The sequence below is a fragment of the Rutilus rutilus genome, assembly GCF_951802725.1.
Source record: "Rutilus rutilus genome assembly, chromosome: 1".
Lineage (NCBI taxonomy): Eukaryota > Metazoa > Chordata > Actinopteri > Cypriniformes > Leuciscidae > Rutilus > Rutilus rutilus.
The window spans coordinates 61,760,395-61,832,483 of record NC_140209.1 but is presented as its reverse complement, the minus strand read 5'-3'; the positions used below and the strand labels follow the sequence as shown (position 1 = coordinate 61,832,483).

The 72,089-nt window shown below is 38.8% G+C and overlaps 1 protein-coding gene across 1 annotated transcript; it reads left to right on the top strand.

The window, feature by feature from the left end:
• Positions 1 to 50,296: 50,296 nt before the first annotated feature.
• Positions 50,297 to 61,312, top strand: LOC311298786 (acetylcholine receptor subunit alpha-type des-2-like; the record flags this gene model as incomplete). The annotated part of the gene is made up of 3 exons (XM_084422024.1): positions 50,297 to 50,528; positions 59,952 to 60,083; positions 60,474 to 61,312. The coding sequence occupies 3 exons, from the start codon at positions 50,297 to 50,299 to the stop codon at positions 60,698 to 60,700; spliced, it is 591 nt and encodes a 196-aa protein (XP_084278150.1). The 3' UTR covers positions 60,701 to 61,312.
• Positions 61,313 to 72,089: the final 10,777 nt, after the last annotated feature.

Sequence of the window (72,089 nt, the reverse complement as noted above, 5' to 3'; positions counted from 1 at the left end):
ATATGTAATATAGTGCACATATTTAGCAAAATACTTCTCTCTATAGCTAATTTTTTTCTAGTCAACTATGGTCATTAAATGGCTCGAGGTAAATGTAACGGTCTGTGCCATAATTGTCCTCCTGCTGATTTATTTACCTCTCTCCGGGGTTGAAAAACACTGATTGATCATATTATTTATGAGGCATACCTTTCGGTAAGTTGTACTGTATTTTTAAATATAAAGTAACAGATGATTGGTTTACTTGAACTGAGGCACTACAGCGATCTGTCACATCACATTTACAAGCGCCAAAACGGTATTGTCTGAATTTCGTGATAAAATTGACAGAACCTGAGAGCTGAGAATTAGTTTCATATCAGTAACCTGCTCTGTCTAGTCTGTCGGTGTCAGTGTCCTCTTTGCTCCACGATTTTTCTCTCACGCCGTGAAAATGGATGTGTGGCGTATAAGACAATGAAAAGTGTTAATTGCGTGAGTCTCGCGCTGAATGAGTGAAAGTTGGGAGTCCTGTTGTGTCCAAAAACAGTGTTCAAACAGATATGCATGAGACTTCCATGGCAGCTTTAGTGAAACTCTGGCACTGTGCCTGGCAGGTAAACAGAAAAAAATAATCAAACACGGGTCAGGTGAAGACATTAAGAGGGAAAAAGAAACCAGAGAGACAGAGAGAGTTTAATCATTTAAAACTTTGTTTTGAACTTTTTGACTCAAAAGTGTAACTTGCCACATAGCAAATTGTTTCGGCCCAAATCCGGCCCACATGCAGCGTGGAATGACGGCCCTTGGGTGGCTCTGATTCTTTACTCATCCAGGGCCTTATCTTTGAACATATAATGAGGTGTTGTTAATTTTTTATTACTTTTTATAGAAGCCTTATGATTCTACAACATGGAGCAGTGCATTACAATAACTAGTTTTTATGAATGAACTTAACCATAAACCATATTGAGCTGATGCATTATTAGGACACACAGACATCAATAATTAGCGCATGAATCCCAGCAATGGTGGCAATCAACAAAAATCTTGTGCCACAATGCATGCTGGGTGCCAGCAGAGAACAGAACCCATCATAGACTCCCAGCATGCATTGCAGCATGAATAAATTATGCAGCTGAATGGTCTTTTTCTGTTGTTTTTGGTGTGGTTTTTGTAGCTTGTTTTGGGATGTTCAGAGTTGATTTGTTTTTCTGAATATTTAATAAATCAAAGCGGACGTGCATGGAAAATTTCACTGGCGTGGAAATAAAGCAAGATTAGATTTATTCTATTTATTTAAGATTTAAGATCCTGCTATACATAAAGAAGTATTGATTTGATATCGTTTCAATGTTGATTCGATGTAAATAAGTGATTTAATTTAAGTTGAACAAATATAAGTTTTATGTCCATCTTGATTTTTCATAATTGAAATAACATTATTTCATCTGACGCAATTATCACAAAGCATTTAAAATGTTGCTAATATGTGCATATAACAATATTAATGCATATTCTGATGGTCTATTTATCTTAACATTGTAATAAACAATGTTGGATTATTTTAATTACAGGTTTACACGAGCGCAAAAAGATCTTATGCTCTTCAGTTGACATACACATAAGAACATTTAGAATTTATAAATCCAGACTTGTTCCTCATTATTGATGTAGGATACATGGAATTTAGGATCAAATCCTGACCGTATGCATTTTTTAAATGCACGCAGTAAATATGGGAACCACCAGCATGGTGTTAAAAGTAACACCGAAGTGTTAGAGTTAATTAGATACTTAACTTAATTGAGTTATGATTGTTTGATTATTGAAGACACCTGATGATAACAAGCAGAATCATTGAAGAAAAGAGAAACACAAGACATTTTATTACACTCTTATTACAAACCAGACTGACTTTATTTCTGTCATATGTCTACAGGTCTTTTTGAGAATTAACAGAGGTTTAGATGTTGACGATTTATTGAAAATGTTTGATCACCATTATGGTGTTCAGTGCTTCCTTTAGTTGGGCAGTTTGACTCTTTGTTTTTTGTCTCAGTTTGTGGTTTTTGTAATAGTGTTAAACATTAAGACCAGGATTAAGGAAGTAGGCCACATATTTAAAACCATGACATGAATGCACAATTATTTGAAGTACAATATTTGCTCTTATGGGCACGGTCAGTAAACAGTGAGTGTGATGTTTAAAGAGAAACTGAAACTCTGAAATATACTCTGAATTATTTGAATAATGATAGATGGCGGAAGAACTTCTGTGGTGTAGCAAAATGCCCATTTGTTTGCTTCTCATTTTTATTTACATTAATATTATTACTTTCTTCTGTTTTATATGTATGTTATTCGTGGTGGTTCAAAATCTTTTTAAAGGATTAGTTCAACTAAAAATGAAAATTACCCCATAATTTACTCCATTTTAGGTGTACTGGATTTTCATCTTTCAACAATTAAATTATATATATATATTTTTTTTTTTTATGTTTTATTGGCCAAAACAGAATTTAAATATGAGTTCAGAGGGTCCAAGCACCCAATCTAATGGAACACTAATCACCATCATGGTGACTTAAAAACAATTACAGCGGTAAAGAATTTAATTTATTACAGTGGCATGATTAAACACAACCAGGGTTTGAAATTAACTTTTTTACTCAGGGGCCAATTTTGGCTACAAATTTTTTAAGTTACCAGCCACTTCTAATAGCCTTCTACCAGAACTTCTACTATATATATATATATATATATATAGCCTTCTACCAGAACTTCTACTATATATTTTTGCATCGTATTATTTATATATATATATTATATAAGAATAGGACAGATAGCCACACTGAAGAAGGCACACGCCGAAACGCGTTTGTGCAACGAATAAAAAACGTCTATGCATAGTGCGGCCTCTGTCCTATTCTTATGTATTATATTTTAAGGCCAGCACTCTAAAAAGTGTATTATCTAAATTGAGTGAAGCCTGCTCCTATCCTCATTAATTAATTATATATATATTATAAAATCGTATTTTAGGTGGACAGATCAATACAGTACAAATAACTTCAAAAAAATGTAGGATGCTGTAAAATAACAATGTCTTTTCTGTTCGCCAAATGCTTTTTAATCTTCGCTATTGCTTCAATGCAAATGAGCAAGTGCGCCGTTATTTGTCGCGTAGTGACGTGTGTGTTCAAGTAAGCCATATATGAGCAGATTCTGCGCAATAAGCTGTATTTAATATATCATGATGACTCATGAGATGAGTATTTGCGCTAAATCTGTAGAGATTTGGCTTAAACATAATTTAGCAAAGTGAGTAACATAATAAGTAACACGCCAAATTGGCTGGTGATTTGACAGCGCTACCCGCCACAGCTGAATTTTACCTGCACTTGGTGAGTGTTAATTTGAAACGCTGAAAACAACATTATAATGTGAAATCACAGTAAAACAGTAAGTTACTGTGATGTCAGCATCATTCTGCTGACCCAGAAAATGACCCATGCATTATTCACAGTAAATTTCTGACTACAGTAATTTATTGTAAAATAATACTCTTTAATCCTGTAAATTCCTGCCATTTTTTTTTACAGTGCCCCACTTATACTGCCGTCTTCCATTCTTATTCACATTCTTTCATATATAGGCTATATATATTTGTCCTGAGTTTAATTGAGGTATGATAGAACTGTATCATTTAATTTATTTCGACAACTAAGAGAATGTTGAGCATTCAGTGTTTACTTGTTCAGTTGCAAGTTTTTGAAACAGACCCATGATTTAGAATTGTTGAAGAGTTAATTGATTATATAAAATTCAGTGAATGCTGACTCTTTGAATCATGTTCTTATCTGTCTCTTCCACAACAATACAATAATGGAGAACAAGCTTTTGGAAGTTTTGAGAAACAGAACCAAGCTGACTGGGCAAAATAACTTTAGCTGGCATGTGAGCTTCTTTTCCATTAATTGTGAGGAATAATACAAAAATTGTCAAATTCACTCACACTGTAAAAACTTTACAGTAAATTTTACCGTAAATTACTGGCAATTGTAAGCCTGTAAAATAACAATAGTACCACAAATCATCAACTACAATTATACTGTAAAAACACAGCATAATTGAAAAACAGCAAAAAAGAGCAGCTGTCTTTACTGTAATATTTACAGTACGTTACTGTAATAATACCATGCACTGAATTAAAACCTTGGTCGATTGCCATTTAATATTTATACTGTGTTAGTATTGTAAGTATATTAAGTGAACTTATTTCTTGAGTGGGCCCCATTGACTTCCAAAGATGGAAAAAAATAGAAGTCAATGGGGCCCATCAAATATTTGGTTACAAACATTCTTCATAATATCTACACAGCAAAATCCCCAGTGTTAAATTAACACTCCTCAGTGTATATATGTGTCCACACTACAGGGTGTTAAAATTAACACTGAAGCAGTGTTGAAGTTAATGAGATAATTAAGTTAACACTGAAGCGGTGTTGAAGTTAATGAGATAACTAAGTGATTAATTAAGTGATGATTGGCCATTAGTGGTGACACCTGATGTTAATAAGCAAATAAGTTAATAAGACGGAAAGAGAAAAAACAATAACAGAAAAAAAGAGAAACACAAGAACTACAACTGACTTCGAGTCATTACACATTGTTGCACTTATTATTACCAGTTTGACTTTATTTTTGTCATACATCGACAAAAGTTCTTGAGATTCAACAGAAGTTTAGACGGTAATGTTTTATGGAATTTTTCTTTTCAAGTTACCATTATGGTGGTCAGTGTTTGCTTTAGTTGCTCTTGACCCTTTTCATTTTGTTAATATGAGTTTTTCTCTGACTGTTCCAACATTGTCTTTGTAAAGCACATTTGTTACTGAAATAGAAAACATGACCTGCTCACAATATGTTTTGATGATAATGACATTATCATTATGTAGTGGCCTGATTCACTGATGTCATTCAGAATCAAAATCTTTGACTATATGCCTGATGTTTCGGTTTAGTATTGGTGATTGTAACTCTGAGATTCTACAGTTTGAGATCCAACAGCAATACGAAAGATTTTGAAAAAAGAAGTTATTGTGTTTAAACACACAGACATCAATAATCTATATATGAATCTCAACAATGGTGACAATAAACAAACTAGTGACAAACAGATAAACTCTGAACATCACAAAACAAGCTACTAAAGTCAGAACAAAACAATAGCAAAATAAAAGCAAACAGAAAAAACAATGACAATTACAGGACAATTCAGCTGCATAATTTATTCATGCTGCAATGCATGATGTCAGCCATTGATGCGTTCTGATTGGTGGCTCCCATCATGCATTGCAACATTAAGCATTTGTTTGATTGTCACCATTGTTGAGATTCATATATAGATTGTTGATGTCTGTGTGTGATTTTAAAACCTTCAGATTTCTAAAACATTCCTGGAAATAGCTACTGTAGTGAAAAATTAATAAAACGTTTGGATAATCTGCATATAATGCTGGGTGAGATCAGTGAATAATTTCATCATTGAAACATAACCAGGGCTGCATTTCCATAAGCATCTTAAGCCTATCTTGTTCGCAGACCAACTGCAACAAATGGTCTACTCTATACGATCAAAATAGGCTTGCGATTCTTTCAGGAAACACAGCCAAAGTCATAGTTTTTTATAATAGTGCTTTATAAACACAGTGATGGAGCAGCCAGAGAAAAATTAATGTTAAAAAGTAAAGGGTCAAGAGCCCAACTAAAGCACACACTTACCACCATAATGGTGACATGAAATGAAACATTCCATAAAACATTACCATCTAAACGTCTGTTAAATCTAAATAAGACCGTGTGTAGATGTATGACAGAAATGAAGTCAAACTGGTAAAATAATAAGTGCAATAATGGCTCGAAGTTAGGGCTGGCCGATATATCACACGATATTGTTATGCGCATCTCATCAGTAAAGCCGGTTCCTTGATTAGTAGTAAATCGCCATCACCTGCTTTCAGATGGAGCCGCATTTACTACACAGCAAAAACTCCAGTGTTAAATTAACACTCGAGTGTTAAAGTTAATGAGATAATTAAGTGATTAATTTAGTGATGATTGAGCATTATTGAAGACACCTGATGTTAACAAGCAGAATCACTGAAGGAGAAAATCACAAATTGTAAGCCACCGTTATGGCGATCAGTGTTTGCTTTAATTGGGCTCTTGATCCTTATACACTCACTTTAAATTTTGTTTGTCTGCTGTTATTGATTTATAACAGTCAAATGAACAAAGAAAAGTGTGATCTGATAGTGTTGGTTATGCTTTGACATAATCATGCTGTGATCTGACAAATAAAACTTATTGAGATAGTTTGGTTTAACTTGTTAGCAGCAGCTTTGTGATTCTACAGCATATAATTTTCAGTATATATTTTATAACCCATATTATTTAATAAACATTGTTCTGATCAAAATACTTTCAAGTTATTTTTTTTAGAAACACAGACATCAATAATCAGCCTGTGAATCTCATTAACTCATTAATGGCTCCCATCATGCATTGCGGTATGAATAAATTATGATCTGAATTGCCTATGTAATTTACTTTTCGTAATTGAATATTCTGCTCGTCACCATTGTTGAGATGCATAGACTGAATCTTGACGTCTGTGTGTGCCTAAAAGAAAGATTTTTTTTTTAAACAACTTTTAAGAAATCCTTTATATTACATCTAAAATTCTAGATATTTATGCAGAATCACAGTTATTCTGTGGTCAACAACATAAATTTAAGTCACAAATAAGGAAATAAGGAGTTCAGTGATCAAGCTCAAATGATTATTGTCATAATATAACCAACACCATCAGATCATTTTATTCTTTGCTCATCTGGCAGTTATAACTCAGATACAGCAGCCAAACAAAATCTAAAGTACACATAAAAGGGTCAAGAGCCCAACTAAAGCAAATACCCATCACAATAATGGTAACTTACAATTTGTGATTTTCTCCTTCAGTGATTCTGCTTGTTAACATCAGGTGTCTTCAATAATGTTCAATCATCACTAAATTAATCACTTAATTATCTCATTAACTTCAACACTCTTGAGTGTGGACTCATATACACTCCCAGGAGTGTTAATTTAACACATGAGTTTTTGCTGTGTACAAAGAGCCGTAGTTAACTGACAAGCTGAGCCATATCGCATTAATTATCGCTGGCGATATGTCCGCGATATTAATGCGATATGGCTCAGCTTGTCAGTTAACTACGGCTCTTTGTAGTAAATGCCGCTCCATCTGAAAGCAGGTGATGGTGATTTACTACTAATCAAGGAACCGGCTTTACTGACGAGAGGCGCATAACAATATAGTGCGATATATCGCCCAGCCCTACTCGAAGTCAGTAGTTCTTGTGTTTCTCTTTTCTGTTCTTGTTTCTCTTTCCTTCAGTGAGTCTGCTTGTTATCATCAGGTGTCACCACTAATGGCCAATCATCACTTAATTAATCACTTAATTATCTCATTAACTTTAACACTGCTTCAGTGTTAACTTAATTATCTCATTAACTTCAACACTGCTTCAGTGTTAATTTTAACACTCTGTAGTGTGGACACATATGTACACTGAGGAGTGTTAATTTAACACTGGGGATTTTGCTGTATTCTTTTGTGTTCAGCAGAAGAAATAAACTCATAAAAGTTTAGAACAACTTGAGCGTGAGTAAATTATGACAGAATTTTCATGTTTGGGTGAACTGTCCATTCAAGTACAAGTTGTATTTAGTTGTGTTGTAAGCACTAAAACAGTCCATCACTTTGTAGTCAAACTCCTTTCTATGTTGAAATAATGAAGATATCTGTGACACCCGAGGCTGGTTTACTGGCTCTTGCCTAGCCTCTCCTATGAAAATATCCGGCTCTGCCACTGGTTGAGAGTGAGAATGTGTTGCTCACTCGCAGTGTATAAATATGACCATATGATTGACTGTTCAAGAGTGACTCCTCATCCTACAGCAGAAGTATCTCAGACACTTGAGGGTTGTTTTTTTTTCCAATATTGAACATGCACCTCTACTGGCTAATATTTTTTCTCGCCTCAATGGGTAAGTAAATATTGTTTAATGATAAAACTTAACAATAATTTTTAAATTGTCAACATTATTAATGCATTAGGCATTAATATTATTAATGCATTAGGCCGTCTTCCATCCTTATTCACATTCTTGCATATATAGGCTATATATATTTGTACTGAGTTTAATTTAGGTATGATAGAACTGTTGCACTGTTAAACATTTTAGTGTGAAATGAATTACAGTGTGTTCCAGGTTTATAATTCCTTTACTTTATAATTGCATTTATTAATCACTGACCAGAAGCTATTAATTGTTGTTCATATGATGTTGTTCTGTGTCAAGAAAGTATTTTTTGGTGAAAATCTATTGACAAATAATAACCAGGTCAGGGATGGATGAGTTTAAAAACTAGTGATGGTAAGTCTGACTCTTTTCAAAGAACCGGCTCTTGTGGCTCCCAAATGGCTCTTCATAGTATCACTCGGAGCCTTCTATTTTAGCCCAATTTACTAGCAATTGTTAACTTTTAGACACTTTAGTAGTTAGTGCAGGTTGGCATTCAGACATATTTCTTTCCTTCCTACCAACGCGATAGCATTTAAATCCGGCTCCCCTGCCTCTCTTTATCTCTCTGTGCATCTGGCCTGTACCACTACACTCGCTATCTTCCTTCTTTCACATAATGGTATGATCCTAGTCTGTCCTCCCATGTGATTGGCCGCATGGTGTGCCCATCCAAATAAAGTCCCGCCCCTGCCGTAGGCTGAAGATTCGGCTCTCCCAGTTGGGAGTGGGCTATTCTCGTTCGCTCTTTGAGCCGACTCATTTGCGAACGAAACATCACTATTAGAAACAAAGAAAAATAGTTGAAACATTGTAGAATATGTGTGTCATTTTCTGGAATATGACACAATATGACACAATATTACATGGAATATGACACATATGACACATATGACACAATTTTACATGGAATATGACACAATGGAATGACTTTGCCAAGTTATGTAGATCCAAGCCTCAATATGAGGTGGGCGGATGGCGCCATCTAGTGGAACTGGTGAAAAAAAAAAAAAAAAAAAAAAACTCCACAGAGTAAATTAAGTGGAAAGTGAAGTCCACCAAGATTATTTTCATTGTGAAAGAGTGGACCTGCTTGCAAACAATAGAGAAATATTCACCACTCTCAAAACAACCTGTATCAAGCAGGTCAAGCTTAAAATAGACACTGGCGCTAAATGCAATGTTATGTCTTTATCCACATACAACTTAGTACACAAAGGTAGGAATTCCAGGGGCCAATGAGTAGAAGTCCTGCCATATGTTTATTCCACCCATGAACTCAGTCAGCTGATTTCACTAATTAGTTCTGTCTCCTGTCTCAATTAGCAAATCCAGGTGATTGGAACAAAATACTGAGGAGGACTTTTACTTTCTGAACCTGGACTTTACACCTCTGCATAGCAATGCCACATGTCAGCCAAGAGCAAAGAAATAAACCAGAACTGGACCTTATCGTAGCCAAAAAATAGTAATTTCAGCCACAGCCTCAGATGAAATCAATTGAAGAGAAAAGAAGATATTAAATCTGTGAAGATCTCAGCAGAGGAGGATTAAACAACTCCACAAACAGCATTACCAGCTTCACTTATTACTAACCAGACTGACTTTATTTCTGTCAGACGTCTACAAAAGGTTTATTGAGAATTAACAGAGGTTTAACTCTAATGTGTTTCATTTGAAGTCACCATAACAGTGATTAGTGTTTCCATTAGTTGTGTTTTTTTGGCTGCTGACAGTGTGTTTGTGAAACACATTTGCAGCAGCAAAGAAAGCTAAAGTGAAATGAGATCAGGTGATGATGGTTTCATAATCATCATGAAACAGACTGATTCACTGAGGTCTTTTAATCTAACAATTATGTTGTTCCACTAATATATTCACATCACAAACCCTGTGTTACTGCAGCATGAGATCCAGCAATATAACAATCGGTTTTAAATCTTTTAACAAACATGAAATAAAAAGTTGGTCTATGCTGACACACACAGATATCAACAATCAGTGTATGAATCTCAACAATGGTGACAATCACAAATATTTAGATAAACAGAATAATTCAGAACATCACTGAAAAGCACTAATTCACAACAAAAACAACAGCAAAAAATAAAAGCTAATATTTAGAAGCAAACAAAATAATAGAACAATTCAGCTTTTTTATTCATGTTGCAATGCATGCTGGGAGTGTTGTACTATGCTGGTACCCAGCATGCATTGCAGCAAAGTACTTTTGATTGTCACCATTGTTGATATCTGTGTGTGTCATATTAAACTGACTTTTTCGTGTTAATGTTTGTTAAAAGATTTAAACCGATTGTTATATTGCTGGATCTCATACTGCAGTAACACAGGGTTTGTGATGTGAATATATTAGTGGAACAACATAATTGTTAAATTAAAATACCTCAGTGAATTCATGATGATTGTAAAACCATCAACAGGAAACCATCATCACCTGATCTCATTTAATTTTAGCTTTCTTTGCTGCTGCAAATGTGTTTAACAAACACCCTGTCACAGCAGCCAAAAAAACACAATAGATATATTAAGAGTTAAGAGCCCAACTAATGGAAACACTAATCACTGATATGGTGACTTCAAATGAAACACATTAGAGTTAAACCTCTGTTAATTCTCAATAAAACTTATGTAGCCGTCTGACAGAAATAAAGTCAGTCTGGTTAGTAATAAGTGAAGCTGGTAATGCTGTTTGTGGAGTTGTTTAATCCTCCTCTGCTGAGATCTTCACAGATTTAATGTCTTCTTTTATCTTCAGTTGATTTCCTCTAAGGCTGTGTCTGAAGTCAGAAACAAATAGCCTAGTAGCCTAATGAAACATATGGATTGATGCAATATCTTTGCAACATTATTGAATTAATCTGTCACTATATGCCTCTGCCTACGTTTGCAAAGAGAAGAACATTTTAATTTGATTCACAATGAAACGTTACAATTAGTTTACATGCAATGAGTAGCCTAGTTTTGGTTGTTGTTGGTGGCGTTATTGCATCCCTAGTTATGCCTACAATGCAAAATTGTTCCCTCGCGATTGGAAGCTCCTGTAGCCGCCGCATACGCATTTCAAAACATCGCAATGTGAAATGCCACAAAAAGCGGTTTGTGAATAGGTCTTAGTGAGTTAGGAGTCCTCTCGACTTCTTTTAAGCTGTCCCAGGCTTAGGTGCTACTTTTAGGGCTAAAATGCTTCGTGAATTACTCTTAGTCAAAAAAATTAGGAGTCTTAAAGTTACGAGTGACACGCCCATTATTTTTAGGAGTTGCTCCTAAATTCGCCAGTTAGGAGCTACTTTTAGCCTTAAAATTCTTTGTGAATACGGCCCCAGGTTCAGAAAGTAAAAGTCCTCCTTAGTATTTTGTTCCAATCACCTGGGGTCTCATTTATAAAACTGTGCGTAGGAACCTTACTAAAAGTGTACGTGCGCCCGAAAGCCAAAAATGGCGTACGCAAAAAAAAATTCGGATTTATAAAACCGTGCGTACGCAAGAACCTGCGCAGAATTCACTTTATAAATCCCATTCAGCGGAAGATTGTGCGCACATGTGTCTCCACCCCGAAATAACCATATATGGAGATTACAACGCCTAGTTTTACTATGCAGATCCTCATCTGCATATCATTTGCATATGATTATTCATCCACGTGATAATGTTTAACGGTGCAAGACACATTACATTACATAAAAATCAAGTAGTTGCCTATCCTTGCCTTGTTTTTGAATACATAAATCAAATAGTGTAAAATACATTTCAGAGAAAGTTTTTCTCAATCTTTTCCACTGGCCGAATTGTATTTTTAATTGATATTTTTAATGGGAACAGATAGGCCTTGGGCATTATTTGCACGAAACTATTTTCTCAGACAGTCTGGTATTATCATGATAAGCAGTTGTGGTTAAAACATTAAAACATTAAAACACAGCATGCCAGAGGAAAAGTGTTCAGAAGCATCGCATCCACAACAAATATTTCTATTGACTAAATTTGAATATAAAAATGTTGTAACTTCATTTCATGTTTAAGTGCTTAACTCCATTAATTTGAATGGCATATTTAATCTAAATGTTTATATCAGAAGTAAAACATAGTTTAAATCATTATTTTATTTATTTAAACTCTTATTTGCGTCAGTTTCACTAAACGGCCCAACGCGCTCGCTGCCGCGGACATTTAAGAAGGGATGGATAAGTGACAGGCTTGGTGAGTGAAATTATATTTGTATTATCTTTCTGTATATGTAAAATTTTCTTTAGATTTTCTGTCTAAAAGTGACCAAAAAGACACTTAACTTCAGCTCACCATCGGTGTCACCAATTCCCTTTGTCTCAAGAATGTGCGTACGCACGGCTCAAAGTTTGCTTAAAGGTGCGCACATTCTCCCGTCAAGTTTGTTTTTTATAGATCACAACCTTTGCGTGGGAACTGGCGTACGTAAGTTTCCAGCCCCGTTTTGTGCGTACGCACGCTTTATAAATGAGACCCCTGGATTTGCTAATTGAAACAGGAGAGAGAACTAATTAGTGAAATCAGCTGACTGAGTTTATGGGTGGAATAAACATATGGCAGGACTCCTACTCATTGGCCCCTGGATTTCCCACCTCTGATAATAGGTGCCCTTTAACTCAGGGGATTTTGCTGTGTAGAACTACAATAACCATCATGTTTACACACAACACCTCTGCACTTCAATTTGTTTCAACATTGTGACAAAAGAGCTGTCAGTCAATAAATGGGAAAACGAAGTAACTCAGATATGTTGTTGTGAATGTTAAAAGTAATGCGTTACTTGACTAGTTACTTGAAAAGTAATCTGATTACGTAACTCAAGCTACTTGTAATGAGTTACCCCCAACACTGCCACATCTTTTTTTTTTCTTTTTTTTCTGTTTGCAGCATTTACAGCATCAGATATAAAAACCCCATTTCTCCCGCTTGAGAAATCTTCCTCAACTTCCTTTACAGGTAAGAACACAACACTTGTCCCAGCCAGCACAGCCACGTGGGGCCCAAATGGGTTTGACCTGGGCTATCTAACTGGGACCCAGCCAGTTTTGTCCTCGGTTTCCATGTAGGCCCCACATGGGTTTGCCCAGATGAAATGAACACTGCTTAGTGTGCACAGTACAGGCTGTTTAATGTAACACTGAATCAGTGTTGGAGGTAATGAGATAATTAAGTGATTGAATAATGATTGTGCATTATTGATTAACACCTGCTGTTAACAAGCATAATCACTGAAGGAAAGAGAAACACAAGAACTACTTCCAGCCACTGCCTTGGATGAAATCAACTGAAGATAAAATACATTACATCTCTCAAGATCTGATTAAACAACTCCACAAACAGCATTACCAGCTTCACTTATTACTAACCAGACTGACTTTATTTATGTCAGACATCTACAGAAAATAATTAAGAAGAGGTTTAGATGTTGATTACTTATTTGAAAGTAATAGTTTGATTTGATGTTACCACTGTGGCGATCAGTGTGTGCTTTAGTCAGGCTCTTGACTTTTTAACATTAGTTTTTCTCAGGCAGCTGTGTCTGTTTGTTATGGCGAGAACAGCAAGAGAAAATATAATCAGATGCTGTAAGCTGATTGATGATAAGAATATAATCATCATATATTGGCTTAACTCACTGATATTATGTGTGAGGATTATACGGGTAGTATGTTATTCATTTTATTTATTGTTGTGATTCTACAGCAAATAAATAATAGAATTTAATCAGAACATCAAATGATTTTTAAAACCCCATTTACACATGTTGGACTACTGAAAGTTCTACTTGCACACAGACATCAAGAATCAGCATATGAATCTCAACAATGGTGACATGCTGCATGCTGCAATGCATTCTGAGTGCATCATACGAAACTTATCCATGGCTCCCAGAATGCATTGCACCATGAAGCATGTCACCATTGTTGAGATTCATATGCTGATCAGCAGACCAGCAGATCTCAGCAGAGGAGGATTAAACAACTCCACAAACAGCATTACCAGCTTCACTTATTACTAACCAGACTGACTTTATTTCTGTCAGACTTCTACACAAGTTTTTATTGAGAATTAACAGAGTTTAACTCTAATGTGTTTCATTTGAAGTCACCATAACAGTGATTAGTGTTTCCATTAGTTGGGCTCTTAACCCTTAAAGACCGATACAGCTGCCCGCGGCATAAAATAACTATCGTTCTAAAATGTTTAATAGCTTTTGAGTCGCTAATTCAATCTGTATGCTTTAAAATGCACCGTAAAGTTGAGATTCTCAGCTTTCCCATGTTATCACGGGTGTCTCTATTGGTCATTCAGTGGCTCCGTAGTGCCGGTGATTGCGTCATCAAAATCTGCAGCAGTGATTCGTCAAGGAAACACATGTGGTTTCTTTCTCTAAGCCAAACAGGAACGATTGTTGATGCTTAGTCCCACCCCCATGCCCAGATTCGTCCAAACGGTCATCAACTCAACCAATAAACATAGTGATTGGTGATTTTAACAACCAATCACGTTGCTTTATACATTTCTAAAAAACGCAATGCATTGAAAACTACGCATGAAAACTAACGGATGCAAAGTTTTTGACCATAGCACAAAACACGAAAGAGCGCAAAACATGAAAGAGCATAAAACACGAAAGAGCATGAGTATGTAAAAAAAAACAGCAGTACAAATCGGAGGATGTGTTAGAATTGATTTTTTTAAACGAGTCGTTAGACGATGACCTGGTGGAACCTTCCGATTCAGAAAATTGTTTGAATCATTTGCACTGTTTATTTATCTATTTGTATTTAGTTTGTGAAGATTATTTGCACTATTTGTTCATTAGCACTCAGTATATTACCCTCAATGAACCATTTCTTCATTTGCACTGTTTATTTCTTTTTGTATTTAGTTTGTGAAGATTATTTGAACCATTTGCTAATTTACACTCTGTATATTGTATTGTTAGTATTTATATTGCACAGTTGTCACTACTTGTTATATTGTTTGCATTTGTTGTTCATGTTCAAATTATAATATAATTTTCTGAAGAAAAATGTTTGCTTCAGTGTTCTGTTGTAATATAACAACTTTTCTATTTACTTTACTTCCTGAACTTATTTGGACACATCTACATTGTCAGTAAATGTAATACACCTGTTTTTACTCAAAAACGCCTAGAATAATATTATAATAAATGGCTATAACTTGCTGAGGGATTGTTACATGTAGACAAAATTTCATCTGGAAGTCTAAAACAACCAAGTCTAACTTTCTAAAAGAAAAAAACAAAACTTCAGGAAGTTCTGTTTGAGTTCACACTGAAAACACCACATTTTTTGCTGCCGTTTTTCTTAAAATCCTGTTAATTTCATAAATTCTCTGACAAAAGAAATGTAAAACTGGGACTTTAAATGAGCTAGCTGGAAACTTTAGGTTCTCCTGTTTAAAATGATATATGGCACTTGATGCTTGCTGCTAGAATGGGTTAGAAAAACAAAGAAAAGTACAGGTGAGTCAGGCGCCCCAAAAATGTTCTAGGTCTTTAAGGGTTAACTCTTGTTATACATTTTGTCTTTTTTGGCCGCTGTGACAGTGTGTTTGTCAAACACATTTGCAGCAGCAAAGAAAGCTAAAGTGAAATGATATCAGGTGATGATGGTTACCTGTTGATGGCTTAATAATCATCATTAAAAAACCTTTTCACTGATCTCTTTGTAATCTAGCAATTATGTTGTCCCATTATTATCTTCACATCACAAACCCTGTATTACTGCAGCGTGAGATCCAACAATATTATAACAATCAGTTAGAAGACATTAACAAACATGGGCTTAAATCTTCGCAGTTTGATGACAAACACAGATATCAATAATCAACGTATGAATCTCAACAATGGTGACAATCAAAAGATCCTTGCTGCAATGCATGCTGAGTACCATCATTGTACAAAACTCCCAGCATGCATTGTAACATGAATAAATTATGCAGCTGAATTGTCCTATTATTTTGTTTAATTCTAAATATGTGCATTTATTTTTTTGCTGTTGTTTTTGTTGTGACATTTAGCAGCTTTTCAGTGATGAATTAATCTGTTTATCTAAAAAAAATAAAAAAATAATTGTCACCCTTTTTGAGATTCATGTGCTGATTTTTGATATCTCTGTGTGTCACTGTGGATTCATTTTTTTGTGCTCATGTTTGTTAAAATCTTCTAACTGATTGTTATAATATTGCTGGACTTCACGCTGCAGTAACACGGGATTTGTGATGTGAATATATTAATGGTACAACGCAATTGTTAGCTTCAAATTACCTCAGTGATTCAGTCTATTTCATGATGATTATTAAACCACCAACAGGTAACCATCATCACCTGATCTCGTTTCACTTTAGCTTTCTTTGCTGCAGCAAATGTGTTTAACAAACACACTGTCATAGCAGCCAATAAAGATAAAAGACATAATACGAGTTAAGAGCCCAACTAATGGAAACACTATTCACTGGTATGGTGACTTCAAATGAAACACATTAGAGTTAAACTCTGTTAATTCTCAATAAAAACTTGTGTAGAAGTCTGACAGTAATAAAGTCAGTCTGGTTAGTAATAAGTGAAGCTGGTAATGCTGTTTGTGGAGTTGTTTAATCCTCCTCTGCTGAGATCTTCACAGATTTAATGTCTTCTTTTCTCTTCAGTTGATTTCCTCTAAGGCTGTGTCTGAAGTCAGTTGTAGTTCTTGTGTTTCTGCTCGTCTCTTTTTCTGTTCTCTTCTTTCCTTCAGTGATTCTTTTTGTTAACAGGCTTATTAAGGCTGAGATGACTTCATATTTAATATACACAGACTTTGTGGCTCAGATAAGGTCCAGTTCTGGTTTATTTCTTTGCTCTTGGCTGACATGTGGCATTGCTATGGCCTGCTTGTGGCCCAGATTTGGCAAACAGGAGCGGCCCACCCAAGTGCCGTAATTCCACGCTGCATGTGGGCCAGATCATCTTTCCACGTGTGCCAGATGTGGGCCGGATCTGGGCCGACACAATGTTGCTATGTGGGTGATTTAGCCTATACGTGTATTTTGGGACTCGACTGAAGTATGAAGCCTTCTTTATATTAATAGTTAGCATACACATGTTACATTGCAAATATGAAAACTTTTGACTGAATGAGAGATGCGCGACCGTTTCGATTTAAATAAATTTGTTTAGGCTTGGCGTTTAAAATAGGCTAAATGTTGTTTGTAATAAAGGGCACAATATAGGCTATTGTTATAGGCTATGTAGCCTATATTATTTTATTATAGGCCTACATGGCTACTTATTTTTCATTCTTGTTGTTTTCTGCATTAATTTGTCATACAGTAAGGGAAAGTAATATAGGCAACACATAGCCTACATGTTAATAGTGTTTATCAAGTAAATGTTGTATTTTATTTACAGGTCTTTTACACTATTGCTGAATAGGCTAATATTAAAATGTTTTTTTATGATGCGTTTCTCTCTCTCATGATCCGGTGTGACTTGCACTCATGTCATGTGCGTGCGACTTATTTTCTGGCAAATACGGTCAGTTAAAAAATGTTGCTGTATTATTACAAAATGCATAGAGTGGAGACCATTTGGGCAAAAAAAAAAAAACAAAAAAACATATTGTGTTCATTACCCCCACCCACATTTGGGCTTAATCACTGTTATTATTAGGAAATGTATTTAGGTGTAGACAAAATCAGTTATGTTTATTTATAAATATGAACGTACCTCGCATTTCCCGGACACTAGCCACTAGTATACTTCCTTGGCCTATTTTTTTTAGCGGGCCAATCCTCAAAATCTGTGTGGAAAAGCTGCGGAGCGCGGAGAGAACGCACAATGGCTTTGCTTTGGACGTTTTTTTTTTGTTTGTTTTTTTTTTTGTGGAAGTTTAGTTGCCAGAGAAAATAACACACCGTTTTGTTTAACATCAATTGATACTCAATATTAAATAAATAAATAAATAAATAAATATAATGTCAGAGAATGCACAAAGCGCATCTTTTTGAGATGTAAATTATAATACATTTGAATAAAACACACAAAGCCTACATCATAAAACTCAGAAGATTATGTATTTTAATATATTATATTATAATACAAATAAAAAGGTGTCATACTTCAGTCGAGTCCCAATATACACGTATAGGCTAAATCAGCGTCTTCACAGCAAGGGAAATGTTTGGAATAACACATAGGACTGTGTGCGGCACAGCTAGCCTTTATATTGTACAACAGACCAATTAAATTAGGCAGAATAACTTTTTATATGTTTGGTTGACTGTGTTTAATTCTGATAATGAGCAGTCTGCGATATGAAGCAACGCCAGAACTGATACTATGTTGTGTGAGAGCGCGATGCGCCTGCGCCATCACTTGGATTTGTTCCACTGCTGGGAAATAACTCAATACTCTGTTATTTATAGTCATACAGATAATATGACATCATTCAAAACAGTTAAATGTATATTTTTATTTGTGTACATTCAAAATGACTACAAAATATCATGTCATTGAAAAATAAATAAAACAACATGATGCGCTGCTTTAGCGCGTCTCGGTCTCTAGATCTTTCTGGCGCTCACCAAAAATGAACCAAAATACAGCGAATAGCCTTCTTGGCGCGCCTACTTTTGAAAGTCAACATTTAGATTATTTAACGTTAAATGCATTATATATGCCTGAGTCACTTTGGAATAAATCACAGCGTGTTTCATGATAAAACGTGACTTAGCCTATACAGTCCAGAAAATAGGCTATAGGTTATAGCAAATTCAGACCAACTGCTGGTCTACACAGAGAAAAAGCCGTTAGTCTAGTTGTTTGATGAGAAAATTAAATGTAGCCTATAGTTGCAATACACGCGTTTTGTAAGCTCCGTGCAACTGCTGCAGCGGACTATTATTAGGCTACTAGAATATTAGAAATCTAATACTCAAGCTGAATCCGTGTATCATTCGTTCAGTCGTTTTTTAATTTAATATTGAAAGTAGAAAAATGAGAAAACAGTTCCTTTTTCGATGTTCATTTTTTCCAAAACAACGAAAAACAAGAATTCAGCTTGATTTTTCGTTTTTCGTTCTGAGGTAGAAAAATTTATAAACAGCTGGAATATTTGATTTCTACATGTAGGCAGGAATGAAACGCCCCTTTCCTTTGATTTGTCAGCCGAAGATCAAACTGTCCCGTCATCAGTTCTTCCGGTTCTTCCTCAGTTCTGCACTGCAGAATAAGAGTCCTCGCGTTGTGATTCTTAACGCGTTTATTGCAACTACATTTCATCTTTTTTTTCCATCAAATAACCAGACTAACATGGCTCGACACAACCCGTACTGGGGAAACACTAGACAGGGCTTTCTTCTGTGTAGACCAGGAGTTCTCAAGTGCCGGGGGTTTGCTATTTTCCTATTTCCAAACTGTAAAGTCACGTTTATTTATTTGTTTATTTATTTTTATCATGAACCATGCTGTGTTTTATTCTTAAGTGACTATATAATGCATTTTACTTCAAATAATCTAAATGTTGACTTTGAAAAGTAGGCGCGTCAGAAGGCTACACAGCAAAATCCCCAGTGTTAAATTAACACTCCTCAGTGTTTATATGTGTCCACACTACAGGGTGTTAAAAATTAACACTGAAGCAGTGTTGAAGTTAATGAGTTAATTAAGTTAACACTGAAGCAGTGTTGAAGTTAATGAGATAATTAAGTTAACACTGAAGCAGTGTTGAAGTTAATGCGATAATTAAGTGATTAATTAAGTGATGATTGAGCATTAGTGGTGACACCTGATGATAACAAGCAGACTCACTGAAGGAAAGAGAAACAAGAACAGAAAAGAGAAACACAAGAACTACTGACTTCGAGCCATTATTGCACTTATTATTTTACCAGTTTGACTTTATTTCTGTCATACATCTACACACGTTCTTATTTAGATTTAACAGAAGTTTAGATGGTAATGTTTTATGGAATGTTTCGTTTCATGTCACCATTATGGTGACCAGTGGTTGCTTTAGTTGGGCTCTTGACCCTTTACTTTTTAACATTAGTATTTCTCTGGCTGTTCCAACTCTGTGCTTATAGAGCATATGTGTTGTGGTAAGAGAAACTATGATTTGGGATGTGTTTCCTGACAACATCGCAAGTCTAATTTGATCGTATAGACCATTTGTTACAGTTGGTCTGCAATCAAGTTAAGTTTAAGATGCTTTTGGAAATTCAGCCCTGGTTATGTTTCAATGATGTCACCCAGCATTATAAACTGATTATCTAATTATTTTATTAATTTTTAACTACAATAATTACTTCCAGCAATGTTTTAAAGATCTGAAAGTTTTAAAATCACACACAGACATCAAGATTCTACATATGAATCTCAACAATGGTGACAATCAAACAAATGCTTAATGTTGCAATGCATGATGGGAGCCACCAATCAGAACGCATCAATGGCTGACATCATGCATTGCAGCATGAATAAATTATGCAGCTGAATTGTCCTGTAATTTTCATTGTTTTTTCTGTTGGCTTTTATTTTGCTATTGTTTTGTTCTGTGGTGTTCAGAGTTGATCTGTTCGTCACTAGTTTGTTTATTGTCACCATTGTTGAGATTCATATGCTGATTATTGATGTCTGTGTGTTTAAACACAATAACTTCTTTGCTCAAAGTATTTTCAAAATTTTTCATATTGCTGTTGGATCTCAAACTGTAGAATCTCAGAGCTACAATCACCAATACTAAAACAAGACATCAAGCATATAGTCAAAAATTTAGACTCTGAATTACATCAGTGAATCAGGATACTACATGATAATGTTTTTATCATCAAAACATATTGTGAGCAGGTCATGTTTTCTCTTGCAGGAACAAATGTGCTTTATAAACACAGAGTTGTAGCAACCAGAGAAAAACTAATATTAAAAAATGAAAAGTGTCAAGAGCCCAACTAAAGCAAACACTGACCACCATAATGGTAACTTGAAAAGAAAATTTCCATAAAATATTACCGTCTAAACTTCTGTTGAATCTCAAGAACTTTTGTCGATGTATGACAGAAATAAAGTGGTAAAACTGGTAATAATAAGTGCAACAATGTGTAATGACTCGAAGTCAGTTGTAGTTTTTGTGTTTCTCTTTTTTGTGTTATTGTTTTTTCTCTTTCCTTCAGTGATTCTGCTTATTAACATCAGGTGTCACCACTAATGGCCAATCATCACTTAATTAATCACTTAATTATCTCATTAACTTCAACACTGCTTCAGTGTTAACTTAATTATCTCATTAACTTCAACACTGCTTCAGTGTTAATTTTAACACCCTGTAGTGTGGACACATATAAACACTGAGGAGTGTTAATTTAACACTGGGGATTTTGCTGTGTATTCACTCTATTTTGGTTCATTTTTGGTGTGCGCCAGAAAGATGTTAAAGGAGACTGAGACGCGCTAAAGCAGCGCATCATATTGTTTTCTTTATTTTCCAAAGGCATGACATTTTGTAGTCATTTTGAATGTACACAAATAAAAATATAAATGTTACTGTTTCGAATGACAGAGTATTAAACGACAGAATATTATTATTTCCCCTGCTGAGCAACAAATCCAAGTGATGTCGCCGGCGCATCGCTCGCTCACACAGCATCTCTAGGCTATTATCAGTTCACTTCTGGCATGGCTACATCGCAGCCTGTTCATTATTAAAATAAAACACAGTCAACCAAACATATAAAAAGTTATTCTGCTTAATTTAATTGGTCTGTTATACAATATAAAGGCTGTGCCGCACAGTAGGCTACTTGCTGTTATTCCAAACTCATTTCCCTTGCTGTGAAGATGCTGATTTAGCCTATACGTGTATTGGGACTCGACTTAAGTATAAAGCCTTCTTTACATTACTAGTTAGCATCCAAATGTTACATTGCAAATATGGAAACTTTGGACCGAATGAGAGATGCGCGAAACCAACGTCGGTACAGTTTCAGTTTCGATTCAAATAAATTCGTTTAGGCTTGGCTTTTAAAATTGGCTAAATGTTGTTTATAATAAAGGACAAAATAGGCTATTTTTATAAGCTATTAGGCTATATTTTTATTATACGTGGCTACTTATTTTTCATTCTTGTTGTTTTCTGAATAGGATACCATTCATTTAAGGATTTGACATAGGCTACAGGAAGGGGAAGTAAAATACGCATACATAGCCTATATGTTATTAATAGTGTTTATAATGTTAATGTTGCATTTTATTTACCGATCTTTTACACTATTTCTGAATAGGCTAATAATAAAATGCGTTTGTTTCCCTCTCAACATGACCCGGTGGGCTGCGTACAAGCGCACATCTTTGAGATATAAATTAATACATTTTAATAAAACACAAGGCCTACATCATAAAACTCAGAAGAGTGTGTATTTTAATATCTCTGTTGTTCTCTGTTCTCCGGTTGTTAGATAGTCAGTCTGAATGTCATGCGTTTACGTTAATATAGAAATATTATATTGTCAATGCATTATTCTTTTCTTTTTGTATTAGTGTTAAAAATATTAAATTTACAACTAATTATATTGATTTATATCTTCATTTATTATTTAAAAAAAAAAAAAATTACTGGGCGAGGGCGACCATGTAGGCTAACAGCCGTCATTTAGGCATACCCAGCTGATGCAAAGCGTAGGTGAATTTATATCTACACAGAAGAAAGCCCTGTCTAGTGTTTTTCCCAGTACGGGTTGTGTCGAGCCATGTTAGTCTGGTTATTTGATGGGAAAAAAAGATGAAATGTAGTTGCAAAAAACGTGTTAGGAATCACAACGCGAGGACTTTTATTCTGCAGTGCAGAACTGAGGAAGAACTGATGACGGGACAGTTTGATCTTCGGCTGACAAATCAAAGGAAAGGGGCGTTTCATTCCCACCCACGTGTAAAATTCGAATATTCCAGCTGTTTATACATTTTTCTACCTCAGAACGAAAAACGAAAAATCAAACTGAATTCTTGTTTTTCGTTTTTTTGGAAAAAATGAAAATCGAAAAAGGAACTGTTTTCTCATTTTTCTACTTTCAATATTAAAAAAACGACTGAACGAATGATACACGGATTGGACAGTTTGATCTTCGGCTGACAAATCAAAGGAAAGGGGCGTTTCATTCCCGCCCATGTGTAAAATACGAATATTCCAGCAGTTTATACATTTTTCTACCTCAGAACGAAAAACGAAAAATCAAGCTGAATTCTTGGTTTCGTTGTTTTGGAAAAAATGAAAATCGAAAAAGGAACTGTTTTCTCATTTTTCTACTTTCAATATTAAATTAAAAAACGACTGAACGAATGATACACGGATTAAGCTGTTTTCTCATTTTTCTACTCTTAATATTAAATTAAAAAACAACTGAACGAAAGATACATTGATTCTCTTGAAGCACCACCGCGTTTGCGTCAGAAAACTACTGCAGTGCAGCCAAAATGCTCTGTTCGACTTATCTGAGATCCGTTACTCTTCCCTGTGGATGACCTGTGACCTACTTTCTGTAAGATATGAATTTTTGAACTTGAATTTTAAAAAACTGAATTTGAAGTTCAGAATTTCTTCATCTTGAAAACTTGAATCTGTATTTTTTTTAACTGAATATTTGCAGAATACGAATTCAGAACAAAAAAACTAGCTGTTTGAAAAAACATGTCTATAAAATTCAGCCATAAAAACATTTCAATTTGTTAAATTTCAAATGTTCAATATTCGTTTAACTAATTCAGAACTATTTAAACTACCACCTAAAATTCAATTTTGTTAGATTTCACTTGTAAATAATTCAAATTTACACAATTCAAATTCAAATCATATTGTCATATTTTAAGCTCCATAACAAGCAGAATCTCAGAAGGAAAGAGAAACACAAGAACTACATCTGACTTCCAGCCACAGCCTTAGGGGCTGTTTACACGACACTGTTTTCAACTAAAAACATTTTATGCATTTTGGCTGTTCATTTACACGACAACGGTGTTTTGGGTGCCTGAACGCAAACTTTTGAAACCGGTCTCCGTGTAAACACCAAAATGTAAATCTCTGAAGACGATGACGTCACGCACATGCATATTACGTGTTCAGTCTATAGTGTTTCATCGCCATCTAACGGCCTGGCAGCAGAATACAGGGTTTTTAGTCGTTTTTGCGGATCTGTGTGAATGGGGATCATTTTGACAATGGTGTTGTCTGTACGCAGAAAACTCAAAGGAAAAACAACTCAAATACTATTGGAATTTTATTATTATTTAAGGTTAAAGTAATAAACTTAGAAGATGTGATAAAAATCATTTGTAACACTGAAGAAATTTGTGTAATATTGTCCATAATTATTTAACAGGTAAAAACGACACACTTAGACATCAACACTCGTCATACAAACCTCAAAAATGGTCACAATCAAAAAATAATTTATATGCATAATTTATTCATGCTGCAATGCATGCTGGGAGCAATGAATGTGTTTTGTATGCTGGCATGAAGAATGTCACCATTGTTGTGTTTCATATGCTGATTTTTTATGTCTGTGAGTGTATAAGTGACACAAAACATGTATTATGCAGAAAATTAACAATGACATTGTCTATATACACATTCACTCATAGAAATCACAGCATCTGAAACAATATGTTAATACAAATGATTTTTTACACATTTGTTGAGTTTTACATTTATCAATAATGCTATAATTCCTCAAGTCAGAAATGATGAAAAAGAACAGATATTTGTCTGTTGTTAAACAGACATGTTAATCTGCTTTTTCAATGCAGAAATGTTTTCCATAAACACCTGCAATTGCTGATAAAGCACCAACTGAAAGAAGGTCAAGAGCCCAACTAAAGCAAACACTGATCTCCATGATGGTGACCTCCAACGAAACATTTTCAACCAAACATAATCTAAACATCTGTTAATTCTCAATAAGAACTTCTGTAGACGTGTGACAGAAATAAAGTCAGTCTGGTTGGTAATAAGTGAAGCTGGTAATGCTGTTTGTGGAGTTGTTTAATCAGATCTTGAGAGAGTTAATGTCTTTTATCTTCAGTTCATCTAAGGCGGTGTCTGAAGAAAGTTGTAGTTTGTGTTCTTATTTCTCTTTCTTTCAGTGCTTGTTCACAGCAGGTGTTTGAATGATTGAAAGAATGTTTCAGGAACATCACAGTAACCTTTAAATAACATTCTAGTAACATTTAGGAAACGGGACATTTTTATGTTCTTGGAATGTTAGAAATCAACGTTCCTAGAATGTTGAATTTTAAATCAAAATTAAGTTGAAAGAACATTTGAGGAACATTATACCTTTTAAAAATCATTTCTCTAACGTCAAGAAAACTGGACAATGTTTACGTTCCCAGAACCAACACTGCATATTGGAGAACGTTCTTATAACAAAATTCTGTTAGCTCGGATGCCAGAATAAAACCTGACTTCAGAACAATGCATAACGCCACTCGGCGTAGTGTGCCAAAACACTTAATTATAAACTTTTATATTTAATTCAAAACAATCTCAAAACGCTTTGTGACATTTTGAAAAGCCGTGCATGCATTAAGGCCACTGGAACCATGAATGTAACTGAAACGCTTGTTCTGATTTTATTGTTTGTCGTTTAAATGTGCAGGTTGCATATCTTTATATTATATATTTTATATGGTATATTGGTGAAGTATAGCATTGATTAGCTACTGTGGAGGGGGGATTAAAATAATTCAGCAGAAGCTGGGATGTTTAGACCAGAAGGAAATCCCAGTCCCACCTGGCAAATTGCACCTTGCTAAAAAACATGTTTATAAAAAACTCTTTCTGTATAGGGATCCCCAATATATATATATATATATATATATATATATATATATATATATATATATATATATATATATAACAGAACTGCTTTTGAAATTACGATTGAAATTATTATACAGATGTAAATTCAGTCATTCTGTTGGATAATATTTGTTCCTTAGTGTAAAATGGAAATGCATGGTAATTTTATTTTATAAATATAAGCAAAAAAAAAAAAAAACGATACGGTGTAACAGAGTTTTAGAACTAGACAAATCTCTCTGCATTTATAATATAAAATGCATTAATAATATAAAAATGACAGTAGTTCATGTTTGTTCAGGATTTGAACCTGTGTCATCTAAAATGATCGAAAGCTAAGTTCTTTCCCCAGACACTTCCTCCAGCTCTTCTGGGGGGACACCGAGGCGTTCGGCGTCATAATAGAGACATAATCCCTCCAGCATGTCCTAGGTCTTCCCCGTGGTCTCCTACTGGTGGGATGCGCCCGGAACACCTTCCCGGGAAGGCGTCCAGGAGACATCCGGAACAGATGCCCGAGCCACCTCAGCTGGCCCCTGTCGATATGGAGGAGCAGCGGCTCTACTCTGAGCTCCTATCGAGTGACCGAGCTCCTCATCCTATCTCTAAGGGATCGCCCAGACACCCTGTGGAGAAAGCTCATTTCGGCCAGGATCTTGTCCTTTCGGTCATGACCCACAGCTCATGACCATAGGTGAGAGTAGGAACGTAGATTGACAGGTAAATCGAGAGCTTCGCCTTGCAGCTCAGCTCTTTCTTCACCACGTCAGACCGGTACATCGACCGCATTACTGCAGAAGCTGCACCGATCCGTCTGTCAATCTCCCGTTCCATCCTTCCCTCACTCGTGAACAAGACCCCAAGATACTTGAACTCCTCCACTTGAATCAGGAACTCTCCACCAACCTGAAGTGGGCAAGCCACCCTTTTCCGACTGAGAACCATGGCCTCGGATTCGGAGGTGCTGATTCTCATCCCAGCCGCTTCGCACTCGGCTGCAAACCATCCCAGGGCATGCTGAAGGTCCTGGTCTGATGGGGCCAACACGACAACATCATCCGCAAAAAGCAGAGACGAAATCGTGTGGTCCCCAAACCTGACACCCTCCGGCCTCTGGCTGCACCTAGAAATTCAGTCCATAAAAATTATGAACAGAACCGGTGACAAAGGGCAGCCCTGCCGGAGTCAAACATGCACTGGGAACAAGTCTGACTTACTGCCGGCAATGCGAACCAAGTTCCTGCTCCGGTCGTTCAGGGACTGGACAGCCCTTAGCAAAGGGCCCTGGGCCCCATACTCCCAGAGCACCCTCCACAGGACGCCGCGAGGGACACAGTCGAATGCCTTCTCCAAATCCACAAAGCACATGTGGACTGGTTGGGCAAACTCCCATGAACCCTCCAGCACCCTGGAGAGGGTATAGAGCTGTTCCAGTGTTCCACGACCGGGACGAAAACCGCACTGTTCCTCCTGAATCCAAGGTTCTACTATCGGCCGTATTCTCCTCTCCAGTACCCTGGCATAGACTTTCCCGGGGAGGCTGAGATGTGTGATCCCCCTATAATTGGAACACACCCTCAGAACACACCCTCTTCTTAAAAAGAGGGACCACCACCCCGGTCTGCCAGCCCAAAGGTACTGTCCCCAACCGCCACGCTATGTTGCAGAGGTGTGTCAGCCAAGACAGTCCCACAACATCCAGAGACTTGAGGTACTCAGGGCGGATCTCATCCACCCCCGGTGCCTTGCCACCGAGGAGCTTCTTGACTACCTCTGTGACTTCAGCTTGGGTGATCGACGAGTCCACCTCCGAGCCCTCAGCCTCTGCTTCCTCAATGGAAGACGTGTCGGTGGGATTTCCGACGACATCCCCAGTTGAGGTCAACAGCTGCCCACCTCCACTGTAAACGGTGTTGGTAGGGCACTGCTTCCCTCTCCTGAGGCGCCAGACGGTTTGCCAGAATCTCTTCAAGGCCAACCGGTAGTCCTTCTCCATGGCCTCATCGAACTCCACCCAGGCCTGATTTTTTTGCCTCCACACCCACTGCTTGGCCTGCCGGTACCCGTCAGCTGCCACAGGAGTGCCACAAGCCAACCAGGCCCAATAGGACTCCTTCTTCAGCTTGACGGCATCCCTTACTTCCGGTGTCCACCACCGGGTTTGGGGATTGCTGCCCCGACAGGCACCGGAGACCTTACGGCCACAGCTCCAAGCGGCCACGTCGATAATGGAGGTGGAGAAGATGGTCCACTCGGACTCAATATCTCCAGACTCCCTCGGGATCCGGTTGAAGCTCCGCCGGAGGTGGAAGTTGAAGATTTCTCTGACAGGGGACTCGGCCAAACATTCCCAACAGACCGTTTGGGTCTGCCAGGTCTGTCCAGCTTCCTCCCCCACCATCAGATCCAACTCACCACCAGGTGGTGATCCGTTGACAGCTCCGCCCCTCTCTTCACCCGAGTGTCCAAGACATATGGCCGGAGGGTGGATGAAATGACCACAAAGTCGATCATCGACCTCTGGCCTAGGGTGTCCTGGTGCCATGTGCACTGATGGACACCCTTATGCTTGAATATGGTGTTCGTTATGGACGAGCTGTAACTAGCACAGAAGTCCAATAACAGTACACCGCTCGGGTTCAGATAAGGGGGGCCGTTCCTCCCAATCACGCCCCTCCAGGTGTCACTGTCATTGCCCACGTGGGCGTTGAAGTCCCCCAGTAGAACGACGGAGTCCCAAGTTGGAGCACTTTCCAGCACCCCTCCCAGAGACTCCAAGAGGGCCGGGTACTCTGCACTGCCATTCTGCAGGGGCTTGTTCGACCCGTAGGCGCACACGACAGTGAGAGACCAATCCCTGACCCGAAGGCACAGGGAACCGACCCTCTCGTTCACCGGGTTGAACTCCAACACATGGCGGCTGAGCTGGGGGGCTATAAGCAAACCCACACCAGCCCGCCGCCTCTCATCATGGGCAACTCCAGAGTGGTAAAGAGTCCATCCTCTCTCAAGGAGTGTGGTTCCAGAGCCCAAGCCGTGCGTGGAGGTGATCCCTACTATCTCTAGTCGGTACCTCTCAACCTTCACAATCTCAGTCTCCTTCCCCGCCAGCGAGGTGACGTTCCACGTCCCTAGAGCTAGTTTCCGTGTCCAGGGATGGGGTTGACGAGGCCCCCGCCTTCGACTGCCGCCCGATTCACTTTGCACCGGCCCCTTACGGTCCATCCTGCAGGTGGTGAGCCCAAGGGAGGGCGGCCGCTCTTTCAGGCAGAGCCCAACCGGACTCCATGGGGGGAGGCCCGGCCACCAGGCGCTCGCATAGGAGCCCCAACCCCGGGCCTCGCTCCAGGGTCGGGCCCTGGCTGCGCCATGTCGGGCGACGTCACGGTCCTTGTTTTAAATTCCATCATAAAGGGTTTATGAACCGCTCTTAGTCTGACCCGTCACCTAGGACCTGTTTTTCTTGGGAGACCCTACAAGGGGCATATAGCCCTGGACCACATAGCTCCTAGGATCGTTCTGGTACTCTAACCCCTCCACCACGGTAAGGTGGCAGTTCAAGGAGGGGTATTATCGAATAATAATAATTGATAATATTATTATTATCGTAAAAAAATAATCTGCTGACATTCGGACTGTCCAATCAGCAAACAGCCGCGGACTGTCTGACGGTAACAAGGATTTTTTTTTTTTAATGCTCATAGAAGAAAACTATATTAAAATTAAAAAAACAGAAACATTAACAACAATTATTGTCATTGTCATGACGGTAACAAGGCTTGTTCAGGCTCGCGCCTCATGATGAGAAATGGAAACAAATGAGCCCAGCTCACTCAAATAAACTCAATGAACATACAGCGGTAAAAATTAATACCGACCAGGAGTGCTGAATACAATCACGATTGAAAATGTGACACTGATTTCATATGTCAGTTCAATAAACAAGTAATTAATATTAAGTCACTTACATTTTAGACTATTTCTATTTCTATATTCTATTTGAGGAGCAAAAAATTGTTCGCATATACGCATCTCACAGTAACACATAATCGTGTTTTCCTTACTGAATGATTCAGCGTTTTGAACGAATCGGTTAAGTTAAAGATTCAATGACCCATTAAACAACTGCCTCATTCCTGAACGAATCATTAGTTCGAACGAATCATTTGAATAAATGGCTCAATGACTCACTCATTAAAATGGTTTACCTCCTATTTGTGGTTTAGTTTCGTGTTTAAAAGTATCATTCTTTCCAATATTTCATATTTGTATTTTCAAAAAATATTGAAAACAATCTCATAACATTATTTAATGCAGTTGTAATTTTTAACTGTAAATTATTTAATTTGATTGGTACACAGTAAATTCCCCGGTGTTAAATTAACACTGCTCTGTGTTTATATGGGAACCACCAGCAGGGTGTTAAAAGTAACACTGAAGCAACACTGAGTTACATTAGATAATTAAGTAATTAATTGAGTGTTGATTGTTCGATTATTGAAGACACCTGATGATAACAAGCAGAATCACTGAAGAGAAACAAAAGAACTACAACTGACTTCCAGACACAGCCTTAGATGAAATCAACTGAAAAGACATGAAATCTCTCTTATTACAAACCAGTTTGACCTTATTTCTGTCATTCATCTACAGAAGTTCTTTTTGAGAATAGACAAATTTTTAGATGTTGAAGTTTTATTTAAAATGTGTGGTTACCATTATGGTGATCCGTGTTTCCTCTAGTTTGGTGGTTTGACAATTTATATATATATTTTTAAAAGGGTCATATAATGGTACATGCACTTTTACAAGTTGATTGCACTGAAATGTCTGTTGGCAGTGCCTGTACACAACCATCCTATCATGATTAAAATCCATCCAGTGGTTTTGTTTTAATCTCCTTATATGTTTGACCATCTATGAAATCAAGCCGTTCGATATTGTGACGTCATAAGATCGTATGCCCCTCCCGCGATTGTGATTGACAGCCGTGCTTCAACACAAGACCCGCCCTGAGCAAGCTGTGACAGCCGTCGTCATAGTAGTCCGCCATTGTTGATATGCTGGAGTAGAATGGCGTCTACGCGATTGTGGTGTTCTGTTCTTAGATGTAATAAGGAACACAGCAGTCATTTGGATGTTCCTAAATCTGAGCCGTTATAGATGCAGTGGCTGAGTTTGGTTTTTAAAGCGATATGCCCAAAGGATTGACGCAGGGATTCCCTCACGGGGATTCCCCACGATCGTCCATGCTTTCATGTTTACGCGAATCATTTCACACCAGACAGCTTTACAAACGAGAAAAAACGGATCGGTACCAACGTGTTACTGCTGAACCTCCAGAAGATGTGAGTGTAATGTTTTATTAACCTTTATATTAGTATTTATATTAATCTTTGCGAAATTTGCAAACCTTGCTGCAGGCTTCACGATGAATGCATCTAAGGTTTACACTCAGGGTACATTACAGCATGTTTTCTATGTACGACGTTCTCAATATAATTCATAATCCCACGTTTATAATGAACAACGCGTGGTTATTGTGTTACAAACGGTGTACGCACAGAACAGAGGGGCGGGGTGAGCAAAGCTCATTATCATTTAAAGACACATGCACTGAAACGGCGTGCTGAAAACAGAGCTGTTTTTGACCAGGTAAAATTAGTGTTTTCTTACAATACTAATGATAATTTTTAATTAAAGTATATTACAAACTTTTAATTTAGACCCTAAAGAATCATATTAGCTTGTACAAAAATGGCATTATATGACCCCTTTAAGGTAGTTGTTGTCTTTGTAACAGTGTTTACTAAAACACATAATTTGTTGCAAAGGAAACCATACACAAAGGTATGATATATATTTCATCACCATTAAGAATTTGAAAAAAACATTATTGTTTGACAAATGTCATAACTGACCAAAAGAAATAACTTGTTATTAACAGATTTTCACCATCAATATATATATATATATATATATTTTTTGCCAAAGATCAAACATTCTGAATTTTAACTTCTAAATACACTGAGAGAAAATAAACCGTAGCAAAACAAACACACACTAACATCAAGAATCAGCTTATGAGTCACTACAATGGTGACATGCTTCATGCTGCAATGCATGCTGGGAGCCATTAGTTTTATAATATGGTGGTTCCCAGCATGCAATGCTGCATGTCACCATTGTTGAGATTCATATGCTAATTCTTGATGTCTGTGTGCGTCTTAAATAATTTCCTCTACAATGTGCAAAAATAAAATCATAATTCAGAATGTCTGTTCTGTGGCAAGAAATTATCATTGGTGAAAATTTTTTTCCTCTTAATAACAACTAATCATTTTTGCTAATCTATGTGATTAGTGAATAATTCTACTTCATGATGGTTAAAACTACATCACTTGATCATCTTTGTTTCTGGCATCCTTTGTAACAAAATTATGTGTTTTGTTAAACACTGTTGCAAAGACCACAAACTTGCATAACAAAGCCAAAATTCAAACTAGCCAACTAAAGCAAACACTGATCACCATAATGGTGATTTTACTAAAATATATTATTTCCAATAAAACATCAACATCTACACCTCTATTAATTCTCAATAACTAGTTAGTAATAAGTGAAGGTGGTAATGCTGTTTGTGGAGTTGTTTAATCCTCTTCTGCTGAGATCTTCAGAGATTTTATTTCGTCTTTTATCTTCAGTTGATTTCATCTCCGGAAGTCAGTTGTAGTTCTTGTGTTTCTCTTTTCTTCAGTGATTCTGCTTGTTATCATCAGGTGTCTTCAATGCTCAATCGTCACTCAATTAATAACTTAATTATCTCATTAACTCTAACACTGCTTCAGTGTTACTTTTAACACTCTGCTGGTGGTTCCCATATAAACACCGGGGAATTTACTGTGTAACAGCAATATAGTGTCTTATTATTATTTTAATTACATTTATTGATCAAATTTAAGAATTTAAATTGAAAGATGAAGCATATATTTAAAACGATTAAAGAAAATGCTCTTTATAAAGGTGAAAATATTATAAATATGTAGATTTAAATATGTCAAAGCTGACTGATGAGAATATTGCTTCAGAATAAATTATATTTACAACACACAAAATAAAATAAAAATAAAAATAAATCTGGACAAGCTATTTTTTTTACTTGGACAAGTGAATGACCGACATGAGAAGGCTTAATGTCGAGCCCTGAGTTATATTTTATATAGGCTATATTATGGCTATGTGCGCGAGCCTGAGTATAGTTTTACACGTCATCAACCCAGTTATTCTGTAAAGGTAGTGATATGCTAGTTTCCATGTCTGGGCACGGAGTCTGGGTTTTTTACACATTAATCTGACAGTAAATGTGGCACACCCAGTTTTTCTTATGCACACCCAAAAACTCTTTTCTGGCTATGCCAGTGCTCTGAGGAGGGTTAATTTAACACTGGGGTTTTTGCTGTGTAGAGTCACTTCTTATTTGTGTAAATATCAAGAACATTTCGATGACTCGCTAAGAGCAATAGTCTTAATAATGTGTTTGTCTGACAAGAGTATGAAATGAAGAAGGATAAATGTTTAAACATGAAATTCTCTTTCATGCATGCTTGGAGAATATATGTGACCCTGCCTGTGAAAACCCAGCTAAAGTCATTTTTTTTGTGATTCAATGTTTTCTATATAAAATCATCCTACACAATGTAAAGAACATTCTGTGAAAATATAACCTTGATATCTTTAATATTGACTGAGTAAGGCCATGTCAAAGATTTGCTAAAATTCGGGCTCAGAAAATCATATTTTTGAGAAATTCCAATTTAAAAATAGGTTATTTGTTAAAACTGCAACACATTTGATCCATAGTTATCCTGCATATGTGCCATATAACACATTAAAGCTGAGATTCTCCCCTTTTTAGTGATATATGACACATCAGTGGAAAAATTCTTAAAGTTTTGTAAAACAGGTCTATTTATTATGATGTGCATGTCCAAAAAGCTACAAGCATAAAAACATTGTAACGAATGGGTGTACCACAAGAGCTTGATCGTAGCAACAATTACCATGTCACTTCAGTGGAATGATTTGTATAACTTTATTAGTAAAATGTAATATCAGTGAAAAAAAATGTCAATAATATATCAATAAAATAACATAATATTTCTCATTCTCTGAAATGATCATTCTCTTACTGGCCCACGGTGTAACATTGAGTAAATCTGGAGTAAAAAAATTCAAGGGATAGTTTACCCAAAAACTACAATTCTGTCATCATTTACTCACCCTGATGTTGTTCCAAACCTGTATGAGTTTCTTTCTTCTGCTGAACACAAAATAAGATATTTTAAGCAAGCAGCTATTTTCCGTTCCTGCTCATACTTCGGTGTCGCCATGTCAGATGTCAAAACAACGCATTACCATCCAGCAAATAACACGTAGCAGGCCAAAAATTTCCTTAAAATAAGTTTAATATTATTGGCAGAATACTGAGCTACAAAACAAATAAGCAGTTCTTAAACTATTGGTTATGACAAGAAAAAATCATCACAGACATCTAAACCCGGCTTAAATCTCTTTTTTTTTCATTGTGTTGACCTGATTGCCGCTCGCGGATTGATATTAAAGTCTGTTTTTACTCTTTCTAATAGAAAAGACACAGAAAAGAAGTTCCTGAACCGAATGATATAAGAATCAGCAGTGTTGTTGAAATCAATGTTTAGGAAGCCCTAAGCCCTTTTTTTTTCTCTCTCTTTTTTTCGCAAAAGTATAACGTAGTGTCAATAAAATCATTAATTTCAGTATTTATCATGTTATAAATGAAAATGTAAGTATTGCATCTCAAAACCATTAGTATAATCTATCATTTACAGCAATAAACACACATGGCCTATTTTTGTCATTTATGGCTATGACTACTTTGACGCTCGTTAACTCATAATTCGATTCTGCTACTTTAGCCGGGGTTTCACAGGCGGGGTCACATATTTTCTGTGTTTCTGAATGTCTCATACACACAGGGCGGGTGTCAGATGCTGAGGCCTGCGATTCAACACAATATGGTGATGCTAGAATTAACCTTTGGAAATATCTCGGCTTAGAAGACAATACCACTCAGAATGACAGAATGTGGCCCCTGATGAACAACTACAAGTACAACTCCTACTATGGCAACAGGCCTGCAAACACTTATGTGGACATATATGTGTCCTCCATCACCAGTGTGGTATGAGTCCAGCATGATTATCTTCTCATTCAAGTCATCATGGGATGTCAAGTAGTTGTAGTATCATCTCTCAACACATCTTTTTATCTACAGAATGAAAAAGCCCAGAGTCTCTCAACACAGGTCAAAATGATAACTGTAAGTGTTTTAAAAACCTATTTCATTCTTATTTCACAAAGTTTTACTCAATTTACAGAATATTGTAAAATGATCAGAGGTTTTATTTAATTTTCAAGCATACATTACATCTTATAAGCATACATCTGTCTTATAATCATTATGAACTTCATTTAACTTTCCAGTTGTGGCCAAATTTGAATATGACGTGGAACCCAGCCGATTTTTGTCAAATTGACACATTTGCAGCCCCCAAAAATATGTTTTGGACTCCAGACATTGGCATAATGGAAAGGTATAAAAAGAAAAAAAAAATTAAGGATTTAAAGGCTTTGTTTATACACTGTTAACCCTTTCTGTAAAAAAAAGGCCAAATTCTGACAATATCATACCATTTTCCATTAAAACAGTAATATACTGTAGGAAACAAAAATAGACTACAGGAATACTGTGAATTAACAGCGCTAAAAATAGACACTCAGAAGCTGTTTTCCCAATCACACCTTATACCCTCATTCACTATTCCCTACATTAGTTCACTAATATAGTCCAGTTGACAGAGTGAATGAAAAGTGGTGAGTGAATTCAGACACTGATGAACACCTGATGAGCAGAATCACTAAATGACAAGAACAGTAAAAAGAGAAACTACAACTGACTTCCAGCCACACTGAGTGTGAAACCAGTTTTCAAACCAGTTTAACATTATTTATTTCATACATGTACAAAAGTTATTGTTGAGAATTAACAGAGATTTAGTTTTTGATGTTTTATTGAAAATAATAAAGTTTGTATTCACCATTATAGGGTTTGCTTTAGTTGGACTCTTGACCCTTGATTTAAAAAACAATAAGAAAGATTATTATGGCAGCTGACTGCTGTAACTAATTTCTGTTTCACTGATCTTATACTATGTGTACACAGCAAAATCCCCAGTGTTAAATTAACACTCCTCAGTGTTTATATGTGTCCACACTACAGGGTGTTAAAAATTAACACTGAAGCAGTGTTGAAGTTAATGAGTTAATTAAGTTAACACTGAAGCAGTGTTGAAGTTAATGAGATAATTAAGTTAACACTGAAGCAGTGTTGAAGTTAATGCGATAATTAAGTGATTAATTAAGTGATGATTGAGCATTAGTGGTGACACCTGATGATAACAAGCAGACTCACTGAAGGAAAGAGAAACAAGAACAAAAAAGAGAAACACAAGAACTACTGACTTCGAGCCATTATTGCACTTATTATTTTACCAGTTTGACTTTATTTCTGTCATACATCTACACACGGTCTTATTTAGATTTAACAGAAGTTTAGATGGTAATGTTTTATGGAATGTTTCGTTTCATGTCACCATTATGGTGACCAGTGGTTGCTTTAGTTGGGCTCTTGACCCTTTACTTTTTAACATTAGTATTTCTCTGGCTGTTCCAACTCTGTGCTTATAGAGCATATGTGTTGTGGTAAGAGAAACTATGATTTGGGATGTGTTTCCTGACAACATCGCAAGCCTAATTTGATCGTATAGACCATTTGTTGCAGTTGGTCTGCAATCAAGTTAAGTTTAAGATGCTTTTGGAAATTCAGCCCTGGTTATGTTTCAATGATGAAATTATTAGTGACCTGATTCAATAATGTCACCCAGCATTATAAACTGATTATCTAATTATTTTATTAATTTTTAACTACAATAATTACTTCCAGCAATGTTTTAAAGATCTGAAAGATTTAAAATCACACACAGACATCAAGATTCTACATATGAATCTCAACAATGGTGACAATCAAACAAATGCTTAATGTTGCAATGCATGATGGGAGCCACCAATCAGAACGCATCAATGGCTGACCTCATGCATTGCAGCATGAATAAATTATGCAGCTGAATTGTCCTGTAATTTTCATTGTTTTTTCTGTGTGCTTTTATTTTGCTATTGTTTTGTTCTGACTTTAGTAGCTTGTTTTGTGGTGTTCAGAGTTGATCTGTTCGTCACTAGTTTGTTTTTTGTCACCATTGTTGAGATTCATATGCTGATTATTGATGTCTGTGTGTTTAAACACAATAACTTCTTTGCTCAAAGTATTTTCAAAATTTTTCATATTGCTGTTGGATCTCAAACTGTAGAATCTCAGAGCTACAATCATCAATACTAAAACAAGACATCAAGAATATAGTCAAAAATTTAGACTCTGAATTACATCAGTGAATCAGGATACTACATGATAATGTTTTTATCATCAAAACATATTGTGAGCAGGTCATGTTTTCTCTTGCAGGAACAAATGTGCTTTATAAACACAGAGTTGTAGCAACCAGAGAAAAACTAATATTAAAAAATGAAAAGTGTCAAGAGCCCAACTAAAGCAAACACTGACCACCATAATGGTAACTTGAAAAGAAAATTTCCATAAAATATTACCGTCTAAACTTCTGTTGAATCTCAAGAACTTTTGTCGATGTATGACAGAAATAAAGTGGTAAAACTGGTAATAATAAGTGCAACAATGTGTAATGACTCGAAGTCAGTTGTAGTTTTTGTGTTTCTCTTTTTTGTGTTATTGTTTTTTCTCTTTCCTTCAGTGATTCTGCTTATTAACATCAGGTGTCACCACTAATGGCCAATCATCACTTAATTAATCACTTAATTATCTCATTAACTTCAACACTGCTTCAGTGTTAACTTAATTATCTCATTAACTTCAACACTGATTCAGTGTTAATTTTAACACCCTGTAGTGTGGACACATATAAACACTGAGGAGTGTTAATTTAACACTGGGGATTTTGCTGTGTAAGATTTGAATTTAAGGGTGTTTAAAATGTATATCTGCTACTGTATAACATGCTGTATAATCATATATCTGTGATTCTACAGCTTGATATTCAGCAAAAAACTGTTGAGAATAATATACACAGAAAAGCCCAAGGCTTATTTCCATTGTGGTCCTCTAAGTTTACAAAATGTAAGAACAGATCATACACAGCAAAATCCCCAGTGTTAAATTAACACTCCTCAGTGTTTATATGTGTCCACACTACAGGGTGTTAAAATTAACACTGAAGCAGTGTTGAAGTTAATGAGATAATTAAGTTAACACTGAAGCAGTGTTGAAGTTAATGAGATAATTAAGTGATTAATTAAGTGATGATTGGCCATTAGTCGTGACACCTGATGTTAATAAGCAGAATCACTGAAGGAAAGAGAAAAAACAATAACACAAAAAAGAGAAACACAAAAACTACAACTGACTTCGAGTCATTACACATTGTTGCACTTATTATTACCAGTTTTACCACTTTATTTCTGTCATACATCGACAAAAGTTCTTGAGATTCAACAGAAGTTTAGACGGTAATATTTTATGGAAATTTTCTTTTCAAGTTACCATTATGGTGGTCAGTGTTTGCTTTAGTTGGGCTCTTGACACTTTTCATTTTTTAATATTAGTTTTTCTCTGGTTGCTACAACTCTGTGTTTATAAAGCACATTTGTTCCTGCAAGAGAAAACATGACCTGCTCACAATATGTTTTGATGATAAAAACATTATCATGTAGTATCCTGATTCACTGATGTAATTCAGAGTCTAAATTTTTGACTATATGCTTGATGTCTTGTTTTAGTATTGGTGATTGTAGCTCTGAGATTCTACAGTTTGAGATCCAACAGCAATATGAAAAATTTTGAAAATACTTTGAGCAAAGAAGTTATTGTGTTTAAACACACAGACATCAATAATCAGCATATGAATCTCAACAATGGTGACAATAAACAAACTAGTGACGAACAGATCAACTCTGAACACCACAGAACAAAACAATAGCAAAATAAAAGCCAACAGAAAAAACAATGAAAATTACAGGACAATTCAGCTGCATAATTTATTCATGCTGCAATGCATGATGTCAGCCATTGATGCGTTCTGATTGGTGGCTCCCATCATGCATTGCAACATTAAGCATTTGTTTGATTGTCACCATTGTTGAGATTCATATGTAGAATCTTGATGTCTGTGTGTGATTTTAAATCTTTCAGATCTTTAAAACATTGCTGGAAGTAATTATTGTAGTTAAAAATTAATAAAATAATTAGATAATCAGTTTATAATGCTGGGTGACATCATTGAAACATAACCAGGGCTGAATTTCCAAAAGCATCTTAAACTTAACTTGATTGCAGACCAACTGTAACAAATGGTCTATACGATCAAATTAGACTTGCGATGTTGTCAGGAAACACATCCCAAATCATAGTTTCTCTTACCACAACACATATGCTCTATAAGCACAGAGTTGGAACAGCCAGAGAAATACTAATGTTAAAAAGTAAAGGGTCAAGAGCCCAACTAAAGCAACCACTGGTCACCATAATGGTGACATGAAACGAAACATTCCATAAAACATTACCATCTAAACTTCTGTTAAATCTAAATAAGAACGTGTGTAGATGTATGACAGAAATAAAGTCAAACTGGTAAAATAATAAGTGCAATAATGGCTCGAAGTCAGTAGTTCTTGTGTTTCTCTTTTCTGTTCTTGTTTCTCTTTCCTTCAGTGAGTCTGCTTGTTATCATCAGGTGTCACCACTAATGCTCAATCATCACTTAATTAATCACTTAATTATCGCATTAACTTCAACACTGCTTCAGTGTTAACTTAATTATCTCATTAACTTCAACACTGCTTCAGTGTTAACTTAATTAACTCATTAACTTCAACACTGCTTCAGTGTTAATTTTTAACACCCTGTAGTGTGGACACATATAAACACTGAGGAGTGTTAATTTAACACTGGGGATTTTGCTGTGTATATGAAGGGAAACCCCCATCATGTTCAGCATCTCACTCTACAACACTTTTAAATTAACGATAAAAAAGCTATTTTTTAACTTCCTTTCTAAAAACACTTTCGACTTTTATCTGCTTTATACAACAAGGTGAATTATTCCAGGCTATAGCATATAGCAGAGATGGGGGACTCGAGTCATATGACTTGACTCGAGTCAGACTTAAGTCGCAAATTTTAGGACTTGAGACTTGCTTGACAAATATTAATAAAAAACTTGACTTGACTTTGACTTGATATTCATGACTTGAGACTTGACTCGGACTTGAGGTAAATGACTCGAAATAACTTGTCTTTTTAAAAATAAATATCTGTATTTGAACGCACCGCAACAATCACGTGACGCAGCAGGAACGCGCGCTGTGTGAACAAAAGCCGTAATAATGTAGTGATGACGCTGAAGCGCGGGATCGTTCACCAGCTGTGAAACGGTACGTAATGCGCAAGTTTATGATCGAATCAGAGAAAAAAAAAATGCACAAGCATGGTTTCGCGTGGGTGCACAAATCGCAGCTCATAAGCAAACTTAAGACGCTGCTAAGACATTACAAGTCACATCGATGTCACGTGTCTTTACGGGATTTTTACGGGTTGTGTGTGAACGCACGCTCTGATTCCGGAAAATCACTGGCAGTGTGAATGAACCTAAATCAAACGAACCCGGGTCAAATCTTGGGTCACTTTATCCGTGTATTTTCCGGAATCTCTGTGTGAAAGGGGCTTTGGTCACACACCCTGACAAAGGCTCATTAGCCGCAACGCATAGTTGTGCAAGTACTTGTCACCTGATTTTAAAATATTAACGCCATGATGAAATAAAGGCTTTCTATATATTTTTAATAATATTCGAGTGCCTTGGATTAATGATTTTTTTATGATCTGAATAATCCCTTACATACAAAAGCACAGAGAAAAAAATATGTTCTTGAAAACGAAAATGAAAATCGGGTTAAAATATGTTACAATATGCCATATTCCAGTTTTTCTTACCTGCATGCATCCCTTTGTACTATCTAGTTATATGCTACCAATACTATATAGAAAGAAATTCATCCCCATTAAACTCTTAAATCTACAAGGATAGATGTCAGTGCTACTTCCTCTTGTGGAATGACTATGCACTTTATTCACATGTACATACTAATATATCAGGTACCTTGACACACTTTTCTTTATTATTTTAAACGCCAACACCAATTTAAGAAATGTTACCATATTTTCAACTTGCTCTGTTGCAACTGTGGATGTGCTTTCAATATTACCCTGTATATTCTGACATATACGTCTGACAGAAATAAAGTCAGTCTGGTTAGTAATAAGTGAAGCTGGTAATGCTGTTTATGGAGTTGTTTAATCCTCCTCTGCTGAGATCTTCACAGATTTAATGTCTTCTTTTCTCTTCAGTTGATTTCATCTAAGACTGTGGCTGAAGTTAGTTGTAGTTCTTGTGTTTCTGCTCGTCTCTTTTTCTGTTCTCTTCTTTCCTTTTAGTGATTCTGCTCGTTAACAGGCTTATTAAGGCTGAGATGACTCCATATTTAATACACACAGATTTTGTGGCTCAGATAAGGTCCAGTTCAGGGGTGCGTTTCCCGTACAACTATATAGCTCGCTGCTTAACTACCATAGTACAATGCACGTTCGCACATGCGCAGTCTTCAAAAACGGTGCTTTAAATCTCTTGACAAACTAAAAGACGTAAATTACATTTGTATGTATTCTAAATAAATAACACGGGTTGTACTGAATGTACTGAATGTCAGCTTGCTTATTTTGCTAAAGATAAGGATTTATTCAGTCTACATCTCATGTAAACTAGAAACTATGCTTCTAACCACAGCTCGAGAGCTGTCGTTCCAACCACACAAGTTTGCGATGCTGTTTGCGAACGTTCGTTGGAACGATGGTTTCGGGAAACACCAAATCGTTGAACTATGCTGATAACGACGGAACTTGCGACCATAGTTGGCTAACGATGCTTTCGGGAAACGCACCCCTGGTTTATTTCTTTGCTCTTGGCTGACATGTGGCATTGTTATGGCCTGCTTGTGGCCCAGATCTGGCAAACAGAAGCCCAAGGGCCGTCATTCCACACTGCATGTGGGCCAGATCAGTATTCCTCAAGTGCCAGATGTGGGCCGGATCTGGGCTGAAACTATTTTGCTATGTGGGAATTTATTTTGCATTTACATTTGATTTGAATAATTGCTGTCTCCAATCATCATGTCCAATCATCATCATCATCATAATAATCAGTGCTAATTTATATTTTATCCATTTAGCATCAAGACAGAGTTTGGAACAAAGGAGTCTCCATATGTGCTGTTGCTCAGTTCCGGCTTTACAGTCTCATCTGATGTTTTAGCTCTGACCACGGCCTGTAAGATGGATCTCTACAGGTTTCCCTTCGACACCCAAAACTGCACTATAACACTTCAGTCTACAGCGTATTCAGGTACATCTGAAACACATGAATCAGTTTAGACAAACAAACACAAGATAACATGATTTATTCTTCTGAACTATTTGACTTATATTAAAATATAAAATAATAAAATATTCATGTCTGTTCCCACAGATCAGGAGATTGAAATGTATACCTTGTCTGATGAAATTTTTGATAAAAATCATATTATTAACAAGTCGAAAGAGATCTTTCAGAGCCAGGGAGAGTGGGATCTCATCGATATAATTAACAGTAATCATACCACTGATGATGATATTGGATGGCGTAAAATGCATCAGCTGATCTATAAGGTACAGCGCACTGGATATGGAATGTAAACCAATATTGAATATATAAATACAATTATTTTACAAAACAAAAACAACTAGTTCATGAGTTTGTGAAAAATATGTGTAATAAATGTAATTATTATATATTTTAAACTTAAAAAGGCAGGGGTATCAAATATCTTCTAAGTTAACCTTTTTTTTTTTTTTTATACAATTGAAAATATACAATTATATCAAATATACAATTATATAAATTATACAGCAAATACATTATAGCAGTGGTTCCCAAACCTGTCCTGAAGGACCCCCAACACTGCACGTTTTCTTTGTCTCCCTAATCAAACACACCTGATTCAACTCATCAGCTCATTATCACATGGGTTAATGAGCTGATGAGTTGAATCAGGTGTGTTTGATTAGGGAGACAAAGAAAACATGCAGTGTTGGGGGTCCGTCAGGACAGGTTTGGGAACCACTGCATTATAGTATACATTATTTTATCTGGTATTTAATGTTCAAAGTCAACATGTAAATTCTATGGACACAGCAAAATCCCCAGTGTTAAATTACACTGCTCAGTGTTTATATAATCCACACTCTCAGAGTGGTGAGAAAAGGAAAGAAAAGGTTAAAAGAAACCTGAAAGGTTCTCTCAAAGTTATGAACAAACCTTATTTAACTGAAGCAGTGTTAAAGTTAATGAGATAATTTTGTGATTAATTGAGTGATGAATGAGCATTATTGAAGACACCTGATGTTAACAAGCAGAATCACTGAAGGAGAAAATAAAAAAAAATAAGTCACCATTATGGTGATCAGTGTCTGCTTTAGTTGTGCTCTTGACCCTTACATTTTAACTTTAGATTTAGTTTGAGCATTCATAACAGCCAGATGAACAAAGAGAAAAAGTGATTTGATGGTGTTGGTTGTGTTTTAACATATTTTTTTGCCTGAATCACTGAACTCATTTAGAGCCTAATCTCTGAATTAGATTTAATTTATTGATTATAACAGCACTGTTCTTGCATAGCATAATATATTTTTTTAGAGTTTTCAATATAATCCAATGGATTTCTTTAAGTTACTCTGAAACAAAAGTTTTTTTTTTTATTTTTTTTTACATTTTGACACATACACATCGAGAATCAGCCTGTGAATCTCAACAATGGTGACAATTATAAAGCATGTTGCAGTGCATTCTGGGCACCACCAATCAAAACTGATTCATGGCTCCCATCATGCATTGCTGAATGAATAAATAATGAGGTTAATTTTGTTGTTAATTTCCTTTATTCTTACTATTTTATTTTTCTGCTGTTTTTATGTGACTTTTTAGGTGCTTGTTTTCTAATGTTCAGAGTTGATCAGAGGTGTATAGTCCAGAAAGTAGAAGTCCTGCCATATGTTTATTCCACCCATAAACTCAGTCAGCTGATTTCACTAATTAGTTCTGTCTCCTGTCTGAATTAGCAAATCCAGGTGATTGGAACAAAATACTGAGGAGAACTTTTACTTTCTGAACCTGGACTTTACACCTCTGGCCACATGTCAGCCAAGAGCAAAGAAATAAACCAGAACTGGACCTTATCTGAGCCACAAAACCTGTATATTAAATATGGAGTCATCTCAGCCTTAATAAGCCTGTTAACAAGCAGAATCACTGAACGAAAGAAGTGAACAGAAAAAGAGACGAGCAGAAACACAAGAACTACAACTGACTTCAGACTAGGGCTGGGCGATATATCGCACGATATTGTTATGCGCATCTCATCAGTAAAGCCGGTTCCTTGATTAGTAGTAAATCGCCATCACCTGCTTTCAGATGGAGCGGCATTTACTACAAAGAGCCGTAGTTAACTGACAAGCTGAGCCATATCGCATCAATATCGCGGACGTATCGCCAGCGATAATTAATGCGATATGGCTCAGCTTGTCAGTTACCTACGGCTCTTTGTACACAGCAAAAACTCCAGTGTTAAATTAACACTCCTGGGAGTGTATATGAACACTCAAGAGTGTTGATGTTAATGAGATAATGAAGTGATTAATTGAGTGATGATTGATCATTATTGAAGACACCTGATGGTAACAAGCAGAATCACTGAAGGAGAAAATCACAAATTGTAAGCCACCATTATGGCGATCATTGTTTGCTTTAGTTGGGCTCTTGACCCTTATATGTTTACTTTAGATTTAGTTTGTCTGCTGTATCTGAGTTATAACTGCCAGATGAACAAAGAATTAAGTGATCTGATGCTGTTGGTTATATTATGACAATCATCATTTGAACTTGATCACTGAACTCATTAAGATCCTTCTTTCTGACTTAGATTTATGTTGTTGGTTACAGCATAACTGTGATTCTGCATAAATGCCCAGAATTTTTGATATAATATAAAGGATTTCATAAAAGTTGTATTAAAAAAAAACTTTGTTTTAGGCACACACAGACCTCAAGATTCAGTCTATGCATCTCAACAATGGTGACGAGCAGAATATTCAATTAGGAAAAGTAAATTACATAGACAATTCAGATCATAATTTATTCATACCGCAAAGCATGATGGGAGCCATTAATGAGTTGTGATTGGTGGCAGCCACTGCAACATGCTTTATTATTGTCACCATTGTTGAGATTCACAGGCTGATTATTGATATCTGTGTTTCTAAATGAATACTTTTGAAAGTCTTTTGATCAGAACAAAGTTTATTAAATATTTTGGATTATAAATGAAGTACTGATAATCATATGCTGTAGAATCACAAAGCTGCTGCTAACAAGTTAAACCAAACTATCTCAATAGGTTTCATTTTTTAGACCACAGCATTATTATATCAAAACATAACCAACACTATCAGATCACCCATCACTTAATTCAATTTAACTGTTATAAATCAATAACAGCAGACTAACAACAGTGAAATTTAAAGTAAACATATAAGGGTCAAGAGCCCAACTAAAGCAAACACCCATCACCACAATGGTAACTTACAATTTGTGATTTTCTCCTTCAGCGATTCTGCTTGTTAACATCAGGTGTCTTCAATAATGCTCAATCATCATTAAATTAATCACTTAATTATATCATTAACTTCAACACATTAACTTGAGTGTGGACTCATACACTCCCAGCCCCAGGAGTGTTAATTTAACACCGCTCCATCTGAAAGCAGGTGATGGCGATTTACTACTAATCAAGGAACCGGCTTTACTGACGAGATGCGCATAACAATATCATGCGATATATCGCCCAGCCCTACTTCAGCCACAGCCTTAGATGAAATCAACTGAAGAGAAAAGAAGATATTAAATCTGTGAAGATCTCAGCAGAGGAGGATTAAACAACTCCACAAACAGCATTACCGGCTTCACTTATTACCAACTAGTTATTGAGAATTAATAGAGGTGTAGATGTTGATGTTTTATTGGAAATAATAGGTTTTGTAACATCACCATTATGGTGATCAGTGCTTCCTTTAGTTGGGCAGTTTGACACTTGGATTTTTTTTATGCAAGTTTTTAGGTCTTTGTAACAGTATTTACCAAAACGCATAATTTGTTACAAAGGAAGACATGAGCAAAGATGGTCATGTGTTATACTTTGAACCATCATTTAGTAGACAGTTTCACTAATTTCATCACAGACCAAAACTGATTATTTATTATTAATAGATTGTTTTCAACAACGATAATTCCTTGCCATATATAGATCAAATATTATGACTTGTGATTTTTTAAATGGGGAAGTTTTTTCAAAATTTTTAAAATTTATTTTTTGAGACACACATAGACATCAGTAAGTACCATATGAATCTCAACAATGGTGACATGCTTCATGGAGCAATGCATGCTGGGAGCCACCATGTTATAAAAGCCCCAGCATGCATTGCAGCATGAAGCATGTCACCATTGTTGTGATTCATAAGTGTATTGCTCATTGTTAGTTCATGCTAGTTAATACAATAGTTAATGAAATTTTAACGTAAAATGAAAAATTTGATCAAACACAGCTAGATTTTTATCGGCATTAGAATTTAAGTGAAATTAATTTATAGGGATAGGCATTATGACAAAATTAATATATCACCAAATGTGTTTTATTTCACATTACCTCTATAATTAAATTCTAACTAGTAACAGTTACCCCTCTTTCACACCGCAAGCGTGAGCGGCGCGCGAGCGTCGCATCCGCGCAACTACATCATCACTGCAGCAGCAGACTCCCGCGAGTATTCACACTGGAAGCGTAGTACAGCGTTACAGCAGCGGCTGCAAACCGTGTTTGGCAGACAATATAACCATTTCAAACAATGGGTCAGTTCTTTCAACATTTTTGTTTTTATAATAATACACCTTACTTTCACCCAAAACAAATAATTAAAAAGTTTAAATGGGTAAATACATATTTGTTATACTTAATGTTCTTTTCTGGCATAATTGTTAAAACACTAGACATTGGCATTGTTGTTAAAACTCTTGACATGCTTATTCTGTGCATTTTGAGCACGTTTTGTGTTAAATCACATTTATTTTGTCCATCAAAAGCATCAAAAGTGTTCTTTCACTTTAATTGAGCGTGAGCAGCACAGCAAAAAATAGACCGGACGCCGAAACCCCCGCTGCACTGCTGTTCACGCGACGCTCCTGCTTGACGCTCACGCGCTGCTCCTGCTCCCGGTGTGAATGCACTCATTGATTAACATGGACGGCGGAAAAAATACGCGCTGCTCACGCGCCGCCGACGCTTGCGGTGTGAAACCGGGGTTATCTCTCTTATTCAATTATTACTTGTTATACTAACTGTTTTTTCTTTTAAACTGGTACATGGCGCACCCCTATTTAATTTCTGTATTTAATTCATAATTCTCTTAGTGTTTAAGTCCATCGTGATGCTAATATCTCTCTCTCTCTCTCTCTCTCTCTCTCTCTCTCTCTCTCTCTCTCTCTCTCGCAGATCACCATAAAAAGGAGACCTATCCCAGCCAGCAATGACATGTGGGGCCCAGATGAGGGCTTCATGGGCGTCAAATGTGGGACCCATTATGGGCTTGCACCCGGGATCCACATTGGGGCAAGCCGTGGAAGCCCAGACGTACTAAAAGTGGGACATGTCAGACCCATTTGGGCCCCACATGTCATTGCTGGCTGGGTGGTGACTAGCGTGACTTGAAATGTATTGAGTTACAATTACACTGTAAAAAAAAAAATCGTAAAAAAACGGTCAATGACTGTCAGCTGCGGCTGTCAAACAAAAAACGTAAAAATAAAGTAAAATATCCTAATTTAAATAAGTGCAAAATACTTTTACAGAAATCTTCATAGATCTTTTTTAACAGAAACACACAGTTAAAACACAGTTATTTCACATTTATTTTCAGATTTTTTTTTACTGAAAAACATACAGTTAATTATATGCATGATTTGTTGTGACTATACGTCACTGCATCAGCAACTACACAGTTACTGTCTGTTAAATAAAGCAACATGCAGCATATCATCAGTGTTTCTCTGCTCATCCTGGACTGAAGCACAGGCTCTACTCTTCAACACAATGGTGACACACGACACACACCATACAGAAACACTTTAAACCCCAATAGAACATTAAACACTACCAGATCTCTCAGGATCTCAGCATCTTCACTTATTACAATCCAGACTTTATTTCTTTCATACTAACATTCTTATTGAGAATTAATAGAGGTTTAGAAGTTGAAGTTTTATTGAAAAGAATAAAGTTTGATGTCACCATGATGGAGATCAGTGTTTGCTTTAGTTGGGCTCTTGACCTTTTAGTGTTTAACTTTAATGTTTCTCTGGCTGCATTAACTATGTGTCTTTGATGCATAGTTGCTATTGCAGAAATCCAAGAGAAACTCAGATTAGATGATGTTGGTCACTTTTAGTGATAATAGTCATCATGTAGCCTCCTGCTTTATTAATACCACCTGAAGTGAAATATCTGATTAAGTAATTAAATATTAATTGTTCATTTTGCATTATAAAACTGCTGTAGAAGATCCTGCAGTGCTTTGATACTCAGATTTTATAAAGTCATTATACAGAAGATGTTTTGACAGGATCATATAAACTCACTCAGACATCAAGAATCAGCGTATGAATCACAACAATGGTGACCTACTATAAAGTCACAAAAAGGCTTTGATGGTTGTCACCATTGTTGAGATTAATATGTTGATTCTTGATGTCTCTATACTACTAAAAAAAATGAACGAGCTCAAAACTTTTTCTGTACAATATATATATATATATATATATATATTTTTTTTTTTTTAGATTTCAGATTGTTATAATACTGATGCAACAATATGTCAAGGGTTGTGTGAAAAATTACGACATTATTGTAGACTTTGTATAAAACTAAACTCCATCTACATATTATGTAATCTAAGCTAATATATTCATAGATTTGACTGACACATCAGGAAATCAGATCCTCATATGATGATTATAACACCATCAATGAATGACCAAGATCATCTGATGGTTTCTCCTACATTTATTGCTAAAACAAATGTGTATCAAATACACAGTTAATGCAGCCAGAGAAACGTTAAAATTAAAAAGTAAAAGTTCAAGAGGCCAACTAAAGCAAACACTGATCTCCATCATGGTGACATCAAACTTTATTCTTTTCAATAAAACTTCAACTTCTAAACCTCTGTGAATTCTCAATAAGAATGTTAGTATGAAAGAAATAAAGTCTGGATTGTAATAAGTGAAGATGCTGAGATCCTGAGAGATCTGGTAGTGTTTAATGTTCTGTTGGGGTTTAAAGTGTTTCTGTATGGTGTGTTTTGTGTGTCACCATTGTGTTGAAGAGTAGAGCCTGAGCTTCAGTCCAGGATGAGCAGAGAAACACTGATGAAATGCTACATGTTGCTTTATTTAACTGACAGTAACTGTGTAGTTGCTGATGCAGTGATGTATAGGCACAACAAATCATGCATATAATTAACTGCATGTTTTTCAGTAAAAAAAAAATCTGAAAATAAATGTGAAATAACTGTGTTTTAACTGTGTGTTTCTGTTAAAAAAAGATTTATGAAGATTTCTGTAAAAGTATTTTGCACTTATTTAAATTAGGATATTTTACTTTATTTTTACGTTTTTTGTTTGGCAGCCGCAGCTGACAGTCATTGACCGTTTTTTTTATGATTTTATTTTTTATAGTGTAAATTGTAACTCAATACATTTCAAGTCACGCTAGTCACCACCCAGCCAGCAATGACATGTGGGGCCCAAATGGGTCTGACATGTCCCACTTTTAGTACGTCTGGGCTTCCACGGCTTGCCCCAATGTGGATCCCGGGTGCAAGCCCATAATGGGGCCCACATTTGACGCCCATGAAGCCCTCATCTGGGCCCCACATGTCATTGCTGGCTGGGATACTGTATGTCATCAACATTATAATACCAGTATTTTTCTTCCTTGTGCTGGATTTGATCTCCTTCTTCGTTGACTCAAATGCATCAGACAAAGTGACCTTCAAAGTGACTTTACTGCTGTCTATTTCTGTGATGCTGCTGATTATCAACAACACACTTCCCTCTACAGGGAAAGACATCCCTCTGATTGGTGAGTCTAACATTGACCTGATTATTTAATATTACTTCATTTTTAGTACAAAGTAATACAACTCAGTAATTGAATCTCAAATGTAGTCACAACAATCAAACAAAAAGGATTTAAAACTACAGTATTCCCTTAAAAGGAAGTATAGTTAGTTGAGAATTTAAGGATTTAAAGCAGAACAGTTGCAAATCCTTCTCAAATTAATTTAAAGTTGATGCCTCCTATCAAACAGAGGAAAACAGAGCACAAGATCAACCTCCTCCTGACTTTCAGTTCTTTAAAAATACTCTTCTTCTTCTTCTTTTTGAAATTTTATTTGCGGTTGACGAACAACGATATGGTGTATTACCGTCACCGACTGATATGGAGTGTGGATCAAAATGATATCCTCTCCCACAAATGATTCATTTTTAAATACTGAAAAATAAAACGTACTCGGTTACTAACGTAACCTCGGTTCTCTCTAGAAGAGGGAACGAGTACTGCGTAAGATATCTTACGCTAGGGGAAAATCCTTTTTCCGCGAGATATTGAAGCCAAAAATTATCCTTAATTTTGTAATAATGCAAAACGCGTTGCGGCAGCATGCAGACATAGGCGAGACAGCTCGCGCGCCTATTGGCTGCTCTGCGGCAACTGCAGCAGCCTATCGAGCGAGGCCTGGCGTGACGCCAGACCCAATCAGGGCACTTCGCGCCCGCTGCGTCACGTCCCGCCGAAATGGGCGTGGTCTAGGCCTATAAATACCGCTCGCAGGCAGCTATTATCTGGTTTTTCATCATCGAAGCAACCAGAGCGTGTGCATGCACGGCAAGATACACAGTACTCGTTCCCTCTTCTAGAGAGAACCGAGATTACGTTAGTAACCGAGTACGTTCTCTTACGAGAGGTCTCTCGTACTGCGTAAGATATCTTACGCTAGGGGACCCAATGCAAAACGCCGTGCATGCTGAGATCTGACACCAAAGACCCAAGGGCGAAAGCCCGGGGTACATATAGTGCACAATCACTCAGGGAACTCACAGGGAGTCCAGGAAGAGGGAGGGGCGAAGCCGCACTCTTCCACATATGGTAGCGTCGCTGAGACGCGAATTTCATCATACAGACAGGGCGGGGTACGGCCTGAACTGATGGGGGAATGTGGGTCTTACACAGTTTGCCCAGGCACATCTCGTGCTGCTACTTTTTTACTGTCGAACATTGAGCTGTGCTCAGTAGACGCAGCATTCTGAGCTGATCGCATCAGGTCAGACAATACTGGTAAACTTAGACCGACAGCAGCCTGGCCTGCAGGGCGGGAACCTCTAGGTTATAAAACCTTATAAATGTAGACGGGGAGGCCCAGCCTGCCGCCATACAAATATCTTGCAAGGCAATCCCACTTGACCAGGCCCACGAAGAGGCCATGCCTCTCGTGGAGTGCGCTCTGACACCCAACGGGCACTGCATGCCCTGGGAGGCGTATGCCAGCGCTATAGCATCAACTATCCATCTGGATAGGCTCTGTTTCGACGCGGCTAGTCCCTTAGAACGTCCGCTAAACGAAACAAAGAGCTGCTCCGTCTGTCTGAAACCAGACGAGCGAGACACATAAGCTCGTAATGCCCTGACTGGGCAGAGGAGGCTCGCGTCTCTTTCCTCATCAGGGACCGGTAGGGCTGACAGGGAGATAACCTGCGCCCTAAACGGTGTGTTGAGGGATTTCGGAACATAACCGTGCTTAGGTTTGAGTATAACTTTTGAGTCATTAGGCCCAAACTCCATGCACGCCGCGCTCACAGAGAGCGCGTGCAGATCCCCTATGCGCTTCACCGAAGCGAGAGCCAGCAAAAACACCGTCTTGAAAGACAGGTGTTTCAAATCGATTGACTGTAAAGGCTCAAATGGCGCACCTTTCATGGCTTCCAGAACCGTAGAAAGGTCCCATACGGGGACTGAGGGAGGTCTGGGAGGATTCAGTCTCTTAGCCCCTCTAAGGAAGCGGATGACTAAATCGTTCCTTCCTATTGACTGACCAAGCGTTGTTTCTGAGAACGCTGCTATAGCCGCCACATAAACTTTGAGCGTGGAGGGGGCCCTGCCCCCATCCAACAGCTCTTGTAGGAAGGAAAGCACCTCCGCCACACCACAGTCTGTGGGTGACACACCACGGGCTGTGCACCAGCCCGAAAACACTGACCATTTCGAGGAATAGAGTCGTCTCGTAGACGGAGCTCTAGCCTGCGTGATTGTGTTTAATACTCCTTCAGGGAGTCCAACATGTACCCGTTGACGGCCCAGACATGAAGGGACCACAGTTCCGGGTGAGGATGCCAGATCGAACCGTGGGCCTGTGAGAGGAGGTCTCTCCTCACTGGTACTGGCCACGGGGCAGTACTTGCTAACTGCATCACGACTGGGAACCAAGGTTGGTTTTTCCAGAACGGTGCCACCAGCAGTACTGAGCATCCTTCTTCCCTAATCCGTTCTATCACCTGAGGCAGGAGAGAGACGGGGGGAAAAGCATAGAGCGGGCGGCGGGGCCACACATGGGCCAGCGCGCTCCTGCTCTTTGAGAAAAATTCCTGACAGTGAGCGTTTTCTTGAGACGCAAACAGGTCTACTTCCGCTCTGCCGAATTTCTTCCACAGCAGTTGGACTGTCTGTGGGTGTAGAGACCACTCGCCTGCCGGAACATTGTTCCTGGACAGTCTGTGCTGAACAAACTGAACAAAGTGCTTGTGAAGCGACAGTTCAGGATGCTCACGACCAGACAAATCCTTGTGCAGATTCGCCAAGGAGTGCTTGTGTGTAGGGATGGGCACTGGGCAGTGGGCATTCTTACTACACATGAAACACCATCGGCCGTGGCCGGGACACCAGAAAATACACTCTTTTGGGGATTTATCTGGGTAGCCGTGAAAACGGCATTTGTGTGCAGGCAAGCGGGTGACAGAACCGACTTGTTGGCTGCAGAAAACACTGGAACAGTCACATTTGCTGGAACTGGACGAGCGAATAGCTTTGGTGTGAGTCTGGCCGCAGCGGGACTTAAACACCGTCGTTTTCCTAGCTGTGCTAGGACGACTTCGGGGCCTCGGGCTTCATCGTAATCCTAGGTCGCGGGCCACGTACAGCGGGGCAGCGACCGGATGAGCGGGAGCGCGGTCTCGCGCTTCGGGCCTGGCGGCGCTGTGAAGTGGAGGCAGTGGACGGTGGCTGTGGCTGTGAGCTCTGAGCAGACGGTTTCGCACGGCCTGCTGCAGAGCTGGAGCGCTTCGGGAGGAAGTGCTTCATAGCCTGTGACGCTTTCTGTACCTCTGCGAATCTCTCCGCGAAATCCTTGACGGAGGATCCAAAGAGGCCTGTGGCGGAAAGCGGGGCGTCGAGGAACGCGGTGCGCTCAGACTCGGCCATTTCCGAGAGCGTCAGCCAAAGATGTCTCTCAGTCACGGTGAGAGAGGCCATATTCCGTCCAATGGCTTGCGCTGCAGACTTAGTAGCACGGAGAGCGAGGTCCGTGGCACTCCTTAAGTCCGGCACGCAGATCGCGTCAGGCCCTTCCTCATCCAGCTTACGGAGGAGATCGGCCTGGAAGATCTGAAGCGTTGCCATGGTGTGCAGCGCTGACGCAGCTTGCCCGGCGGCGGAGAAAGCGCGGCGGAGCAGGCTTGACGTCGTGCGGCAAGCTTTAGAGGGTAGGGCCGACTTAGCACGCCGTCCAGCAGAGGGCGGGCATAAGTGGGCCGCTATCGCCTCTTCGACCGGCGGCAGCGAAAGGTATCCTTTGTTCTTGGCATCGTCAACAGCGGAGAATGCCAAAGAAACAGCAGGACGCACTCTAGCCAAATAGGGGGCGTTCCAGGACTTGGCGACTTCTTCGTGTAACTCAGGAAGAAAAGGCGCCGGTCTGGACGCAGGCGAAGCGCGCTCCCCAGGCAGGAAAAATCCATCCAGCCGGTTGTGAGCGGGCTGCTCAGGCGAAGACCACTCGAGGCCGAGGCTCGCCGCGGCCTGTGCGAGTACTCGCATGAGCTCCGTCTCGATGGACGCTCTCTTGCCTGAAGACATGCGGGCAGGGGGCGAGGGGTCCTCAGAGCCCGCCCAATCCTCACTGCCTGACGCCAGGATAGAGCAGGAATCATCCTCTCCCAGCAGGGCTTCCTCATCCACGATGTCAACGGAAGCGGCGGCAGACGGCGGCCGCTGTCCGTCAGGAAGCGAGGCTGACGAAGCCGGGGAAGCAAGCGGGCGAACCGGCGAGCTTTGGCGGCTGGGCACGACGCTTTTTACGGCGCGACGCCGCGGCGGGCGGGGGAGCAGTCTCGGTGAAGAAGGCTAGGCGAGTCCTCAGAGTCGCCATTGCCATCAGCTCGCAGTGAGGGCAGCCGCCGTCAGTGAGCGCGAGAGCTGCATGTTCCTCACCCAGGCAGGAAACGCAAATCACGTGGCGGTCCCCGTCGCTGAGTGTGGCTCTGCACGAGCGCAGGAAGGCATCTTTAAAAAGACGCTAGCTCTTTTAGAATGTGTGTCGCGGCGGCGACACACACACACAAAAGTACAGTGTAATAAAAGGGAAGGATATAAGCGCCGGAAAGCGCAGCAGGAAGGCAGGAAGGCGGCGCGGCCAGCGACTTCAGTGACTCGTCCCGCTGAAGGTGCTCTCTCTCAGACGGCGCGGCTTCTTCTCCGGCTCCAGCGATGCGTGTGCTTCGCTTGAAGGATGAAAAATCAGATAATAGCTGCCTGCGAGCGGTATTTATAGGCCTAGACCACGCCCATTTCGGCGGGACGTGACGCAGCGGGCGTGAAGTGCCCTGATTGGGTCTGGCGTCACGCCAGGCCTCGCTCGATAGGCTGCTGCAGTTGCCGCAGAGCAGCCAATAGGCGCGCGAGCTGTCTCGCCTATGTCTGCATGCTGCCGCAACGCGTTTTGCATTATTACAAAATTAAGGATAATTTTTGGCTTCAATATCTCGCGGAAAAAGGATTTTCCCCTAGCGTAAGATATCTTACGCAGTACGAGAGACCTCTCGTAAGAGAACTATAACGTTCATTTCCCGAGCTATTTAGTAAAATATCTCCTAGTATAAATTGCATTTTTATTTTTGCTAGATTTTGCATTAGTATCCTTTCAGCCTCGTGTTTCTGACAGTATAGCATAACATGTTCCACAGTTTCTTCTTGTCCACAAAATTCACACCTTCCCGTATCATGTTTACCCATTTTATAAAGTGTACTATTTAGTCTTGAATGTACAAATCTCATCCTTGATATTATTATCTCATCTCTCCTGTTTTTCCCTGCACTTCTTATCTCTCCCACTTTCCTTTGAATTCTAAAACCATCAACCTTTCTTCTCCTTATCCCATTGTTTTTGCCAAACTTTTTTTAACAATACTCTTGATTTCAGTCTTACTTAGCCTAACAATCAAGTTAATGACGTAGTTTTTTAGGGCTTTTTTTCTACATTCTATTTAAAAATCATAATTCAGAATGTCTGATCTGTTGTAAGAAAATATTGTTGATGAATAAAATCTATTAATAACAAATAACCACTTTTGGTCTGGCGAAACTTCTGGCAAAACTTCACATCTAAACCTCTGTTAATTCTCTATATGACCTTCTGTAGACGTCTGACAGAAATAAAGTCAGTCTGGTTAGTAATAAGTGAAGCTGGTAATGCTGTTTGTGGAGTTGTTTAATCCTCCTCTGCTGAGATCTTCACAGATTAAGGCCACATTTACACATAGCCGGGTATTTAGAGAAACGAATATTTCCCACCCTCCGTTTTTCAATAATAACATTGTGCATACAACATTGTTTTCAAAAAAGTTGTCATTTACATCAACTCGCATAAATACGCCGTTGAGTGCCATCATAACTATGCCAAACCTATGGGCGGCAGTGTAGGGAGAAGGATAAAGCCATGCAAGCCAATCAGAATCCTCAGAATCGACAACACGAATAACACAAGCAACTTCCTATGGCGCTCACATGACGTTAAGTATTTTCTGGCGCATAATGTGACGTTTGAGAACCTAAAACCCCATTTCTCCCAGTTGACACAGCAACACATAATCGGCGTTATCAGAAATCTCCACTTTGGCCGGAGTTTTTAGAAATAATCGTTTTCTGTGATAAAAACGAGGTTTTCGTGTAAATGAGAGGCCGGACCGCAGGGAAATAGTTTTGCGTCTTCCCTTCGTGTAAACGGGGCCTTAATGTCTTCTTTTCTCTTCAGTTGATTTCATCTAAGGCTGTGGCTGAAGTCAACTGTAGGTCTTGTGTTTTTCTTTCCTTCAGTGATTCTGCTTGTTAACAGCAGGTGTTCATCACTAATGCTCAATCATCACTTAATTAATCACTTAAGTATCTCATTAACTTTAACTCTGATTCAGAGTTATTTTAACTCTCTGTAGAGAGGGACCAAATGTTTTCTGAGCAGAGTTAATTTAACTCTGGGGATTTTGCTGTACTGATTTCAAAGGTCTTATCTCCTCTATCCACTGTGTTGTTAATAATAGTGCAATCATTTCCCCTGTATAAACAGATAACTCATCTCTGAGCCTTTTTCCTATTGACAAATTAAATTCTGGAACAGTAAACGCTGTTCCTATCTTATTGTCCAAACTCTTAGACGCATCTGTGTATATCTGTACATAGATGTGGTACTCATTAATATATGTCTGCATCATATATGAAGTACATTCGTTATCCTTGTTTTTCTTTTTTTAACAATGTAAAATCTACTGTAGCGTCTGAAAATAACCAAGGTTTTATTACTGGTAGTGGTACTGTTGGACTAACTTTTAACTGACTAACTTTAAGTTCTGTTGCTTTCTGTAACACTGTCCATCCGAAGCTTTTTGTTTTCCTCCTTTCTTTTTCCCAACAAGACTTTAAAGCATCTAGTGTTGGATGCTCTTGACTATGGCCTTGTAAGTTAACCCTTGCTGTAAAAAAGGCCAAATTCTGACAGTATCACACCATTTTCTATTAAAACAGTAATATACCGTAGAAAACAATGCATTCTGGGTTATTTTTTTTTATTTTTTTATTTTGAGAAAATAGCCTACAGGAATATACTGTGAATTAACAGCACTCAAAGTCGACACTCTTTGTGTCCAGGGGTCTCATTTATAAAACTGTGCGTAGGAACCTTACTAAAAGTGTGCCGAAAGCCAAAAAAGGCGTACGCAAAAAAATATTCAGACTTATAAAACCGTTTGTACGCCAGAACCTGCGCAGAATTCACTTTATAAATCCCAGTCAGCGGAAGATTGTGCGCACATGCGTCTACACCCCGAAATAACCATATATGGAGCTTACAACGCCTAGTTTTACTATGCAGATCCTCATCTGCATATCATTTGCATATGATTATTCATCCACGTGATAACGTTTAACGTACAAGGCACATTACATTATAAAAAATCATGTAGTTGCCTATCCTTGCCTTGTTTTTGAATACATAAATCAAATAGTGTATAAAATACATTTCAGAGAAAGTTTTTCTCAATCTTTTCCACTGGCCGAATTGTATTTTTAATTGATTTATATTTTTAATGGAAACAGATAGGCCTTGGGCATTATTTGCACGAAACTATTTTCTCAGACAATCTGGTATTATCATGATAAGCAATTATCTCTGTGGTTAAAACATTAAAACAGCACGCCACAGGAAAAGTGTTCAAAAACATCGCATCCACAACAAATATTTCTATTGACTGAATTTGAATATAAAAAATGTTGTAACTTCTCAGTAATGATTTCATGTTTAAGTGTTTAACTCCATTAATTTGAATGGAATATTTAATCTAAATGTTTATATCAGAAGTAAAACATAGTTTAAATCATTATTTTATTTATTTAAACTGTTATTTGCGTCAGTTTCACTTAACGGCCCAACGCGCTCGCTGACGCGGACATTTAAAGGTGAACTAAGTAACTTTTTTTACCTTAACTGAACAGCTTCGGAGTCATTGGAATGGTTATATTACTTATTTCGGGTTGAATGGTGGTCGTTTCGCACCCCCCTGGTGCCCGTGAGCTGAAAATACACACTTGCAACTTTGGGGCGGCGGGCCCCCGGCGTCAGGAAGTCTCACGTGATATCAGGTCTCGCGATGTAAACAATTGCTTTACGGCCAAAATAAATCTGCTAAAATGCTGTCATTATTGCGCTCCCTCACGCTGTTCGAACCCGAATGAAGAAGACGTTTTAAAGAATGTCCCCTCTGCTTTGATGTCGTTGATCTACTAGCCTCTGGTGTCTGAGAATAGCCAACGAGTTTTTACAACAGTGTTGTCAAATATCTATTCCGAAGCTGTGGGGGGAGCTCTAGAGAGAAACCTGCGAGCAAAAAGCGAGAATACAGCGAAGAAATCCCGAAGTTACTGAATGCAGCTTTAAGAAGGGATGGATATTTGCTTCAAGTGACAGGCTTGGTGAGTGAAATTATATTTGTATTATCTTTCTGTATATGTTTAATTTTCTTTAGATTTTCTGTCTAAAAGTGACCAAAAAGACACTTAACTCCAGCTCACCATCGGTGTCGCCAAACTGCTCCATCTCCAAAACGTTCGTACGCATGGGTCAGAGTTTGCGTGCAGGTGCGCAAATTTTCCCGTCAAGTTTGTTTTTATAAATCACAACTTATGCGTCGGAAGTGGCGTACGCCTCTTTCAGGGCCTCTTTTGTGCATACGCAGCGGTTATAAATGAGGCCCCTGATCACACCTTATACCCTCATCCACTATTCCCTACATTAGTTCACTAATATAGTCCACCTGACAGAGTGAATGAAAAGAAGTGAGTGAATTCAGAACTGATGAACACCTGATAATCAGAATTACTGAAGGACAACAACAAAAAAAAGAGAAACTACTACTGACTTCCAGCCACACTGAGTGTGAAAACAGTTTACAAACCAGTTTAACATTATTTCTTTCATACATGTTCAAAAGTTCTTGTTGAGAATTAACATATATTTAGTTATTGATGTTTTATTGAATATAATAAAGTTTGTAGTCACCATGATGGAGATCAGTATTTGCTTTAGTTGGTCTCTTGACACGTGACTTTTTACAAATAGTTTCTCTCTGGCTACTGTAATTGTGCATTTATGAAACATATTTGTTATGGCAAGAAACAGTCAGGAGGAAGTTGATCAGGTTTTTTTGATTGATGATGCCATGATCATTCTGGACATGTCTGATTTGCTGGTCTCATCCCCATGGTTTGAACTTTTATATCTGTGTGTCTACAACGTGAAATCAATGTTTCATGGCAACAGCGTTCCCAGTAATTTACAGTAAAAAAATAAATAAAAAACAAGCCTGGTAAGGTGTATGTCAAGAAATCTGGAAATTTTTTACACTGAATATTTGGAGAACATTCTTGTAACAAAACTCTGTTAGCTGGGCAGTTTCCTGTTTTTCACAGGGGTTTTCTGCGGTGTGATCTTCTTTCTAATTGGCATCAGCATGGTGGAGACCATCCTTGTGAATTATCTGATGGCTAAAGGAGCTAAGAAGAGATCAGTGGAAGCTAAAGCTGCTGTTAGTGGACAAGATGGTAAGAACTGACACAACATCAGATTATGAGGAACTTTTTTATGTACTTTATGATTTTATTTCACAAATTAAGGTTTATTAGTGAAATAACGAAGACTTTTTTGCTTTGTAGCTTTGGTACATATGCAAAGAAAATATAATAAAATTAATCTTTTTAATCTGAGTAAATAAGACTTTAAAATAGGACAAACTGTTTGAATGGATAGATGGATAGATGGATGAATGAAAATAGGATTTGAAGTCTGAACTTAGCAAATGTGAAACCATGCATTATCAAATTCTAAAGCCACCCCAAAACCACATGTGAAATTCATTTGTTTTTCTATAATAGAGTATGTGCGATTATGAAGACAAAACATTCATACAGAGCTATGCTTTTTTCCTCTCACAGATACTGTAATAGACCAGCAGAATCCTCCAGACTCAGTTAGAGATCAGAATGAAGAGCAGTCTTGTACTCCCGACCGTCTGAAGGAGATCCTCACTGAGTGTCGTCAGAAGACACCTCTGTCCTGGACCAGATTGGCAAGAATCATAAATGTGACCTTCTTGGTTCTTTACATAATCACTATTGTTGTGTTTATGTCTGTGCTTTGGAAGCATTGGTATATTCCATAATGCTTAAAATAATGAATTCGTCTGAGTAGGGTAAACTTAAATAAAATAAATTAGTTCAATCAAATTACCTTTTATGAGTATTTAGAACTTTCTTTTTCTTTTGAGGTCACAGAACTGAAATATTTTAAGTAATCTGAATTGTTTCATTTAATTTAGACAAACTTTTTCTGTTATGTTGGCATTTTTAGGGGGGTAACCATTATGGTGAAGAGTGGAGCATGAGCTTGGTTTGAGAACAAGTATATGTAACCTATGCTGACTAAATAAGTCAGAATAAGCAATAAAAAAAGAAAAAAAAGAAAATGAGTTCTTGTTATTTTCACATTCTCCATTAAAAAAAAATCTTCAAACTGAAAAAATGATTGATCTATTGAAAAATTGATCTACACCTATTTGAAGTCAACAGAGTCAACAAAGTTAATTTTGAGAAAGATCTAGTTGAAGTTTCCTGAAGGTTCCAAAACATAATCATTTTGCAACCAAACCTTAAAACATACGCTGATAATAACACCAAATTTGGCACAAAAAAAAAAAGTAAGTCCCTCAAACCCAGTCAGGTTGAGAAGCGTGTCATTGGTTAAAGGGATAGTTCACCCAAAAATTTAAATTAGCCAATGATTTACTCACCCTGAAACCATCCTAGGTGTATATGACATTCTTATTTCAGACAAATGCAATCAGAGTTATATAAAAAAATGCCCTGGCTCTTCCAAGCTTTATAATGGGCTTCCAATCATTTTTTGGAAGTCGATCAAAGTGCATCCATCCATGATAAAGGTGCTCGAAACGGCTCTGGCGGGTTAATAAAGGCCTTCTGAAGTGAAGCGATGCATTTGTGTAAGACAAATATCCATATTTAAAACTTTATCGACCAAAATAACTAGCTTCTGGCAGACCGCTGTACACACCGATTTATGGTGAAAGAGTAACACTTGAACTTGACGCACAATGTAATGACGAACTCGGTTGCCCAGCCCTGTTTGTTTGAACCGCGAGAGGCGTAAAAGCTTACGCTACTCCTACATCCTACGTCATACACCGTCAAGGGTTACTCTTTTGGCGTAAGTCGACTAGCGTACGGCCATCTGCCAGAAGCTAGTTATTTGAGTTGATAAAGTTTCAAATATGGATATTTTGCTTGACTTCAGAAGGCCTTTATTAACCCGCCAGAGCCGTGTGGATCACTTTAATCATGGATGGATGCGCTTTGATGGACTTCCAAAAGAATATACCCATTCACTCTCATTATAAATCTTAGAAGAGCCAGGACATTTTTTAATATAACTCCCATTGTATTTGTTTGAAATAAGAATGTCATATACACTTAGGATGACTTCATAGTGAGTCAATTATGGGCTAATTTTCATTTTTGGTTGAACTATCCCTTTAAACTTTAAAGGCTACCCATGTAGCAATCCATATACAAGATTATGCAACAGAATATCAATAATAACAATAAAATATAGCTGCGAGCAGCAATTGTCAGGGTTCAAGTGGTTTAAGGCCTTTAAGCACATGCGTAAAAAGATAATGTTTTATTTAGCAAGCCTGTTACCGTCTCAATCATAGATGGAAATGATCATTTACAGCCAATACAGTAAATTTACCATAGAAAAATATATAGAATACATTTTTTTTTAACAGTTAACGATAATTCATAGGCCCATGTTTTTTGAGATACGTCAATGTACGCAGAGACAATCATGGCGGCTCGGACAAAGGCATGGCATGCCAATTTTCGGACTAACGGCTGCATAATGTATGACCATTTTCATGTCTTTTCTATTTTATAGCGCCAACAAGTGGCCAATCAACTTTTTTTTTTACCGTGACCTCAAGTGGAGCTCTTACATATGTGTGCCAAGTTTGGTGAAAATCTCTCATTTCCTTTTTGAGGTATAGCCATTTTGGTAAAAGTGGCTCCTCCCACTTCAAACATTTTTACACGCCTTAACAACCATGAATCAAAAATTTCTACTTCTATTTTAATTTTTTTTTATAATTATTGCTAGTCAGACTCCAGAGAATCTTTCTGTAGTGTGGACACATATGTACACTGAGGAGTGTTAATTTAACACTGGGGATTTTGCTGTGTAATAAGTTGAGACTACTCAAATGTTTGAGGAAAAAGGTTGCGTACGTTTTTTTGAGTAATGGGAAAATTCAAACTTAATTGAGTTGACCTAATGTAGTCTTCTCATTGAATTAACTTAAGTGTTTAAGTAAAGATAACTTAAAAGGCAAATGGACTAATCTCAAACTTGCCATTTCAAAAACAATACATTTTTTTTTTTTTTTTACATCAACAGCTTTATTAGGGTTACATTGCATATCTTAACTTCTATAATGCATGCTGACCGAACATCATATTAACATTTAATCAGTAAAAAAATACGATTACAATACTTGTAATCTTAATACTTAAATTAAATCAATTGATTAAAAATGTATTTAGAAATCGGTCATTTAAAAGTGAAATTGACCAGATCAGAACAATTGATCAGAACAATTAAAAGCACACTCTAATGAACAACAACATGTTTGTAATCAACTTATCTTTAACTTAACTTATCTTTCACCCTTAGTAATAGTTGTGTGCGAGTCTCTGAGTTGTCCTCGGTGTGAATAGATAGATCTCAATATCATACAGTCACTTTTAGAATGGGTTCAAATATTCAAAATATGCTGGAAAACCAAAAATTGTACAGGACCTGGATTTTGTCTTAAAAAGTTGTCGATCATCCAGGTAATGACACAGAATTAAGAATGAAAATTATTATAAAAAAAATTAACATGGTCACTCTTAAATCCTTCTTCTTTTTTTTTTTTATTTTTTATTCAGCTATAATTTTGACAATGTAAACATATGTTAGTTAAGTGAAATAGCTTCATCAGGGCAGTACTTAAAAAAACAACTATTATTATTTTTTTTTATTTTTTTTTATTTTTTCATTTTTTTTTTTTTTAAATTCTGCAATTTGATGTAAACCTTTGTTGTATGTGTGTGATAGAGTCAGTACTGCAGGCTAACATCAGTGAGATCTCATCCTGTGGAAACTGCCACTGTTCTCATTGCTGCAGTCCTTCAGATGAATGGTTGGGGCTGGGAACGGACGATCCTGTGTTTAAAAAAAAATAAAATAATTAAGACATATTTTTTCTAAATACACTGTACAGTTCTCATTGTTTAAACACAGGTTAGAGTGATATAATAATAAAAAATGTAACAATACAAAGCAATTTTGTTAGTTGGACAGCAACAAGAATGGAAATAATCAAAGCAAGTCAAAGTGCTTTCTTGCCGTTTCGGTAACTAAATAAAATACAAGATAACTTGGGAAACTGAATGGTATTCAAACAAGAACTCTTTCTCTGTGCGTTAACTTATTGATGACTCTGTTCTTTGAAGAGCAGCAGTATTCGAGAAGAATGGCAGCATTTACCTAGCCTGGAAATCCAGACCTAAATCTAAAAGATTAATGGTCTGGCATCGACTAATGAAAATCTCCCCAGCTCGAGGGGCGGCACCAAGCATGCATTTGAAAATCTCACTGCACGCAATTGGATAACACTACGACCAATCACAACAATAAACCCCATACGCTTAGCTACCAGCGGAGCTTACTGGTAGATTAGACTCTTGCCGTATCCGGTCAGCAAAACAGCAAAAACGCCCTTCTTGTAAAGGAACGATTCGAGCGGCGTCTTCTGTTCCTGTTTTAGATAAAAAGCCAGTCTAACTCGTTCATTGTAGCGGCCAAAGCCGTTTCAAACAACTGGTGTTCATCCATAGCCATCTTGCAATGTTTACTAATGACTTCGACATCACAGCGCTATCGTCATCTGTTTAGCTCGCCTCTAGCCCGCCTATATCAGATAACCCGATGTGATTGGTGCAGCTCGGATCGAGGGGCATATTTAATGAGCATCATTACTCGACACCAGAGTAACTCGTTGAGCAAATTCAACTTGTGCTCTCGCGAGAACTCTGGATTACCAGGGTAGCATTTACCACCTGGCCTGAAAACAATCATATATATGTATATATATATAATATATATTTAAAAGTGTAATATGCTGAGTAAAATGTGAACAAGATTTACTGTATGTGTTCACCTGAGGTTCTCTTACGAGATGAGTATCTTACGCTAGGGGAAAAATCCTTTTTCCGCGAGATATTGAAGCCAAAAATTATCCTTAATTTTGAATAATGCAAAAAGCGTTGCAGCAGCATACAGATATAGGCAAGACGGCTCGCGCGCCTATTGGCCTATCGAGCGAGGCCTAGCGTGACGTCAGACCCAATGAGGGTGCTTCGCGCCCGCTGCGTCATGCCCCGCCGAAACGGGCGTGGCCTAGGCCTATAAATACGGCTCGCAGGCAGCTGATATCTGTTTTTTTTTTCATCCTTCAAGCGAAGCATACGCATCGCTGGATCCGGAGTGAAGCCGCGCCGTCTGAGGAAGCCTTTTCAGCGGGACGAGTCGTCACTGAAGTCGCTGGCCGCGCCGCCTTCAATCGCCTTCCCGCTGCGCTATCCGGCGCTCATATCCTTTACACTCTGTGCTGTGTGTGTGTTCGCCGCTGCGACACACACTTACTAAAAGAGCTTGCGTCTTTTTAAAGATACCTTCCTGCGGCTCGTGCAGAGCCACACTCAGCGACGGGGACCGCCACGTTATCTGCGTTTCCTGCCTGGGTGAGGATCATGCAGCTCGCGCACTCGCTGACGGCGGCTGCCCTCATTGCGAGCTATTGCCTATGGCGACTCTGCGGACTCGCCTGGCATGTTTCGCCGAGACTGCACCCCTCGAGCCTCGGCCTCGAGTGGTCTACGCCTGAGCAGCCTGCTCACAACCGGCTGGATGGGTACTTTCTGCCCGGGGAGCGCGTTTCGCCTGCATCCATCCTTTTCTTCCTGAGCTTCACGAAGAAGTCGCTAAGTCCTGGAACGCCCTATGAAGTGCTATAGACCTCGCTCTCCGCGCTACTAAGTCTGCTGCACAGGCCATAGGACGGAGCATGGCCTCTCTCACCGTGACTGAGAGACATCTGTGGCTAACGCTCTCCGAGATGTCTGAGTCAGAGCGCGCCGAGGTGCAGAAAGCGTCACAGGCCATGAAGCACTTATTACCGAAGCGCTCCAGTTCTGCAGCAGGCCGTGCGAAACCGTCTGCTCAGAGCTCACAGCCTCAGCCTCCACCCACCGCCGCCACTTCACAGCGCCGACAGGCCCGAAGCGCGAGACCGCGCTCTCGCTCATCCAGCCGCCGCTCCGCGTGGTCCACGGCCTAGGATTGCGGTGAAGCCCGAGGCTCCGAAGTCGTCCTAGCACGCCTAGGAAAACGACGGTGTTCAAGTCCCGCTGCGGCCAGACCTCCACCAAAGTTCATCGCTCGTCCAGTTCCAGAAAATGCGACTGGTCCAGTGTATTTTGCAGTCAACAAGCCGGTTCCACTGCCCGCTTGCCTGCACACAAATGCCGTTTTCACGGCTACCCAGATAAATCCCAAAAAGAGTGTATTTTCTGGTGTCCCGGCCACGGCCGATGGTGTTATATGTGTAGACAAAATGCCCACTGCCCAGTGCCCATTCCTACACACAAGCACAGCCCGTCACAAAGGGCTCGCGCACATGAAATCGACTCAGATCGATTGCGCATTAAACGTAGAAAATGTGCCCACTACCCAGTGCCCACAAACACTACGTTCTACATGTCCCAAGGTTTCTGTAAAAACGAAACCAAAATGCATTCGCTCTGCTCAGGCGGACAATGCTCTCAGTGTTGCAAATGTGCCCGCTATCCCGCGCCCACATCCACGCACAGACATGTCAGTTCCTACGGGAATCGCCCAGCCCTCCCCCTCTCGGTTGACGGCCGCAGAAGGGTTGAGCGCGGGCAATCTGCCCGCTGTTATCAGCGCGCCCCCTGCCTCAAATGTCACGAGCGCGATGCTTATGCACACCGAAGCCTCTCTGTCGCTGACCGAACAGAGCGCGCTTCGCATTCAACCCCTAGCTATCCATGCAGATGCATGGGCAAAGCTGCCCGGGGTTTCGAAGTGGGTGCTAGACATTATAGAAAGAGGCTATTCGCTACAGTTTCGCCGACGCCCTCGCCGCTACACGGCGCGCGTCGAAACCACGGTAAAAACAGAAGTAGCACATCTACTTCGAGCCGAAATTGTGAAACTATTGAGCAAAGGGGCCATAGAGCCCCTTTCTCAAGCTCAAAGCGAAGGAGGGCTATACAGCAGATACTTCCTGGTACCGAAAAAAGACGGGGGTCTCAGACCCATACTAGATCTAAGGCAACTGAACAAAGTGCTTGCAAAGCCACAGTTCAGAATGCTCACGACCAGAAAAATCCTCGCGCAAATTCACCGAGGAGATTGGTTTGTGTCAATAGATCTGAAAGACGCGTATTTTCAAATACAGATAGCGTCACATCACAGGCGATTTTTGAGATTCGCCTTCGAGGGCCAGGCATATCAGTACACAGTCCTGCCGTTCGGCTTATCCCTAGCACCCCGTACATTTACGATGTGCATGGATGCAGCGCTCGCACCCCTCAGACTACAGGGCATGCGAGTACTGAACTACTTGGACGATTGGCTGATTTTAGCTCAATCTCACTCGGAGCTCATAGAGCACAGGACCATTTTACTCGATCACCTCGAGAATCTGGGTCTCAGAGTCAATTGGGCAAAAAGCTCTCTGTCCCCCAGGCAGATAATATCTTTCCTGGGCACAGAGCTGGACTCGCTGTCTATGATAGCACGCCTATCACCACAGCGTACACTGGACATTCAGCGCGCAGCGAGCTCTTTCCGCTGCTGCGCATCTGTCCCTCTCAAGAAGTTTCAGAGGATGCTGGGTCTCATGGCCTCAGCATCATCAGTGCTTCAGCTGGACTTGCTTCGCATGCGCCCACTGCAGTTCTGGCTGAAAACGAGAGTGCCACGCGGGGCGTGGACCTCCTGTCTGCTTCGTCTCAAGGTAAATCAGCGCTGCATCACAGCTCTGAAACCTTGGAAAGCAAAAGACTGATACCAATCAGGTGTAAGCCTGGGGACTTCCTCGAGGGTGAGGGTGGTGTCTACGGACGCATCCACCTCGGGATGGGGAGCGCTGCTCGAAGGCAGACCGTTCTTCGGCCAATGGTCAGAACGGGAGAAGCTTCTGCACATAAACTGCCTCGAAATGTTGGCAGTAGACAACGCGCTGACGTGTTTTTGTCCCCAAATAAAAGGACGCCACGTCCTGGTCCGCTCGGACAACATGTCTGTGGTGTCCTACATAAATCGCCAGGGCGGCCTTAGGTCCCGGAACCTGCACAGGCTAGCAGAACGCCTCCTGGTATGGGCTCAGCGCAACCTGCGCTCGCTGAGAGCAGCGCACGTGCCAGGGCTCCTAAACATAGGACCAGACAGACTGTCCAGGAACAATGTTCGGGCAGGCGAATGGTCTCTACACCCACAGACAGTCCAACTGCTGTGGAAGAAATTCGGCAGAGCGGAAGTAGACCTGTTTGCGTCTCAAGAAAACGCTCACTGTCTGGAATTTTTCTCCAAGAGCAGGGACGCGCTGGCTCATGTATGGCCCCGCCGCCCGCTCTATGCTTTTCCCCCCGTCTCTCTCCTGCCTCAGGTGATAGAGCGGATCAGGGAAGAAGGATGCTCAGTACTGCTCGTAGCACCGTTCTGGAAAAACCAACCTTGGTTCCCAGTTATGATGCAGCTAGCGAGCACTGCCCCGTGGCCAGTGCCAGTGAGGAGAGACCTCCTCTCTCAGGCCCACTGCTCGATTTGGCATCCTCACCCAGAGTTGTGGTCCCTTCATGTTTGGGCCATCAACGGGTACCTGCTGAACTCCCAAGGGGAGTGTTAAACACGATCACGCAGGCTAGAGCTCCGTCTACGAGACGTCTCTACGTCTGGTCAGTGTTCTCGGGCTGGTGCCCAACCCGTGGCGTGTCACCCCCAGACTGTGGGGTGACAGAGGTGCTCTCCTTCCTACAAGAGCTGTTGGATAAGGGCAGGACCCCTTCCACGCTCAAAGTCTATGTGGCGGCTATAGCAGCGTTCTCGAGAACAACGCTTGGTCAGTCAATAGGAAGGAACGATTTAGTCATCCGCTTCCTTAGAGGGGCTAAGAGACTGAATCCTCCCAGACCTCCCTCAGTCCCTGTATGGGACCTTTCTACGGTACTGGAAGCCATGAAAGGTGGCCCATTTGAGCCTTTACAGACGATTGATCTGAAACACCTGTCTTTCAAGACAGTGTTTCTTCTGGCTCTCGCTTCAGTGAAGCGCATAGGGGACTTACACGCGCTCTCAGTGAGTGCGACGTGCATGGAATTTGGGCCTAATGACTCAAGAGTTATACTCAATCCTAAGCACGGTTATGTTCCAAAATCCCTCAACACACCATTTAGGGTGCAGGTCATTTCCCTGTCAGCCCTACCGGTCCCTGATGAGGAAGGAGACGCGAGCCTCCTCTGCCCAGTCAGGGCATTAAGAGCTTATGTGTCTCGCTCGTCTGTTTTCAGACAGACAGAGCAGCTTTTTGTTTCGTTCAGCGGGCATTCTAAGGGACTAGCCGCATCGAAACAGAGCCTATCCAGATGGATAGTTGACGCTATTGCGCTAGCGTACACTTCCAAGGGCATGCAATGCACGTTGGGTGTCAGAGCGCACTCCACGAGAAGCATGGCTTCATCGTGGGCCTGGTCAAGTGGGATTGCCTTGCAAGATATATGTATGGCGGCAGGCTGGGCCTCCCCGTCTACATTTATAAGGTTTTACAACCTAGAAGTTCCCGCCCTGCAGGCCAGGCTGCTGTCGGTCTAGATAACCAGTATTGTCTGTCCTAATGCTATCAGTTCGGAATGCTGTGTCTACTGAGCTCGGCTCAATGATCGACAGTGTAAAAAAAATTAATAAAAAAACAGCACAAAGATGTGTTTTGGGCAAACTGTGTAAGACCCACATTTCCCCATCAGTTCAGGCCGTACCCCGCCCTGTCTGTATGATGTAATTCGCGTCTAAGCGACGCTGCTATACGCGGAAGAGTGCGGCTTCGCCCCTCCCTCTTCCCGGACTCCCTGTGAGTTCCCTGGGTGATTGTGCACTATATGAACCCCGGGCTTTCGCCCTTGGGTCTTTGGTGTCAGATCTCAGCACGCACGGCGTCTTGCATTGGGTCCCCTAGCGTAAGATACTCTTACGCAATACGAGAGACCTCTCGTAAGAGAACGTACTCGGTTACTAATGTAACCTCGGTTCTCTCTAGTAGAGGGAACGAGTACTGCGTATCTTGCCGTGCATGCACACGCTCTGGTTGCTTCGATGATGAAAAACCAGATATTAGCTGCCTGCGAGCGGTATTTATAGGCCTAGACCACGCCCGTTTCAGCGGGATGTGACGCAGCGGGCGCGAAGTGCCCTCATTGGGTCTGGCATCACGCCAGGCCTCGCTCGATAGGCTGCTGCAGTTGCCGCAGAGCAGCCAATAGGCGCGTGAGCTGTCTCGCCTATGTCTGTATGCTGCCGCAACACGTTTTGCATTATTAAAAAATTAAGGATAATTTTTGGCTTCAATATCTCGTGGAAAAAGGATTTTCCTCTAGCGTAAGATACTCTTACACAGTACTCGTTCCCTCTACTAGAGAGAACCAAGGTTACGTTATGAATTCACCCATTACAGCCATCAGTCCAAATATACACTGTAAAAAATGTTCGTAATTTTAACTGTAAAAAACTGTAAAAAAGCAACGGAAAAAAACTGTTAATTCCTTAACGGTATGTACCCTTACTATATACGGTGAAAAACTGTAATAGCTCTCATGGGACATTTCATGTAATTTTACATTAATATACTGTTAAATGTACGGATTTTGGAAGTACACTGTAAAAAAAAAACTTACCGTTGCATTTACCGTACCTTACCGTAAAAAATACGGTAGCAAATGTTTACTAATTTTACAAAGTTTTACATCATCGAACTAAAAATTACGGTAAAAAACTGCCAGCTGGTTGAAAGCGATTTACCGTAAAAAATACGGTAGTAATATTTTAGGTTTTACGGCAGTGATCTAAATATTACGGAAAAAAACTGGCAGCTGTGGTTGCCAGTACTTTACCGTAAAAAATACGGTAGAATTTTTTTTTGCTTTTACGGCACTGAACTAAAGTTTACGGTAAAAAACTAGCAGCTTGCAAGTGCTTTACTGTAAAAAATACGGTAGTAATATTTTAGGTTTTATGGCATTGAACATTGAACTGAACTTTTATATAAAAAATAAAAAATAAAAACCTGCCAGCTGTGGTTTCCTGTAATCTAATTATTGAGAATTACCAGAGGTTCAGACGTTGATGTTTTATTGAAAATAATAAAGTTTGAAGTTACCATTATGGAGATGACTGTTTGCTTTAGTTGGGCTCTTGACCCTTGACTTTTTAACTTTAGATTTACTCTGACTGCCTTAACTGTGTGGTTATATAACACAAACGTTATGGCATGAAAATCAGAGAGAAAATGTGACCAGGTGATGATGGCAGGTTAATGATGAGATAATCGTCATATTGTGGCCAGATTCACTGATCTCATAAAGAGTCTTATCTCTCACTTTATGAGCAAAGTGATAATATTAATTATAATACTAAAAATTAATTTTTCATATTATTGAGTATAATATCTCTGTACGCCAGCAGTGAGCAACAGATAATCTGAAGAACTTTAAAAATACATAGTGTAGAAATAAGGTTTTGAACTACTGCTCGATTTAAACCAACACAGACATCAAGATTCAGCGTATGAATCTCAACAACGGTGACAATCAACACAATAATCAGATAAAACACAAACCAAGCTACTAAAAAGCTGCAACAAAAACAACATCAAAAATAAAAGCAGATATAATAATAAAAGAAAATACTAAGGCAATTCAGCATAATGTATTCCTGCTGCAATGCATGCTGGGAGATACTGATGAGTTTTGATTGGAGGCTCCATCAAGTGCGCTGCACTTTTATCATCACCATTGTTGAAATCCATATGCTGATTCTTGATGTCTGTGTGTGTCTGAAAGATACAGCGGTTGAAACCGTTATTGTACACAATGTTTTAAAAATTCTTCTGATTATCACAGCAATGATGGATCACATACTGTAGAATCATAGGACTACTACAATCAATAATGTAAAATTAATAACACATATAATCAAAGATAAGAGCTCAGTGAATCAAACATGGTGATTGCCATCACTGATACACAACCAACATCACATGATTCATTTTCTCTCTGATTTCTTAGCCATCATCAACATGTCTTATAAACACAAAGTTACAGCAGGCAGAGAAAAACTAATGTCAGAAAGTCAAGGGT